Below are 72,089 nucleotides of genomic sequence, written 5' to 3' on the forward strand. Positions count from 1 at the left end.
ATTTTTAGCCTCTAGCACTCTCTCGGTGTCTTCGTTGATTGTCATGCACGCCGCCGATGGCACTCACTGGGCAAGGTTCATAATGAGTAAATATATGGGTCAGAGCGATATCAAAGATAGAGTAAAACATTAATCTTTGTTAGGGCACGTCGATGCGCGTGAGGCATTGTAGTTTTGAACGAAGTATTCAGTACCGTATCATTACGACGATAACCTTTAAAAGCGAAAGTAAGTTGAAGAGAAAATGAGGCAAATAAAAAATCACAGGTGTTTAAAGTGATCAACGCAGCTGGTCTGCGAAATGGTTTCTGAAATGAGACTGCATGAAGGGCGTTTCGCACAAGACTTTACACAATTTTTGAAAATTGCCTTTTTTAGTTAGAAAAGCGCATTTTTCCGCATAGTAGTGTCAGCGGTGAAGTATTTCACAACACAGCTAAGACTTGCTAATTAGCAGGCAGGTTAACTAATAATGAATAGCTAACTTTGTAACTATTAATCTTAGGTTCCTTAATTGGTGACAGGCGTGTAGTGCTTTCGAGGAGCATGCAGGCAAAGCAAGCTGGCGGATGTCCCATTGCTGTGCTCTACCGCCTCTCTCAGTAGCATTCTGATTGCAATCGCTACTGTATAGATTTGTGTAAACCTCTTCGGCTACTTTAACTATCTTATCTATATTGCTAATGACATTGCCCTCTTTGTCACTTATCGCATACATCTGGTTTTTACCTATGCCTAGTTTTCTTTTCACTGCTTTTAGGCTACCTCCGCTCTTTCGAACCTGCTCGATTTTCTCCATGTTAAGCTTGCTCATTTCGGCTACTTTGCGCTTATTTATGAACTTCGACAGCTCTGCGAGTTCCATTCATTATATAGAGTTAGACGTCCTCATGCTTTGCCGTTTCTTAAGCAGTTCTCTATTCTCTTGAGATAGCTTCCCGGTATCCTGTCGAACCATCCTACCGCCTACTTCTACGGCGCATGCACTCCGTAACGAACTGTGAGAGGATCGTTCATTGTTTCCACATTACGGTCGTCATCTTCAGTTAAAGCCGCAAATCGGTTCTGCAACAAAAACCTGAATTCCTCCACTCTCCCCCTTCATGCTAACTCGTTAATAGACTTCCGCTTCACTAAATTCCCCCGTTCCCTTTTCAAATCTGAGCTAATACCGGACCTTACCATTCTGTGGTCGCTACAACGGGCCTTTCCGAGGACCTCAACATCCTCTACGATGCCAGGGTGAGCGCACAGTATGAAGTCTATTTCATTTTTAGTCTCACCATTGGGGCTCTTCCACGTCCCCTTCGTGTTGGCTCGTTTGCGGAAGAAGGTATACTCATGATCCGTAAATTATTTCTATCTGCGAACTCTACTAATAACTCTCCCCTGCTATTCCTAGAATCTATGCCATAGTCACCTACCACGTGGTCTCCAGCTTGCTTCTTGCCTACCGTCGCATTGATAACGCCCATCAGTACAGTGTACTGTGATTTTACTTTAGTCATTGCCTATTCCACGTCTTCATAGAAGTTTTCAATGATCTGGTCATCATGGCTTGGTGTAGGCGCGTATGCCTGCACCACCTACAGCTTATACCTCTTATTAAGCCTAATTACGACAGCTCGTTAATACTATAAAACTCCTCTATGTTGCCAGCTATATCCTTATTGATGAGGAATCCCACGCCTAGTTCTCGTCTGACTGCTAATCCACGATAGCACAGTACGTGCCCCCCCTTTATTACTGTATACGCCTCATCTGTCCTCCTAACCTCACTAAGGCGTATGACATCCCATTTGATACCCGCTAGTTCCTCCAACAGCACTGCTAAACTAGCTTCACTGGATAAGGTTCTTGCGTTAAACGTTGCTAGGTTCAGTTTCCAATGGCGGCCTGCCCGGAGCCAGTGATTCTTAGCCCCCTCCACTACCCTCACAGGTCTGACCGCAGCCCCGGTCAGCTGCTCCGCAGCCACTGGATACTCAGGGCCGAGGGTTAATTGAGTTGTTCATAGAAGGTTGCGGCGAAGTATTGCACCAGGGTGGCTAAATCCTGCTCTGGTGAAGAAGTGCGTTGTCGGTTCTATTCACCGAGATCAGGCCGCACCCCAGGCCTGTTCGTACAGTTCCATCGACACATGGAGTCCTCTCTCTAAAAAAACCCGGTGGAAAATTTTATTCCGTGTTTTCTTTTTTCGCATGATGCCCTAGACATTAGAATACCTGGATCTCCGCGTGGTATTTGCCTACTGACGCAGAATAATTTAGAAAAGAATTTATTCTGCCATGCTCTTTCGGCTTCATTAACCGAACGATGGCTGTGACGTGTAGTTGAACGTTAGGTCACGTGAGGAGCGGAAAAGCTAATATAAACGCTGATACGTTCTTTTGACTCACTACTGTTCATAAACCAGCCTGCTTCAAAAGCTAGAATTACAACAAACGACGTATTTGCAGCTATATTACAGTTTTTTTCGTGTCTTAAATAACCTAAATTCAACTACACGTCACAGCCATCGTTATTTTGATGAAACCGGAACAGCGTCAAGAAGAAATTCAAATATAAATTATTAATTGGTCGCAGACGAATACAATGGGGTGCTTCATGCATACGAAGAAAACACGCAAACAAAAATTTGATGTCTATATTCCTTTATTGAGTTAGTTCATTGCTAACAATTTGATGAAAACCATACCAAACATGTAAAAAGAGGGTGGAGTAATAACTCAAGATTTCACATAAATCTGACCTACAATGCTTTATAATTGGCGCTAATACATCATAGAAGCGTCAATTTGGTTTCTTCCCAGACAACAGACTTAATTCAATTTTGTCGACGCATATACTGGGTGCCATATTCCCACTTCCCAGCTCAGACAGCTTGGGATGTGTAAGCCTACGCGCTCTACCATCTCATTTTATCTGAAAAAAATTAAAGTATGCCGAGTTGCAAAAAAATTTGGGACTGAACCGAGTTCCGATCCGGTTCGAAACGGTTCCTTTGAGTCGTTCCGGTTCGGGTTCAGTTCAAGATGGCGAAAAAATATGGGTTCTGTTCGGTTCAGGTTACAGGTGAAAATTCGGGCAGGGTTCCGGTCTGGGGTTCGGATTCTGTTCCTGTTCAAAGCTCTGGTTTATGGAGGTTTAACGTCCCAAAACGACTCAGGCTATGAGGGACACCGTAGTGAAGGGGTTCGCAAATTTCGATCACCTGGGGTTCTTTAACGTGCTGCACTGACATTGCAGAGTCCACTGGCCTCTAGAACTTGTAGTATTGTATGTCATAAATGTTCCGCATACGAGGTTCGTAAAAGCATATTTTCCTTGTACGCAATTTCGCCACTTTCACGCGTTTCGCCTGTTCGCTAGGTTTTTGTGTAAGGTTTATAAGAATTACACCTGCTCGTAAATGACATTCCTGAGCTGACGGTGCTCGGTGGTAGCGACAACCACTGCTGTGACCCGTGTTGGAGAAGGCATGGATGCTCAAAAAGCGCGGAACGAGTATAGTGGTGTGCAATGCTGACGGCTACTGTATGGGGTTTTCGTTTATATGTAGCAAAATAAATGTTTACTTCACAAAGCACCTGCTGTCTTTTATGAATCTTCACTGTTTGACGAAGACCGCGGCGTAACGCTGTTCATGGCCGGTCAAGAGCGCCCCGAGTTTAATTTTTCATCTCTTCGGGCCGAAAGTAAATAGATAACAATAGGAGACCATAACTGAACAGAAATAATGCACCATGAGGGCGCGGCAGGCCGCAGCGCATGCCAGCATTGAAACTGCACTCGCCTGAAATCGAAACCGAAAGTGCCTCACCCAGCCGCTTGGTGCGCTACAGTCAGTTGCGCCGCTGGGCCCCAGGGAGTGTCCGCTGCTTATGAATCCCTTTCTCTATGGCTTTGCCATGGATCCGAGCGAAGCTGGGCCATCTCGGAACGTTACGCAGAGGACTTTGCACCGTCGTCAGTGTATCAGTCATGGTGACTGACCGAGTGATGTACGCCAGTACGTGTCGAGGGAACGAATCTCAGAAGTCGTTTATTGCACCGAATATAAAGCCACGTTGGGCGAGGAGGTAGTGTGAGGGTAGAGGCTAGGAAGAGTTGTCATGAAAGGAAGCGTCGGCACGTGTGTGCTCGGAAGCAAAGATCAATGCGCGCACAAGCAGGTATGATACAGTCAGCAAGCGGCATCTGACCACCCCGCGGATATCACCCGCTTTCGCAGATAACTTCAACTGCAACCTACTCACGGACCCAGCAACCCCAACCAGGGTTGGAAATAGCGTCAGCATCGACACCTGCCCCGACTTGACATTCGTACGAGGAATCGGACAAACACAATGGGAGAACCTATTGGAAAATTTAGGCAGCGACCACTACATACTCAAGACGCAAGTAACCTCAGACAGGCTGAGACGCCAGTTGGGCGCGGCAAAAATAACGGACTGGAATGCGTTCTGCGAAGCATGCGACAGCAACCTTACCGAGAATGGCATACAGTCGTTAGAGGAATGGGGAAGCATGCTAAGGGATACGCAAGACAAGTACACCAAAACCATAAACCGAACAGCGGAAACACCCGAGGTGGACGGTCGGCTGCTCAAGCTCTGGGATGCTAGGCGCAGTCTCACCAGGAGATGGCAAAAAACAAAAACATAACAGGAAACTCAAGCTTAAAATCGCCGAAATTACAGCGAAAGCAGAGGAATACGCCACACAGCTGGCAAAACAAAATTGGCAACAATTCAGCGATTCTCTTAGGGGGACGCTAAACACGACACGGACATGGCGTATCCTTAGAGCGCTCTTCGATCCAACTAAGACAAAAGCTGAAAATAATAAATCCATATACCGGTTCATTCACCAGTTCGAGGGCACTGACTCAGAACTCCTCGACAGATTGCGCGCCAAATGTTTTGGTAGCACGAACCCGCCGACCTATACAGGGGAGTACCGAGGAGACGACAACGCTAATCTGTACAGACCCATCACACGAGAAGAGGTCTACGCGGCCATGCGAAACACCACCAGAAATACGGCCGAGGGAGCGGATAAAATAAACAACGCACTCATCCGCAACCTCAGCGATGCGCTGGTCGCTGAACTGACAGACTTCCTCAACAAACATTGGGAAGCTGAAACTGTCCCCGAGGAGTGGAAACATGCCGAAGTGGTGATGATACCCAAGCCAGGCAAGAAACTGCAGATAGAAAATCTCAGGCCGATCTCGCTTACGTCATGCCTGGGAAAACTATACGAGCGAGTGGTAACACAGAGACTTCAAAACTACATGGAAGACAACGAACTGATCCCTCACAGCATGTTCGGCTTTAAAGCAAAATTATCAGCTCAAGACGTACTCCTCCAATTATATGAAGGTGTACTTCGGAACGTTCCTAGGGACGGAGAAAACGTTATAATGACCCTAGACATCAAAGGGGCTTTTGACAATGTGAACCACGAAGCAATCCTTACGGACCTGGACAACCTGAACTACGGGCGCAGCATTCACAGCTTCGTCAAAGCATTTTTATCAAACAGAACTGCAACCATCGGTATAGGAGAACTTCGGTCCGAGAAGTTTAGAACGCCTAATAAGAGAACACCTCAAGGGTCGGTCATTTCACCCACGCTATTCAACGTGGCCATGATCGGACTGGCGAAGCAACTAAAAGAAATCGACGACATCCACCATGCCATTTATGCCGACGACATCACAATATGGACTAACACTGGCTCACTCGACGAGAAAGAGGATCGGCTACAAGAAGCGGCCACCTGCGTTGAAAACTACGTGAAAGCAACAGGGCTAGCATGCTCGACCGAAAAATCTGAGCTCTTACGGGTTTGGAGAGGAAAACAGAGCCGAACAGTCCCTACCAGTAAAGAACTTCGACTACAAGTTTACCTCGAAGGAGAACCAATACCAGATAAGACACTCATACGAGTACTAGGGATGTGGATACAGTCAAATCAACGCTGTACTCATACCCTTGCGCTATTAAAGACATCTACACTCCAAGTGGCCCGCATGATTACGCGCATCTCACATAGACGTCATGGCATGCGAGAAGACACACTCAAGCTGGTCAGGAGCTTAGTGGTCAGCCGGGCGGCATACAGTCTCCGGTACTACAATCACATCAAAAGTGAAATACAACAGGCGGACACGATTTTACGCAAAGCGTATAAAACCGCGCTTCGACTACCCCATAACACCTCAACTGAAAAGCTCTTAGCCTTGGGACTGCACAACACGTTCGAGGAATTACGGGAAGCGCAGCATGTTGCCCAACTGCGCAGACTAGAGCAGACCCCCACAGGCAGAGTTCTTTTAAAGAAACTGGGCTACACCGAACAAATTCGAGAAATATTGAGAACTGAAACGATCCCCGATGAGTACCGCAGCACGCTCAGGGTGTCACCAATACCAAGAAACATGGACCCTAACCTCCACAAAGACCGAAGAGAGGTCAGGGCCGACCGCTTACAGAAAACACACGCATCCCAGGATACAACAGTGTATGTGGACGCTGCCACATATGCCGTGACAAGGGGACAAGGCACCAACAACGCAGTGGCAACTGTAGTCAACTCGGAATTACACGAGATTACCAGCGCCTCACTGCAAGACTGCTCGATAGCTGAGGCTGAAGAAGCGGCCGTCGCTCTAGCGGCAGCGGAGGGCTATCGGACTGGGCGGTCACTTACAATTCTTACTGATTCACAAGCAGCCTGCCGCAACTATCTTTGCGGCAGAGTCGGTCACAGAGCGTTCCGCATACTCCGCTCTGTAGACTGCAAGACGCAAACAACACATGCAAAACCACACAAGCCGATCAAACATAAGATCATCTTGGTACCAGGGCACACGGGGGTGGCAGGAAACCAAGAGGCGGACAGGATAGCTCGAGGATATACTAACTACCGAGCATCCAACGTCAACGACCTTGAGGAATCCCTGCCAGTACCTCAGAAATACTCGGTCATACTCAACAACTACAAAGGCAGCAAGATGCGGTTCCCACCACCGCACAAATCTTTAAACAAAGAAGAGGCTGTCACATGGAGACAACTTCAAACGGGGTCATATCCAAATCTAAACACACTAAGTAAAATTCACCCCACACTTTACGCACACAATTGTCCGTGGTGCCTTGAAAAACCTACACTGTATCACATAACATGGGCATCTCAAAAAGTCGACATCGTCCCAGTTATACAAAACCCAAGTGTGGAGCAATGGGAGGGTCTGCTCTCCAGCGACTGCCGCGATGACCAGATCGGTTTGATACGGCGAGCTCAGCTGACGGCAGCATCCAGCGGAGCCCTGGAATAGGGGCAACCGACCGTTGCGGATGGACTCATCTGACCACATAAAAAAACACTTGTGATAGAGCCAAATAAAGTTATCCTATCCTATCCTATCCTATCGCTTTTTGTAACGAGGTTTACAAGAGTGAAACCTTGAGAAATTTTTTGTACGACATATCAGCAGGCGTAGAATGTCAAGAACGGGGCGGACAACGCGTTTATACTTTTATAAGGCGCACAATCACAGCCATCGGAGCACGAAACTTTCAATTCAATTCTTTATTTTCTTTTTGTGTAAAGGGGGAGCTGCGGCAAAAGGCTGGCTTGTCTGACGAAGTCCCCCGCACCCACCTAAAGTACGCAAGACAGTGGCCAAAAAAAATTAAAAGGAAATATTTAAAAGGAAAAATTCTGTCCATACATTCAATTAAATAAAAATACAAGTTAGGGAATAAGAGGATGTTTATGCAGTTTATAACGCAATGATGAAAGAAAACAATTAGCAATACTCGCTTTTCTATATAGAGTTCACAGAACATTCAAAACAGTAAGGTAAAGTTGCAATACATAATTATCAACAATGCAGCAAGATTCGTAGAACACACACAGGAATTGTAAGGAAATCTCAAGTGAAATGTTATGGAAACTGAGTGTGACTACTTTTCAAGTATTGTTTATGATGTCATTGGACCAGTCAATGGAAGAATTGAAGTGAAGATGTGGCGGTCAATCATTTATGGCGGCAGTAACTTGCTTGGGTAGTGTTTATTTACCTTAAAGGGAAGCTGAAGAGTTTTTCGAATTCGTTAAAATGTTCACGTGTGGATGTGGGAACTTTATAAATCATGCGGGTGAAATTTTTTTACAGATTCATAACATAGGAGCGATGTAATCGCCGTTTAAAATTACGCGGTAGCTCCGCCCCCCGCGGTCCGCCGAGCGCTGCTGATGACCCTGACGATGCGAGCCACAACCGGAAACCGCGGAGTGGTGACGTAAACACCGGTGATCCGTCACTGCACAGCCTCCGCGGCCGTGCTTGTTTCTGCGTGCGTGCCATCATAAGCTGCTTCGAGCTGCCGTGTGTTTCTTTATTTGTGCGTTTTTATGTTTTTGGTGAGGTACAGAAAGGTGTGCAGCATCGAATGAAGCGGTGGACCCATCATGCCGGCGTTCTGCGCAGCCCTCGGCTGCACGAACATCCGCGGCCGCGACGATGTGGTCTTTCATTATTTCCCTCAAAAAAAGAAGCTCCCCGCGAAGTGAGTCGCTGCTGTGAAGCGAAGCCGTCAAAGGCAACAGTGCTATGCTCTGGCCATTTTCATGATTAGAACTATCACCAGAGCCTGTCGACAATGCATTCACTGGGCCTGTCAACAGTCAGCTCGACTGAAACCCGGTGCAATATCGTCTGTTTTATGATAATTTCTTTAATTTATTGGTAGCACCAGCAGTCTTCTTCATTCTACACTGGAATGCAGCGGACGGAGGAACACCTGTTTTGGAAGTATAGTGTTTACAATGACATCACCCAACTGCCAGGAATACATTTCTAATAACGCATGTAGTCGTAAAGAATTGCCGACTGCCGCATGGCTTAATACATTAATAATAATATTATGTAATTGTGCGCCAAGTGTGCTACAGTCAGCCTTGCGATTCGTCCTGCTCGGTTGCAGCACGAGTCCATCTAGTTAGTGAAAAAATCCCTTGCCGCTAGATCTGAGAACAAGCACGATAAAGGCGGCGCAAACGGATGAAAGTATTCTTACAAGGACTTGTAGCATGAACCAACTCGCCTAAACAAGGATTTTAATTTACTGCTAGCTCCCATCTTGGCACGCAAAACGGAAGGCGCACGTTTGTCACCTAGACGAGTTTTGCCGCAAAGCGCTGCGAACTTGTATGTTATGAATCGAGCCGGCATGTAGCTACTATGAAGTGGTGCAAGCCTAAAAGTTGCGTGCAAAAAGAGCCTGATAACTTCTTGTGCATGCCAATGATCTTTGTGGATTACAAGCAGATTTGCGGCAGCATTTACAAGCGGCAAGACAAAAATGCCGACGATCGCATCCCGCTTACATTGTATTAGGAAAATTACGTCGGGCAGTGCTATACTGCATTTGCTCGCCTCAAAATTCATCCATTGTATCTCTGAATGTAGTTTGGCAAGAAAAGTATACTTACCAAAGTCATTTCCAACACGTGGAGATGCTGACACTTCGCTTTCGTTCGAGTCAAAATCACAGCTTGCGCCAGCATCGTGTCTTTCTTGGAGAAGTTTGCTCTTTGCAATCGGTTCTAACATGTAGGGGATGACGCGAAGATACTCCGGGTAATCTTCGATGTGTTCCATCGTCAAATAAGCAAAATAACAGCCTCGAACCGCCAAGCGCCGCGGTTCATGTGCAGCGGCGGCGGCCGAGCTGACCGAGCCAGCGCCACTGTTGACGTCAGGAGGCGCCCAACCAATCACAGGCGGCAACGAGGCGCGCAGCACGCCCGAGGCTGCTGCTGCACTTCTAGCCAAAATAAAATAGGTTTGCGCTGTCCTTTGCCTAATTTCGACGAGAAATTCGAATTCCGAGGGTGGAAAACTGTGAAGTGCATCTTTCCACTCAATTTTTCTGGCAAACCTTTCAGCATCCCTTTAATTAGATCGGATTTTAGGAACCAGTTTTCTTTGCGTTTTCAAGCGGTACGTTGTGGAAGAAATGTCAGGAATGAAGGCTTGTAGTCGATGTTCCTTAATATGTTGAAATAATCGAAACAAATATATTTGACCAGCCTTCAGGATACTCTGTGTTGGCCTGTAATGCGCACTCCATCATCTGGTAGCCTCCTCACATCCATTTGTAACCTAACAGAGGAAGTAGTGGAGATTTACTTTTAGCTCACCTCACCTGCATGAGTGGCGGTACTGGAGTATAGGCGCGTGATGTCCTATAGTCTACATAATGAAGTGGCATTCCAAATAAACGCCGCTCCATACTGTAGTTGCGGAGATATTCTACTTTCATATCAAAAACAATGACCCTGGAGATTAGGTATGCTACTAAGGCAATGAGAAGGAACTCGCCAATTTTCTTGTCCTATTTTGTACAGCATATTGTTTTATCTTATGTTTCCTGAGTCTTCTGTGCATACACTGATACACCGGTAAAGGCAATGAAAATTGTTTCTGTCCTGCGACTCTCACCGCCTGGTTCAGCCCCGCATTACACAAATATTTCCCACTCGTCTGTACTAGTAACAGCGATTCAAAAATAGAACTTTATGGATTTAGTTTTCGTCGGGAACGATTTTAATAAAACATGTGGTTCTTATAGGCACGCTGTACTTGGCATGTTCGCCGACATCTGGTGGCTCTAGTTTCCCCGCACCAGCACGGCGTATCCGGGTAGGAAAAACAGGGCTGTGAAATATTTTGGCTGCCATTCCATCTAAGCTGCAAGCTGGAAGACTTTCGTCAAGTGCTAAAATTTCTGCACTTTCCCATGACAGCTACGGGTCTGGAAATAGCAGCTAACTATGCGACGAAGGTGAAATCCTTTTGCTATAATTACAGAATTTCTTTTGTGAGCTCTGATGTTACACGCTTCGTTAAATTCGCGCATGTATTAAACTTATCGGAACCAGGATTGATCGGCCTATGGTGCCTGTATAGAATAAAATTAAAAGAAAGTAACGAGTAAACTAGACTGTGTAGCGCCCCGAGGTGCCAAATATATTTATTTTTTCGAGTACTAATCTTTGCTAATTGAGAAATAGCATAAAGGTGAAATAGACATAGCGATCCCCATTGCTGTTGCCACTAACTGCACTTTTCCTTCCCATGTTGTTAGGTCGTATGTGTGTAAATGCCGCCACAAAAAACTGCAAAGCACGCGGTGAGAGTTAGTTAAAATGCGGAGACTCGCCTCGTGTTTTTACCACTCAGAGAGCGCGGTTATGGTCAGAATGAAGTCGTTGCACTCATCTAATTCAAAACTGCAAGCTCTCAGGAACATTGCCTCCATGGTGGGCTTCTTTGGCCGGCTGATAAAGTGGTGCAGGTCTTGCTCCAGCTCTCAGATCTCTTCCTTTGCCGAAGCAGTCGGTAGGGTATGTAAAATTAAAGAATTTCAGCGTTTTTTTTTACGGAAAAAATATGCGCTTTATTTCACTGTAGGCTATGCGCAAAAATCTGGAGTGATACGTAGGACAACTACAGCAGATGTGTGTACTCCCTTTCGCAGTTCATTCGAGGACAACATTCAGGAAAAAACTTCGTTGCGTCCCCCTCCGTCCAGGTGCAGTGCTTCGGAAGGGTTGCGTTGGAGCACCTAAAATAAAAAATAAAAAAAAACGGCAAAATCACAACCTAGGAAACCCGCGTTTTGCGCTGCTCAGTTTGTGCAACTATTGACATCGTGAAGCCTTGACCACAAAGAAAATAATTTTATTTGTCGATGATATATTTCATTTAAAATGTGTGACCTTGTATTCTTTTAGGGAAAGAACAAATTAAATGGGAACTGAAGAATACTCTTTTCGGAATGAAATATTTTCAATTTATATTATGCGCGGGTGCCAACTGAGTTAATTTATTTTTTCGGAGTAGTTTAGAAAAGGTCGGTACCAGCGATCTTTAGCATTGTATCCACACTGTCTTAAACTTCAAAGAGTCTGGGAGATATTATCACAAATTCGTAGTGAGAAATATTTGTATTGTATCTTCGCAGTAAAAACAATTTGGAAATTACTACCGTAGAGTTCATGTTTAGTAGGTAAAAAATGATCCTGGTGTGCCCGGATGATAATACACCAACCTAAAATTTTTTCCAAACCTGCCTTATATATATAAATCAGAAATAAATGTAACTTCCGTGTCCGCTTAGCTGGGGGGCGCCATCGCGTATGAAGGGTAATGTAAGCATAAACGAATTAATGCAGCATCCGGTGAAGGTCTAGAGATTGATAACTTGAAGGGTAGGACAAACACGATAGTCAGCGGGCGAGTTGGTGATACATTTTCAAATATAACTGCGCGAAAAACGGGGACGAAGGGCAGAAAAACACAGCACAAGCGCTTACGCAAGACAAAACCTAGCATAGCAGAACACGGCTAGCCGTCATGACGTAGAAATTTCTCTCTTCCTCAGTATTTCTGTACGTACGGGCCATAATAAATAGACCTTTAGCTCCCCTTGTGTGGACATGAAAGACTCCACACGCTTTGCAAGTTTGCTGAACACAAATGGAACTAAAATTATGTGTACACTCTTCCCAGAGGGCAAAAATTAAATACTAAAAGACCGCAGTGAGCATGCTATGCTCCTGTAAAGGCAATGTATCATGTTTGCCTGAGTGCGTCCAGTCGAATGCAGAGAAAGCAGATTTGTGTGCTACATTCGATACGTCGTAGAATAAGACCAGGGCGGTGTATTTTTACACCAGCGACCTTAAACATACATGTGAGTGCACATGAAGTGAGGTAAGCTTCAGAGTCACAGTCATACTTGGGGTAGCGCATAAAATCCGCACAATTGTTTAACCGCATGAATACCTACGTGATTGCTGACACCATACACATAAAAACTAAAAGAGTATGCGCACCAGTGCATCATGACTTGTAGAAGCAATGTTGTGTTTCACACATTCTTTGCAGTGTTTGGTGATGCTTAATGCGACGCGCGAAAATTCTGTGTGATTTTCTCAGTGTGGTTGGAACGTTAACTGATCTCTTTCAACACCCAGGCTAAGGAGCAGTTACGGCTGAGGACAAAGTCTTGTGAAATGTTTCAGCAAAGGAACCGAAATTTGTCAGGTTTCATAGCTGTGGTTGCTTCATTACGATGGAGAGAAGATATCGTGTTCATAAACTGCTTCCAGAAGGAACTAAGAAACAGAGGAACGTTTATGCGTGTCCGAGAGAACAACAAAAAGCACTGACGCACAATGTAATGAAATTTCATTGAAAGTGCGTGCCTGCCATACACCCACCTTTGAACTCTAACATAGTATGAACCATGAATTCACTAGGTTTACTTCTCCCTCAGATTCTTTTTTTTTACTTTTGACATGTCGTTAATCTCTACTGTTCACAAGCTGGATTTATTAGGATTCACATATATACCTCAGGGGATGTTCCGAGTTTGGATTTTTATCAAACCTATATATGCGCTTCCCAAAACAAAATGACCGCAATAGCAAAATAAAGGTGTAATGTAGAGCCCCCTCCAGGAATCGCGAAATCTTAAATATTTATTTTCTTCGTGGTACCCTTAAGCTACACTGGCCGATTAGAGAGGGCGGGTAAAAACAGGTAAATAGCTAGTCCGAAAAAGGTTAGTTTGTGTGGAGCTCAGCAGTGGTGGAACTAGTGGTGACTAATTTGCAAATATTTCGCCCAATTATTTTGTTTTTCCGTACTTATTTAAAATCTAGAGGAATCTATTGTTTATTTATTGACAGCTCGTGATTTTAATTATTCACAGTTACAAAAGTGGCCTGCATAAGCTTGTTCTGGAAAAGCTAAGCACAGTTTCTAGCTTTAGTAATAGTTCCTGCCGTCATATTTCTGTTCTGTCACGTGTAAGTCTGCAGAAGATTTCTCACTAGCTTGATGAGACCTCTTTAAAGAAATAAAATATGGCGCAAAATATATCAGGTCGGGTTATCTAGTATAAATCACACTTTTTTGTTTCACAGCAGTGCAGTTCAAGGTGGAAATGAAAGTATCATGAGTGAGAAAACTTTCTGGTTATATACCATTTATCTCGTCACCAACATCAGTTATCAAAGCGAAAATACACTTACGTTGTGATCACAACTCTTTCATTATCAAAATCGCACTTCCATATTTCGCAAGGATTGGTTCCGTTAACTGTACCCATGAATGTTGTTTCATTATAGCGGCAAGATGCAGTGCCACGCCCAGTATCTGCGAACAGATCAGCATACACTTGTTTTACGTTATGCAGCCAGAGCGGAAACGACAATGTCAACAACAGCAATTTCAGTTCTGTGCGCTTTGTACTACACCTAAGCTCTCCAATACGCGCACAGTATACATTCTGCCTGTAGCATTTCTATATATCTACATCTAAATTACCATGTTTGCTTAGCCTTAACTGGCATGCTCGCTTGAATGCTTCCACGTCTTGTGCCAGTGGCCACATAGAAGGATACATTAGAAAGAGGTGTAACAGGCTTACGTTGCGGTAACTTCTGAATGTGAAATCATAGCAAAAGTTGAAAAACAATGACATCAGCCAAGGATGTAGCTTGAACCCTACGTTTCGAGGCCAACATGGCCTCTTGTTTAGGGGTGACAGAAATGCGACCCAGGAGCAACGGGGACCGGCCTTCGCTTTCACTTCGTTAACACGTTGAGGGGAGTTTTGGCGGAGTCCGTTTCTGTGTCGCGTTTGTGAGCTGGATGTGCAATGATTCAGGGTGACGTCTCTGACATTGCCGATATATACTTTCTCTTGGATGTTTATTTGTGTGGTCGCCAACAAACACAGCTTCACTGCCTTTGAACTCACAATACTTGCCGTTAACAAATCGCAGTGTGAAAAAAGCAAGTCAGCGGGGACGCCAGCCCACGGTGTTGCGAAGCCAAATTTGCAAAAAAAAACCACGAACTTGGCCAAAAAAGGCAACCCAGTAAAATACAAAAGTTTCAAAGATCTCCCAATGGTGTTCCCTGTGGGGGGAGACTACATCAGAAACTATTTTGTTCCGCTCGGCAAGAAAGAATTCCTGCTTGTATCTTAGGATAATGAGTGATGTATGTAAATTTCGAAGGCCCATAGAAACGCATGTGAACTAGTCATAAGAGAGCAATTACTGACTTCCATCGAAGCGCAGGCATACGGCTACAAAACAAAGCTATACAGCGTTCACAGCAACTTATTATGAATGGCTCTTATGCGATTCCCTTAAACAATGGAACAGCACCATTACCGCTTCGTAGTGTTGGTCGATTCACTCTCACCTTACCATTGGCTAGCATTTTCTGGTAAGCTCCATTGGTAGAGCGACTGCTTCGGTGAGGCGGTGGTCGCGGTAAGAAGCCGAAACAAGGACGAATTTTTCTTCAACTACGAAGTTACTGTGGGAGCTGTATATCGTTTCCTTGCAGCCATATGTCTGCGCTTACATAGATGTCAATGGGTAATTACTATTTCATCACAAATCCCAAACGTGCTTGTGGAATCCCCTACACACTGTTTCCGGTTCGAGTTGTTGATCATTTCTCTCTGCCCTACCATTTGTTATCCGCCTTGGTTAGCTTAGTTGGTAGAGTGACGGCTCCGGCAAGGGGGTTATAATAACGGGGTCGAACCCCGGATAAGAACCAATTTTTCATCAACCTCGAAATTTCTGTGCAAGCAGTAGAGGTTTCCTTAGTAACACCATTGCTGCGATTGGGTAGATGTGAAAGAGTAATTACTTCCTTATTTCAAATCTACTCCACCTTGTGCTATTCCCTTTAAGATTGGACAGACTCCTTCCCCAGTTCTAGTTGTTAATTAATTCGCTCTTTTCCTAACATGTGCTAAATTTACTGGTTTGCTTAGTTGGTCGAGCGACGGCTCCAGTGAGGCGGTGGTCCCGAGTTTGAAGCCCGGACCAGGAAGAATTCTTCAACTTCCATGTGTTTGTGGAATATGTATAGCTTTTCATTGTAGCCGCATGGCTGCGGTCTGGTAGATGTCAATGGGTAATTCCTCCCTCATTGCAAATCTGTTCACCTTGGGGTATGCACCTAAAGACTATACCAACAAGTGTGGCATCAGGGATGGACGTGCCAACAAAACAAAAACTTAACTATATAAAAGTGTTCTATATATGGCTGCCGGTTTCAGCATTGACACAGGGCGCATTATTAGCCACATGTAACCTTCTATTCAGTCATCATTTTGTGGTCAATGGGCTTTTACTATACATATTATCGTTGTTGCCTGTTTGTAAATTCTTTTTTCTTCAAGTGACAAAAATATTAGGTTTAAAGTTCTTTATTTTAATTTTAAGGTTTAAATTTTAAGCGCGTTGGTCGTCATTTTTGTTTTTCAGCAACGTGTGTCCGGTCGTTACCCCACTGGACCTTTAAATTCTTTCATCGGCCAACTCACCTGCCCACACGTGAGCCACACTAACGTTCACACATGTACACAGCCACGAAACTCTGAATCGTGCAGAAAGAACTACTCGGATGACATGCGAGCATCAGTGGAAGCAATTGGAAAAAGGAAAAATATGTGTTAGAACTTGCCTTTATATTGAGCGCCTACGAATTCCCGAGTGGTATAATTTGTAACCACTTCCTCTGCAAGGAAAATTGAGCACAGTTTGTTACCAATCTTTTCAGTTTCATTCTTTGGCTGGTGTCAGCCATTGCTGCACCGCAAGCTTTATTAAAGCGAAAACTTTACTAGCGTAGCGGCGCTGATTTCGCCGTGTCCGCACGAACGACCTTGAACAAGAGGAGCGGAGCCGCGTAAGTAACCACGTGCCGTACCACGTGTCTCGCAGCAGCTGCAGCCGCGCTATCCGTCGTCGCCGCGGCCACTGCGCGCTGCTATGCACAAAGCAAGTCACCCGAGCCCGACGTCCTCGAGAATGGGTACTCGCGAACATCGGACCGATTCTGATTATCCCGTTGACATTGCTAACTGTGTGAGGGATTTAGCAATCGACAGCGAGCGTAAAAGCGCTAAACGGGCAGCCGAAACCGATGTAGAGCTGGACCTTCTAAAGCAAAGGAAAGGTGCATAAGTGGCCCCCTCTGACAGTAGTCGCGCTTTAAGCTTCGAAGCGGTAGTGACAGATGTGCGCTGCATGCGTTGGCATTGACAACGTTGGGGCAGAAACGCGGCTCTGAAGCTCTAGGCCGTCGGTTTTCATTGTGTTCGCGTTGTCGCTTTAACGTTGACTCTAGACTCCGATCATTTTGAGGAAAGGAAGGGCGCATAACTGGCTCCTTGGGTGAGTGGACGCCTCAGTCACGCACTGACATCGCGCAACACACGGGCGCCTTTTGCGTTTCGATGAAGGCGGAACGCAAAAGGGGTCCGTGTGCTGTGCGATGTGAGTGCACGTCATGGTGCACGTTAAAGAACCCCAGGTGGTCGAAATCATTTCGCAGCCCTCCACTACGGCACGTCTTCCTTTCTTTCAGTCTCTCCGTTATCCCCTCCTTTACGGCGCGGTTCCGTTGTCCACAGAGATATGCGATACAGATACTCGCCATTTCCTTTCCTTAAATCCAATTTTCCAATTTTCAAGCCATAGGCCGTCTGCGTTCATTCTGTTCGTTGGCGTTGGCATTATCGTTCTAGACTCTGATGATTTTGAGGAAAGGAAGTGCGCATGGCTGTCTCCCTGGGCCTGTGGACGCCTGAATCGCGCTTTGAGGTACGTGACGGCGGTGAGGGAGAGAGAGATGTGGGCTGCAGGCGTTAGCGCTGACAACGTTGCGGCAGACAGGGGGCACTGCACAAATAGGCCGCAGCGTGTCTTCACGTGAGTTATGCAAGCGTGAAATTCGCTTGCATAACCACGGTTAGCAGAGCTAAGGCGCAGCCATTTATTTTCTGCCGTTCCTTATGATTTATCCTAAAGGTGTAAATTTAAAAGTGCACGACTTTTGCTCTCGTACACTTCAGTAAAGCCAAACCTGCAAGCGTATTACGCAAGCCTTCTGCCTTGCCGAGAACACCCATTCCAAAAAGACATGTGCAGGGCACAGTTTTGTCTTCTGACTAGACAAGGACATTATCCAAAGTCCACAATAACATGTCCTCATATGAAACACTTATTAAGGGAGTTCTCTATGCCCTTGATTAAAGCGCAAGAATTTTTTTGCCGAACTCTGACAAATCACGTTAGCCTCATAGGCCGTACAATGCTTATTATACCAAGTCTCGGCATTTTTCTGCAGTGAAACTTGCAAAGCTGGACCATTGCTACGGTCGATCAACGGTAAACAGGTTATGAAGGGGGCGCTGTAAGGAATGAACAGCATTTTCATTAGTATTGGACACATTATATAGGAAGCATATTTTGCCCGCTTTAAAATCACACAAATGCCATTCTGCTTTGAAGTACTTTCCGTGAAACACGTGAAAAAGGGCTGTAAACTAAATGTAATTCACGTTTTGCGTCTCACGATACGCGCCGTAATCTTTCTTGAATTTCTAGCAAGTCCCTGTGACGAATCCACAAAGATCAAGACAGATGCCACGGAGAAAGTGCGCGCTTACGAAGTGCCTCTGCGTGTTCCTTTCTTACTTCGGAACAATAGCTATAAAGACACTCAGCATTTCCACAGTGTGGCTCTTTCTTTACCCTATCTTGTTTCCACATGTAGGAAACAGCTCGTGGGAAGTAAGTATATGCTGTGTTCGGAAATATACCCCCCAAAGAGGCTTGGGCCTAAGCCATATGGTTGGACTTAACAAAATTCGTCCAATTCCCACAAACTGCCGCAAGAAGGACGAGGCTTTTTCTCACGCACGCGACTGAAAGCAAGCCGCACTGCAACCACGCCCAACAATACTGCGCAACCCTTGCGTTTTATATTTTGACACCTGCATGTCCAGTTAGTCCCTGTCATAGTGTTGCTTGCAGAAGTTTCTTTAAGCCGACGTGGTGGCTCAGTGGTTATAGTGCTCGGGTGCAGACGCGAAAGACGCGGATCCAATTTCGGCCGTAGTGTGCTGCGCGATACGAATGCACGCTGAACAACTCCAGGAGGTTGAAATTAATTGAAGCCCTGCACTATGGCGTCCCTCACTGCCTGAGTCGCTTTGGGATGTTAAACCCCCCAAAGCCAAACCTATTATTTTAGCATATTTGACCATTTCTACATCTGCATATTTCAGCTCGTGAATTGTAGAGCAGTATGAGTGGGCCGATGCCGTATGTACATATAATAGGCCAAGAAATCACCGCCATTCGAACGAGGCCAGAATGTGAATAGCGAAGCTTTTGGGAAGATTGCGCAGCTCCTAGAAATAGTAATGCATTTTCACACAGCCTTCCTTATTCTGCACGTCAACTAGCCTGTGCGGAATAAATAACCTCTGGCTCAGCCGACAGGCACGACATAGCAAGGAGGACACAGCACACGGCCTAGTTGTGTCCTCTTGTTACGCCGCATCTGTTGTGTTGTAGCCTCGAAATACTCGAACAAACTTGCCTAGGAAGAGTAGTCATAAGAAACAAATACATAAAGCATGGTGCTATTTGGCCAACCACATTTTACGCGACTAAAAAAATGTTATCATCCCCAAAACTAGCCATGGGCCTAAATTACCTGTAATAGTAGGACACACCATTCTATGGCAGTTAATGTTTGCAGAAGGTGAACTTTGGAAGTTTTTCTGGTGTTTAACATGGCATGGCTCGATCTTTACCCTGCAGCCTTTCTTTTCCATCTCGGTCCTCGGAATGCACCTGCATCAAGGAAGAGAGCGAGGCGCTTAAGCATTGCGATGGTGAGTGCACAGCCGTATGCCTCACAAGATCTTTTAGGTGGCAGTGCGGGGATAAGTGATATCGCTGCGTTGAAAGAGCACACACGCAGCATACACGACGTTTTTAACGGCGTTGGCAACGTATATTCAGTGCTTTCCACCCTTGAGCGCCGTTAGCACCTTCGTCATCCGCCAGCAAAAAACAGTGCATCCAAAAATCATTTCAGTTCCTTCAAATGTAGGCACGACTATCTGCACATTCTGACCTCTTGCTTAAGAGCGCTCCGTGCCAAAGCCAAGTGACTAGGTAACCAAATAATGTGCTTGACGCGGCCGTACGCCTTACAGCATAAGCATGAGACAACACTGGATTGTCCAGCTAAAAAAAAATAACGAAAAACTTACGGTTCGATTATAAACAGCGTTATCATGAGTGCAATTCCTCCGCCACCCTCACTCACCTCCTCAGTGTGGTTGTGCACGTCAAGGCCTCAAGTGTATCTAAATGTTTGGACAGTAACATCGCGGGACTACATTCACAATGCGACCTGCATCATACGCTACGCTGTGAAGGTTACGAAAAGAAGGCTCGATACAGACCGCCTCGCTTTCTATGCTGAAGGTACGATCACAAGATTCAACGAGCTGATTTGTGACATTAAAGCTGCAGCACTAGCCGCACATTGCTTATTACGCGAGAAAGAAGAGTGCTCGATCAGTAATTTGCCTTGTATTGGGAGTGGCACAAATGTCGCAGCTGCATGATGAAAATAAGCGCTGTAAGAAGATGCATTGGTGTCCCAATGCTTTATTATTTCTCTAGAAATTTAGATGACAGGGCATGATCGAGTCGTTGAGATCGGTGTGAAGAGAACAAAAACTTCGTATTGTTATCAGAAATTTTTAATTAAATGCCGTCTTACACTTCGTCGTGTGAGCCATTGCACCTCTTGTAGGAGCAGCCACTTCTGTCTCCTTTTACTTTGCTTGCCGAGTCGCTGCATGGGCAGTACACTGTTTTAAAGAGAAATGAGTCTTTCAGTGTAAATGCCTATAGGACGTCTATCGTGCCTTTCGCTCAAGTTTAATTTGATAAAAAAAGCGTTTGAAAAAGCCAGAAGCTAAAACACATTGGTGGGTTCTGCGTGCATTCGCGACTTATGAAATGAATAAAAGAATTGAAGGGACGGGCGTCTGTGAAAAATCACCAACCACGAAAGCAAGACTAGCAACTAAAACATTTTGTTTCGACAAATAAATGTCATAAAAAATAGTGTAAAGGGGGAGAGAGAAAAGAAGCGAAGGTGCCATAAGAAAAAATAAAAAGCGTTGAATTTACTTCTGCTTGTGAAATAAATTGAGTTTGTCACTGATAAAAAAATATTAAGTGCTAATAGCAATGATCAAAATGAAAATGTTATTCCCACTTTTCCGTACATTGAATTTTTTTCTTCAAATGCATAGTCGAAGCTGTACTCACAAGCCTCACGTTAGTTTAAAACAAACAAAGGCACATAAAATTTAAGAGATAAATTAGCAACGTACGCTTTGTGAATGAATGGTTTGTCAGAATCAACCGTAAAAATCAACCACAAAGGCCAGAAAAGTTCCCATGAAGATAGTGAGTTGAATGCAGTCTAGCGAAATACACACACATTACGGGTGCGTTTTCAGTGCAAACTCTTAGGGCCAAAGCTTACATCCTGGTTTCTTTTTAGAGGTGTTGGCTTACACGCCTTCCTCTCCGTAATATAATCCTTCGGTCCGATACGAAGAACATCCACACTGCTATCTGGCTTCAGGTGCCCGTGTACTATCGCACTAGAATTTCAGTAAAAGGAAAGAACAGTAGACGCTAGGAAGGGTATATCTCCCCAGCCCAAATTCCTAATATAAAGCTTTCGTTAGGACAGGAATGGACATGAGGTCCGCAAAATTATCTAACGGCCAGATGTTTTTCCATGGACGATATGCAACTTCGTGTGGTATCATATGACATAAAAATAAGCCATGCGCCGCTGTCGAATCGGTAAAAGCTGTCCGAATGTGCACTGAAGAATCCTTCTTCAAGACCTTTGGATAACATAAGTGCATCGCTGAGCAATTCCAATTTAAGCTTACTTCTGTTGATAACATCATGTTACACGAATAAATAACCTTGCTTGGTTTCACCTTTGAACATTGGTAACATGATGATATTATAAACAGACTCACAGAGCTTGTGGCTGTCGGCATTTGCTACTCTCTTTATTTTAATGCATCTAAGGACGTACAAAAAAACTATTTTTTGTTATACGGCTTTCGAAAATGGTACTGTAAAGGCCGGGGCCACCTTTGAGTGGAGCTGAAATCTGGGCTAGTTCGCACGTTTTCATGGTGCATCAGGAAAAGATGCTGTTTTAAATGCCCTTTTCACCCACACCTTACTCAGCAGTTAAACATAACTATAAACTGGTGGGCCAACATGTGCGCGAACAGTGCGTCAAAAACTGGAATTATAATAATAAACAATTATTAATATGCTGTCCGTCAATAAACCACTCCATCTTGCATCAACGATCAACGAAGCGCGAGACTTTCCCTCCAGCGGATGTCATTTGATTTGCGTCGCAGGAAATTTATAATAACGGATGTTTGTCCTTACAATAGTGTATCTGTTCTGTGCTATTGACAATATTTCTGCCATTTTTTACGTATTCGTTATGTCCATGTGCGATGCCAAACACAGTACTAATAAGAGGTGAAGTTCGCGCACATTCCCTTTCTTGTCGGTGCTTCCTCTCCCTTTAATCTTTAGTCCCTAAATAGAGCATGCCTGAAAAATCTAAGTTATGAAACAAAATAGACAGTTTTTTCGGCTTTGCTGACGTGGTATTGCAGGTCGTTTCCTATGGTAACAACAAAGAGGGGGGTATTCGCGTTACTCGAGGTGATGTAATGAATGTCTGGCAAGAGCCAACTTTAGGTCCGCGCTCTATTACAAATCTATCACTCGATCTGGTTCTTCGACTAGTATCGGCCTTCAGATGATAGGCCATCTTTTTACGCAGATGGCTTAGCGCAATACAGGACTTACAGAGGGCATTTTTTTTTTTTTGAAGAAACTTCAGGACCTTAGTAATATACGTGTCGGGGCTAGTTGGTGATGCATTTTCTTTTCTTCAAATTTAAACAGCGCTAACTTTTCAGACGAATACACAGATAGACATGACAGGACGGGCGCTGAAAAGTTAGCGCTGTTTAAATTTCAAGTAAAGAAAAAACTTCGCGACCCTTTAGTTTTGTTCTCTTTAAAGTAGTCAGCGTTTTCCGCACTGTTAATTCAAGCTATTTTGCCCACTCTCGATATGTTTTCAGAATGCACACAGCATTATAATGACAGTGGCATTGCCATCGGCGGCACCTGAAAATTTTTTTTGGCAGCAGCGACGACTTGGCAGCAGCGACGACCGACTGAGTGCAGCAACTTATCGTGTCTCTGCGTCTTTGCTGCAGGTTAGTGCCAAAGCTGTTTGAAATCTGTTGGTCTTTTCCATATCGTCGCTGCTGCCAAATTGTGAGCTTCTTGGCGTTTTTTGTGCAATAGGCCTTGAACGTGACATGGCGAAAGAAGTTGCTAAGCTTAAAGAGGAGCTGAAGGCTGAGTTAGTGAAAATTAAAGAAGACTTCAAACAGGAAATAAAAACTTCGCGAGAGTGCATTGAAAGGGATCTTCGAAACGAAATTAGAGAACTAAAGGCTGAACAACGTAACATGACAACGAGCCTTGAGTTTGCTCATGACTCTATGGAAGAGCTGAAACAAAAACTTGAGGCTGAAATCTCAAGGAACGCTAAACTCGAAAAAGAGAATGAAGCACTTAAGGTGAAGTGCATATCATTAGAAAAAAAACATGATGAAGCTATAAGACGCATTGTTCACATGGAGCAGTATTCTCGAAACATGAATATTGAAATCCAAGGTGTAGTAAAACAGGATGATGAGAATGTCCTGCAGATTGTTCAAGGGGTTGGAGAAGCAATCAAAGAGCCAATCAGTGAGGATGACATTGAATCCTGCCATCGAGTTCCAACAAGAGATGCTGACAAATCAAACATCATTGTCCAATTCAAATCTCGTTCAAAACGCGACAGCATACTTAGGAAAGGAAAAAAGGCCCGACTGACCAATGAGGATATTGGGATCAGTAATGCCGCCCCAGTATATATAAATGAGCACCTCTGCCCAGCCCTAAAGAGACTCCTGGGTATGACTGTAAAGCGGAAGTATGAGCACAAATGGAAGTCGGTGTGGACTCTGAATGGAAAAATTTTTGCTAAGCAAACAGAATCTTCTGATGTTGTTCAGATCACTTGTGAGGCTGACCTTGTGAAAATCGAGTGAGTCCTAGACAGCTTTAGCGCTTTAGTGCGTTATTGTTGCTTGTTAAATCGGTCAAGATGGATTGTCACAGCTTCGTCCTACCTGGGTGCATACGTCCTCAACCACCCTCTCTTCAAACAGTCTTGCACATTAATGCTCGTTCTGTACATGGTAAACAAGATGACATCACACATTTGTTAAGTCAATTTCCTTTTAAATATACCACCATAATGATCTCTGAGACCTGGTACTATGATGGCTGTGACATGCTCCATCTTGATGGATATGACAGATTCTTTAACAATCGCAAAGATAGACGAGGTGGTGGTGTAGCGCTCCATGTCCAAAGATGTAAAGATTGTGAATTACTGCCTGAATTTTGTGAAATTACCAATGATTATGAATGTTTGACTGTGAAGGCTGGGCTAGAGGTTATCACGGTCATGTATCGTCCACCGAAGGGAAACATGAAATCTTTTATGAAATATTTTGACCTCCTCCTAGAATATGTTCGAAGCAATAATTTTCAGCTAACATGCGGAGGTGACTTCAATATAAATACCCTCGATAATACTTCAACTGTCATTGATTTCACTATTCAACTTCAGTCGTTGGGATTCATAAGTGTTATCAATACACCGACTCGTGTTACTGTGTCTACTTCATCTGCTTTAGATTTGTTTATAACAAACTCAGAAACTTCTGTTTTTAGTGCTGGTACTATAGCATCGGATGTTAGTGATCATTGTCCCATCTTTATGTTCTATGACTCATTACCAAAACCTAAAAAACGTTCTGAACAAATAACCGTACAATATATGCCTCAGTGTGCTTTAGAGGCTTTCGAAATAGACATTAGTTTCCAAGACTGGTCTTCTGTGTATGACAAGTTAAATGTAAACGATGCATATGTACAATTTCTCGAGATATTTTCCACAATCTATTCCAAACACTTTCCTATCAAAACCTTTACTCCATCAAAGAAGATAAGAAAGCCGTGGGTAACAACCGACCACTTAAAGACTATAAAGAGAAAAAATACACTTTTTCACACTTTTCTAACAACGCGAAATCCTGATGCTTTGAAAAATTTCAAAGTGGTCAGAAACAAGCTGAATTCCGAGCTTCGGCGGGCAAAAGTTGTTTACTTTGAAAATCTCTTTGCAAGTATTGGTAAACAACAGCCGGCCGCCGCCTGGAAAGTAATCAATAATGTTCTGGGTAGAGACAGGAAGGATTTATTACCTGATAAAATAACTCACGAAGACCAGATAATTACCGGTCGAGGTCTTGCAGACTTTTTCAATAAGCACTTCATTGGAACTGCACTACAACACAAAAATTCCCAAATAAACGAAGATTTAAGTTGTTCATGCGCCGAAAGTATATTTCTTACACCAACAGATGAAGCAGAAGTTTATAGAACATTTATGTCACTAAAAAACAGCAAAGCCCTTGATATTGATAACCTCCAAATTAAGCCTATCAAGTATGTTATAGAATACCTAACACCAGTACTAACGTATATATTCAATCTTTCTCTTGAATCCGGGGAATTTCCAAATGCGATGAAAAAGTCCCGGGTGTCTGTTGTATACAAAGGAGGGGATAAAAACGTGCCAAAAAATTACCGCCCAATATCTATAATACCTACATTTGGAAAAGGATTCGAAAAGATATTATATGACCGCTTTAACAAATTCTTTGAAAAGTTCCACCTAATTTCTAATGCACAGTTTGGCTTCAGAAAAGGACGCTCTACTGAATTAGCATTATTAGAACTTAAGGAATACATAGTGAAAAATTTTGAAAAGAAACTAATAACTGTCAGCCTTTTCATCGACTTCAGTAAAGCTTTTGATTCTCTGGACCATGATATTCTAAGTCATAAGCTTTCAGCTTATGGTATCAGGGGTAAGCCTCTATCCTTATTACAGTCCTACTTAGCAAACAGGCAGCAATGCGTATATCTTGCCAACCATCAATCGTCATTTTTACCAATCATCAGAGGTGTACCGCAGGGTAGCGTGCTGGGCCCTTTATTATTCAATGTGTATATCAACAGTATTGTAAACATTGATAAGACCTTAAAATTCATTATATATGCTGATGATTGCACAGTACTATTCTCTGGTGTAGATGTAACGAAACTAATGATCAAATGTAACCAATTGCTTGATAGTCTTCAGAAGTGGTGTGGTGCTAATATACTCAAAATCAATCCTACAAAATCAAAAGTGATGGTATTTCGACCAAAAAACAAGGCTATCAGGTTTGAAGGTGTTATTACCTGTGCTGGTGAGAAAATTGAAATCGTTCATGAACACACCATACTTGGGGTAACATTTTCTTCTAACCTTACTTGGGATTCACACGTTCAAAAGTTAACTAATAGTCTCTCGTCAGTGACAGGCGCAATCTGCCGCTGCCGCACTTTTCTTCCTTGTAAAATAAAACTTCAGGTATATAATGCGCTATTTGCCTCACGCATCAATTACTGTTCTTTAGTTTGGCTCACAACTACTAAAACAAACATAGAGAAAATTTCACTGCTCCAAAAGAAAACCATTCGTCATATTGCGAATCTTGATTACTTAGGTCATACTCGACAAGCTCTCCAGGCGCATAATGTTGTAAGGATTCAAAATATGTACGAATTGCGAATTATGTTGTCATACTATTTCCCTTCCAGCTTCAGATCAATGGTAGAAGGTACCACACTGCTAAAAGAAAATAGCCATCCAGTAAACACACGCAACACAGACAAATGGCTAGTACCGTTTTTTCGAACAGACTACAGGCTACAGGCACTAGAATACAATCTTCCCACAATTCTCAACAAATACAAAGACACGAATAAATCTACCAAAGCTACACTACGTCATTATTTTGTAATGATGTAACATGATGTTCTTTCTCTTAGTTGAAAATTTCTCTCCAATTTTCCTCAGTTTGTTTAACAAATTTCTCGTTTAAAGCGTTAATAAAGTGTGTAAGATTTGCTGTCATTTATTGAGTTGATTGTATGTATATTTCCTTGCAGTTAGTGTTATTTGCCGAATTGATATTTTTGGTGTCCTCTTAATATAACTATATGTTCACTGCCTTTACTTGAATCCATGATACTCTTTTGTTTCCTTGTTGTATCAACTATTTGCTTCTCTATGTATATGAATATTCTTTTAATGTGTGCTGTTATGCCTTGTAACGGCTGGCTGGGGCCTCGTCAAGCTGTTTACGCACAGCTTTTAGCCCAGTCAGCCGACCAGAACCTTCTGGGAAATAAATTGAAATTGAAATTGAAATTGAAAGTGCTGATAAAATACAGTCGCTACGTTTTTATGCTTAATGTGTCCATTCATATGGTATCACTTTATGTTTAAGTCCTTTCGCGCTTTAAAACTATAGCTTGAAGCGGCCTGTCTAAGATAATTTCACTTTCATGGCTGTCAAGGCGGGGCAGATTTTACCGCCATGCCAGTAGTGGTGGCAGGGATTGCGGACGTCAACGTACACATTAAACCAAAGTTAAATGAAGGAAAGAGCGCAAAATACCGGGACGCGACACCAGTACACAGGACTGTGTAGTATGCTGCTTCCCTTTCTTTTGCGCTTTTTCCTTCACTTAACTTCAAGCGCCAACTAGCCAGCAAAAACAACACTGCAAGAAGCCAACTTCCCTGTAAACAAAAATTTGTTTGAATTTCTTCTCTCCTGTTTCTCAGCCGCAGCAGGGTATATGTTCATTTTACAAAGACATCGCAATTACTTCAATAAAAAATCAAGTCGATAAATGTCAAGAGACTTTACCTGTAGAGAACGGCAGTTCTGACGAATCGACGTACTTTTCACATCTGTTGTGATGATAAAGAAAAGGAGCAGCAGATCCGCAGAAAGGCCTTTATGATGGCTTTCGTGTCAATATTCGTTGCGTCATCTTCACCGCTACTAGTAACAAAACTTACGCAAGCGTGCTTTTAATCGCGCGTTTCCGGGGTAAGGATTTGCATAGCATCGACATTTTACAGTGGTATTGAAGAGGCCACATACACTGTGCTGCTCCCGTAAAAGCCGATTTGTGAATTCCTCCTCAGCTCCTCTTGTTGCCGCCCAGCAAGCAATGCGCATTGCAAGAAAGAAAGATCGTTGATTTAAAAAGCTTACATTCTGCTGGCTCGTGGAGATATTCCGGGCAACAGCTGGGGTACTCGGCACCAGACTTTGCAGTGCTTACTAAGGCACCAGCGGGGCTAGTCAAATCATTCGGGAAAGGACACCTGCCGAGTAAAGAAGAGGGTATTTTAGCTTTTTCTAAAGGCGCGCAATGGCATACAGTCTATAGCCAGAGCGGCCAGGGTCGTAGGTATTACCATAGGTTTCTTTTTTGGCGATACTTTTGCTTTAAAAATTTGATGCGTCTAAGCAGAAAGCCCTAAACTACGCAGTAAATGAAGCTAAGCACTCCAAACTACCGAGACAAGAGCCTCACTAGCTCCATATTTCAACTGATGTTTTCCTCCAGCACCACGTATTTAGTAGTTATCAGAAGAAGTACCATCTGGTGATTTTCAGAATCAAATGCCGCCAATGATTTTAGATAATAACTTACATGGTGTATTGTATTCTATTTCGGTGTTGGGAAAGTTAACGGATGCAACAATTTAAGACCTTAGAAGCTCACATAAAATATTGGTACTCTGTAAAAGTTGCAGTTTATTCACGGCGAGAAGTAGCGATTATAGTTTCACTATGCAGCTTGCCTCTCTTCGAACGTAACTTGGGCTCGTGTTCTACTCGCCCCTTAGTTACCCCCTTATTAGCTGTCCTCCAATGAGGATACAACTAAGGTGAAGACTTTCAAAAACAGTTCTTGTGTACTAAGAGATATGCACATCTTGAACTAGGCTGTAGTAGAGAACATTTCATTTTCTTGTGGTGTAATCGTCTTTCTGTTAAAGTCTGCTGGCACTGAATTTCGCGTGTAAGCCCAAACTCCCAATCAGGGCCACAGAACTGCATCTAGTCGGTCGTTACAAAGCTTTGTAAATGGCTTGGACATTCAGTGTCATACATTGATCAATTATGATTGTCCAGTTAATAAATTTCGTCACCAAATTGGCGAAGCCTTTACTGTAGATGCGTTTGATTTCAGTGAAACCAGATTTTAAGGCACAAAAGAGTGGTGTTATTTTCTAATCCCTTTCGTGCTGCTTAATTAGTCTGCCTGCTTTTATTCCCACATCTTCCCGCATTTCAGTACCCCAGGCATCTATAGTAGGCTGCTGGCGATGTCTTGTTGCGAAGAGCTGTGCAACACTGACACCATATTTCTTTCGCAAAGTTATACCATTGTACTTCGGTTGTGTTGCTCTCCTCGCTGTGTGTAACACCACAGCAGGATGACGCCGCCTGTTCATCCGGGCAAAAGTTCCAGAGTGAGTTCGTGCAGACGTCGATTCCTAGAAAAGAAAAGATTTCCATAAACGCACACCCCTTAAAAACTCAATGCCACCGGAGTGACTTCCTATTTGGCACTTGGAGAAAACTAAAACCGAGTTTATATAAGTAGATTGTTGTCACTAAGCCGCATATGCCAAAGTGAGATTGTTGGAAAGGCAAGATAACAGAAGATGTGGTTTCTTGTGTGCTCCAAGTAAGAGGACTGAAGTAATACTTTCTCTTTCATAAATTTGTCGTGGTAACTAATTTTATGCTCATCACCTGCCCGAACAGGTGGTAAGAATTTCTTGAGCGTCCCGTGAGCAGAGCCATTTTTTAAGAATCACTATATACTCCTGGCTGGGATGAATACCTTAAAAAATATGCGTCAAAAGGATCTCGGGAAGGAAGATTCTGAAACAATTATTAAAACCAAGCGTATTTCATCCTTATGTGGTGAAAATATGTAAAACAATTTGAAGGACTGAACTTACTAACATATGTTCAGGTGTATGGTAAGCAGTTTTTCGCAAGCGAAAGCAATGAGCTGTCATAATAACCAAGATTATTCGGACACTTGGTTCATTCTCAATAAAGTGGTCGCTGGAGCCTCCGTCTTCCTCGCTAAAGGAACTGCTGTCTCGGCGTGTTTGATTAGTGAAGGGTATAAGCGCCCGTGCATGCAAATCTCAGTAATGTGCTACATTTCGCCAAATACTCAACATGGCACTGGAAATAGGTAAAGCATTGAGGAAGAAGTTCAGTAGTAGTTGGCTCAGCACCTAAATCTAGATTCAGATGGGACTCTGATCAGCTAGGTATCATTGAGGGTGCGAGAAGTGGTAGAAATAATGGATAAGAAGGAAAATAATGAAAGAACAGGCCAAAAAAACAAACCCTGCGGCAGCGTTGGAGCAATACAATATAAAAATACATATTTCTAAGAGGCAATGGCACACAGGCATTTTTACTGCTTTATTACCTAACCTTGACAACTAAGTATTTTGCTTGAAAAAAAAAACATTTTGACCGGTCTCCAGTTCTTTTTTTTCTAGTGTTTTAAGTGTTATGTATAATGCAGTTATAATACACTTGAACAGGAACATTTGTAGACCCATGTAAAAGATAACACCCATTTGGTGGCGCACTTCTGTTAAGATCATTCAGTCGAGTGCATGCTTTCTGACCGGGAGGACTGCTCGTAGTATTCCATTTTATGTCGAAACGTTTCCTTCCTACCTCAGCGTTACCACTATTGAGCTGCACAGGTACCTTCTCGTTACTGGGACTTCAGTCAGCTTCTAAATTTTGGAGACGCATTACGCCGAACGCCTCTGTTATAACATTGACGCTGTCTTACGAATGTAGACGCCGACAAATACTGACTAGTTCTTAAAAAATGAGCAGACGGTAAAGCAGGCTACGCACTCATTATCTTGCAGTAGCACTGGCTACAGTGGGCACCTAAGTATTTTACGTGTTAAAGGCATTTTACCTGAAGGCTCCTACCACAAAAAAACCTCGGCCTAAATGTTTTCTACCTAAAGGCCTTTACCACGAAGACATTGACCATGAATGCATTCATTCTAAAGGCCTTTACCCTAAACACCTTTGACCTAAAGACTTTTGACCTGAAGGCTTTTGACCCAAGCGCCTTTATCCCTAACGCATTTACCCCGAAGACCTTTACCAGGTGTACCCTTCACCAAGGCCTTCATCAGCGTGAAGGTCGGCTAGGTGTACAAACCTGGCTGGCTGCCCATAACCCATTGCGCAAGTGGGGTGCCTGCCACAAAGCAGTCTTGAGGAATATGCATTGTAGGTACTAAGAGCTCCTGAAATCGAAAAATGCGCCTAGTAGTGCTAAAGTGCTAAAATTAATTCACTTGCAAGCATTTCATTTTCCGATGGACCGATGTGCTGTGAACATTGTTAGGTTCATCTTATGCAGCCACATTCTCGCTTGGAATGTTTTTCCGGAAAAAACTTAATGCCTTTGTGTACTCAGCTATAACTAATTTTCCGGTTCTTTAAATGAAATGACGTTAAGGCATTTAATATCCAGAAACAGCGCCGCGGTCAAGCGCTCCAGATGTTTCTGATGTTGAACTGATGACACCAGGTCAATCACGCTATCACTTGACGAACGTCCTCGTCTAAACCCGCAAATTACATCTGGGTATGTTTGGTAGCGCTCCAGATACCACTCAATTCGTGTAAGCACCATCCTTTCCATGAGTTTGCCCACGCAACTAGCCAACACGATTGGACGGTACGATGCAAGGTCAAGCGGTGATTTTCCAGGTTTAAGGACTCGAAGCCGACGACTTCATTTCCACGCATTCATAACTGTATCCGCGCTACATGATGAGTTGAAATGGTCCAAAAAAAAAACATGTCGAGCCTCCTGACCAAGGTTTGCAAGTGCAGAGTGCGTTACTCCATCGGTCTCCGGCGACGGTGACCGTCTGCAACCAGCCACGGCGGCGTCTAGCTCTTCCATGGAAAAAAGAAGGTCCATTCGCGAGTCCCTAGACCTGAGCACTTCGTAGCAATTCAGAGTTATGGATGGGATCGTGGGGCCTGCTATTCTTGCGCACACATTTTCACCAATCTCCGCTTCGCTACGTCCTTGGTGAAGTGCCTGAGACTTCAATGGGTGGAGCTGCTGAGGAGATGTTCGTAGACTACGCTCCAAATGCGCGAGAGAGGCTTTCGTGGATCCAGAGATTCTCAGAATGTCTTCCAACGGTCAGCCTGCAAGATATGAATTCTGTGCCGGATTTTCTTCTGCCTGCGCCTTGCATCCCTGAGGTCGAGCAGCGACTTTCTACGCCTGTATCTTCGTTCTGCCCTTCTTTGAAGTGATCACAGGCGCTGCAGCTCCATATCGAAGTCAGTGGACTTTGCCAATCTATTGAAGAAACATCTCGTGTTTTCCATAGCCAACTTGATGCACTCTGCGATACCAGTTGTAGTGTCTTCTCTGTTTGTAGTGGCAGGCATTTTCCATAAAGGTTTTTACCATATACCAGTCTATACCTTTCAAACGTTTGGCAGATGTGCATCCAGCGAGACCAGGAACAACAATATATGTGAGGATTTGGTCACTTCCATGCGTTTCTCCATCAGCAAACCACCGGACACGCCTAATAAGGCAGCGAGACAAAAACGCCAAGTCCAGCCAGCTGCTGTAAGACAGTCCTCGAATGTACGTTGGAGAACCGTCGCTAAGGCATTGTAGATCGTGGTAAGATGCGAAACGGACAAGACTTCTTCCCTTCAAATTCATTTGGATGCCTCCCCACATAGCGTGATGCTTTAAGTCTCCAGAGACGATCCAAAGGACAGGTGTTACAGCCAGCAAGTCCGTCACTCTGTTGGCGTCAAACCATGTTGTAGGAAACAAGTGCGCGCCCACAAGCGTAAACGCAAGGGTGCGTCTTTTCACCGTTAGACAGACGTACTGGTTATCGTTGTAAGGGGGAACCATATGGTGCACATACGAAGGTAGACGATGACTTTGCTGTTCCCCCTGTGCGTGGAGGACTCACACGCTTCATTCGGGTGGGCTTTTGTAGATTGGGCTCAAGAATCACAAGGATTAGAAATGTGTATTTGTAGACGTATTCTCGAATGTCTGAAATGCGGGAATGAAGCCCATGGGGTTTCACTGGAAAATGAATGCTTCTCTGTCTTAGCTTTGAAATAGTAACACTAGAAGAGCCATTTTGCCTGCCACTGTAAAGCAGCAATGGACTGGGTGAAGCGCGTCAGTGAGTGCAAGGCATTCCGCGTTGCTGAAGAGTGAAGGCTAGACAGCATCACACGCTTGGCATTCATAAGGGACCTCAAGATGGCGATCACCTGAACCTCCTCAGCTAGAGCTGGATCTCGGGCTTGGGCTCGCTCAGCTGTAGGCGTAGGACAGTGGGAACGTGCCGCCTACTCAGACACCGAGGCCGAGTGTGGCTTTGGAAGTGGTGGCCATGTCACCTCTGAAGCTCTAGTTCCGGCTTCGCCCGTCACCGGGCTTACATCACTCGGTGGAGGGGAAGCGCAAGTAGCACGAGTGATGGGGGCTTCCCTGCCACTGTCAGACGGTTATTTTGCAGATCTTCGGCGACGAAAGCGACGCCGACACGCCGTGGCTGCGGCCTCTCTGCGCGTTGAATGGTCTCGAACCATTTGCTTTAACACCGCCCGTTCTTTCTTCAGGCGGGGACAGACTTTTGAAGAAGCGTCATGAGGGCCACGGCAGTTGGCGCACTTCAAGGCAGAAGCACGGCAAATGTCACCGCTGTCTGACTCAGAGCAACACGGGCACGCTATGGTGTTATTGCATACACCACTTGCATGACCAATGTTCATGCACTTTCGGCACTGAAGCGGTTTCGGGACGAATGAGGGAACTGCATGTCGAAAGTGCCCATCCTTCACATGCGATGGAATGCAGGTGCCCTTAAAGGTGAGCTTGACATATCTCGACTTGCCAAGGCGCTGAACTTTGGTTATTTCGACGCTGTTCGCCGCTGGTTTTACGAGTATCGGCAGGTCGGAGTCAGAGATGGTCGCATCGACGTCGTAAATGACTCCAGCGGTTGTGCCATTCTTTTCAAGAACAAGAGAGCGGACGGGGATGTCTCCGATCTTCTTAACGGTGGCTAGAGTCTTCAAGGCGCTCCACTCCGTCACATCGATGGCAAGGAGGTTCTTTCAGCTGTTGGTGCTGACGTCTTTGTTCACTCCAGGGATGCGAGCCTCGAAGAATACCGACGTAGCTTGCCTGTTCAGCAGGTTGAGGTTGTCGGTGGACGTTTCAGGCGCAAACAGGACCTTATGTGCCGATCCACCACGCGTCGTGATGACGGTAGATGAGGTGAGTCCCCATTCTTACACAGTCTCCTCTAGGCTTTCTTGGTCATCACCACGACGAAACCGTCGTTCGACCAGTAGTCTTCGCTTAGAGCTGACTACAGCACGTTGGCCTGGTTGCTTGCTTCACTCGATTCGTAGAAGCGCTTCCTCTGGACGGCTGCCGGTGAGCCACCAGGTTCTAGAGGAAGCCTGACGTCCTCCACTTCCACCGTCGTCACGAAGAGGGAGTGGCGCCCCCCTGATTGTACAAAAAACGAATAAACTTCAGAGGCAGAGAGATAGCGTTGTTGTTGTTGTTCGCCTCGTAGAATGGCGCATACCCACACAGGGGGATCGGCCAAGATGATGATGATGATGTCCTCGGGCTGAATGATCGGCCAAGAAGAGGCGTTCTGGTCTCGAACGACTTCGTCTTCCTCCTCCCTCAACCCCAAATTTGTACAGATTCCTATATAATAAAACCTTCATTAGAAAGATTTTTGCAGCACAATGCGGTGTGTGTCGGTACATTACTGCATACAAAACACCGTTTAGAAGTTTGGTTCGTATTAAGGCATTTGTTTACCACTTTAGTCGATCTGTTAGCTAGATCAGCCTGGTGATCCTTCATCAACCACAAGGTGGTTCCAGCTTGGGCAGCGCTACGATGGGCAATCGAACTTCGCGTAATTATTTCCAGAAACATTCCCTCCGCTACTGAAGAATTATGTTTGGTTAGACAGAAAAGAAAGAACAGAGAACAAGTGGACGTCAGAAGGCGGTTTGCTAGTAGCGGTAGCACAATCCATCACATTTAACTGACCCAAATCCAGATCCTCTTAAGACCTGCCTCGTGTATTTTTTCGTCACTAAAGTTTTTCGTTATCTCGCTCTCACCGATGTTTCTGAGCCCTATTAGACACCACATTGTTGCTAAAACTCGTGTTTAGATGAGAGCTGCGTATTCCATGTATTCCAAAAATTACCTACATGTCTAAGTTCAGACAATGTGTTTCCCAGATTCGTATACAGCGCAGTTCGCAAAGGCTCTGCCATTCAGTTTTGAAAATATTCTCACCTACCTTTAGCAACGCTGGTGTACAACCTTTTCCAAGTTTCCACTGTCCCTGAAAAAGGCAAGGCATGAAATGTTCCTGAATGCGTATACGCGTTTCTGTTCATCGGGTAACATACTACTAACAAATATTCTAGCCGAAATACTGCCACATGAGCAAACCGAAAGTGTGCCTTTTCTTGTCTGCAGCTTTAATTGCTAGCGGGATGTTCAGTCGTTTCACGTCTTCTTGTAGCTGCGTAAATTTATCGCTTCAGCAATATCGCGTGGCTCGCGGCTCGTATTGGGTGTGACGTGTCCGAGTTGTCAGTCAGGGGAGATTCGTCATCAGTCAGAGAGGTGATTCGTCGCCATAAGAACTCGAATAAGAATTTAAGATGACGTGCAGGTCTGGAGCTTCAGGTGTGTGCAGCCTTGGAAGAGCTTCAAACTACGAGCTCGCGATGCTGGGAAAATTAAATAGTACTGCAAGTATGCGGTGGAAGACGAAAACTCTTTCATTAGCAGCCTTAGTTCCGACGGCCAGGCAATCGATGCCAAGCCGGAGCACGGCTCGCTGTGGAAGGCAGTCTGACTGGCCTGTCTCCTGCGTCCGGCACCTTTGGCTTAGCTGGCGCACTCTTCCTAATCTTTTATGCAGGTACTCGTTGGTTTACGGACCGCAGAGAGGACCAAAAGCAAAGATGAGAAAGGGCATGTAGGCTAAAGCCAAATGTGCCGGACAGAGGCGAGACTAGCTACGCTGATGCCACTTGACCGTCCGAGTATCAGTTCAAGGCCAACCTGTTTGATATTGCTGCTCCTGTTCGGCAGAATCTATGAAAGGTGCTCATAATTTCAGTTCAAGCGTTATGGTTACCACTCTCATTCATCGCTAATATATAGAAATGGGTTTGAGGAAATACCTATTCCTAAATTTACCAGGATAATCTTTTTCTTCTGATCACATTTTAGAGTGTACAAAAGATTATCAACTTTAGTAGGAAAGATAGAAGTTGGCCTCGCAGCCGGAACAATCCTGATTTGTCTCTATTTTAGGCTTTCGGTTGCGGCGTGTTTTTTTATTTTGGTTAGTCTTTGTGAAGATTTACTTCGTTGTGCGATATTTAGGAGTTCTCATAAGCAGCATTGATATGTGCCGTATGTTGGGATACTGTATTATTGTAAGAAGCGGGCTCATGATAGGCAGTTTTTTTTCTTTCTAATACATCTGGAATCCTGAATATTCTGACGATACCGATGTAAACGCTGATAGTATCCAAGCTCGGAGAAGTTGTGACCACCTTTATTACGTTTTATAAAGAAACTGCACTAGCGGATGTGGCTACGGGCTCTCTGGACCCTATGAATAAAAGGAAAACATAAATTACGATTCACCACCGAGAATCCTCAGAAACTCGTAGTCACGTGACCAAGGTGTCAAAACGCAATGTAGATTTTCCTATATGTGTTGTAGCGAGAAAAGATCCGTATTTTATGGTTACAGTTGTTTCTGCTAGAAAAAAAACTAATTACGGATGGATGCCTGGCTATTTAGTGTAGAACTAGCAATCATGCCGGCTGCAGTGAGAAAAGGAAAGCGCGCAATGGAGTCAAAGCTTCCGGAAGCCTAATATTTTCGTCTGAAATAGCCATCAATACGCTCAGAGACCGAATGGGAAAATTTACTGAATTCAACATTTCTTTTAGTACTAATGCGCTGGGGTGACTTAGTGGTTATGGCTCTTGACTGCCGACCCAAAAGACGCGGGTTCGATCCCGGAAGCAGCTGTCGAATTTCGATGCAGGCGAAACTCTAGAGGCTCGTGTACTGTCCGATGTCAGTGCGCGTTAAATACCCAGGTGATCTAATTTCCGGAGGCCTTCACTACGGCGTATCTCATAGCCCGAGTCGCTGTGGCACGTCAAATCCCCATAAACAATAAACCTAAACTGAACGAGCGGTGAACGGTTATTATGCTCGGAAACCTGTGGCCACGAACAAAACAGTTTCGATTACTGCAAAATATACTGAGAACGTAATAATAAATATAATAGATTCATACGTCCTAATCTTTAAATATAATTTCCTCGGTTATTTTAACGCCTTATTCTTAGTACTGCATGGAAAAATTACTTGCTATTTTCTAATGAAGTTTCTATTTACCTTAAGCACTTGCTGATTCACAAGATTTCATAAAATATTTGATCCGTAAAATTCCTGAAACTCGTTCGCTCACAGAAATATTTTTTGAAAGTTATGAGTGTAAAATCTCGTTCAGAATGACTTCCCCACAGCGGAACAATTCTTGGATTCCGGGCAGCACTTGCAAAAAAGGCTTGGCACATCGCCAGTTTTCTAGTGCCGCCTGCAATCCAGTACGTATGTAAATGATATTGTATACGAAGAATGAGTTTGATTCGAAATCTGTGGATGCTGCAGAGTTGATATCTGATAGTTTACTCCCTGAAAAAGAGAATGCAGCCACTTCTAGTCCGATGAGGAGCAGGATGCTTACCTGTGAATTTACCAGCGTGGTGAGTCTTTGAAGTGTAATCGTAATCTATAGAAAAAAAAGAATTTTAGACCATGTATTATTATTTGGACAGCTCATACGTTGCTTTAGTCCAGGTAATCATGACAAAATTTGTTTTACAACCAATAAGATTCTACAGAAATGGCGCCGAAAGCAGGAGTGGCCATGGAGCTTAATTTGTGCAGGCATAAATCACTAAAGGCCTTGCTGGGTAGTGATTCAATGAGAAATGCGCAACGATCTGTAACAGGTATATAAAAACTAATGTGAAGCCATTATATTTAATCGCACAATAGCCCCCTCCCCCACCCCAGCGTTCATACCTTGACGTGGCAAAACTACTTGGTCATCCCTTCGAAGAAATCAGCAATTTTTCACCGCGAGAAAATCCCTTTCTAAAAGGTACGCTATGGATTAGAAATTGAGAAAGCAAGATGAAGGCGGAATATACTCTTAAAATACAGGAACGGAAAGTTTCGAAAAACAGCGACAACGTTGCACGCCCCTAGGCGAGCAGCAATACCTTCCGAGCATTGTTTGTAATTCAGAGAGCCACTTGCTATAATTCCGAATTTGTAACGTCTATAAGTGGTGGCGCGTAAAGTTTTCTAGCTTAAAAATGGATGGCTTCCAAGAATATTTAGCATCTTTTATGGGTGGCAGAAATCTATTCATGAATACAGACCGACTATGCCAGAGCGTAACAGATCTGAATTTGGAGTACTGCAGCGAAGGAAGCATAATTTGTAAGCGTCGGTCTCACATTCTTTTTCTTTTCTTTCTCTGCCATTCTTGCCGTTCGCAACAGCGTATACCACCAAAAATGAGCTAGCAAGTGCCAGGGAGCATAAGGCGGAAAAAATCAGAACAATACAAGAAACGGGCCCACTCTCTTGATATTCCCAGTCTAAGGGCAGGCTATTCAGACTTCATTCAGACTTAGCATGGAACCACCATATTAACCTTATGCTTGCATCTGCTAATCGGTCATTAGGTCTCTTAAAACATAACCTAAAGCATCCTCCTCCTCACCTCCGTGCTCATGCCTATACCACTCTAATTCGACCTAAAATTGAATATGCCTCGGCTATTTGGGACCCTTACCAATCTTACCTAATAAATAACATTGAATCATTGCAGAACCGCGCCGTTCGTTTTATTTACTCCGATTATTCACGTAACACCAGCGTCACAGCCTTAAAGAAACGCGCAGGTCTCCAGGATTTATGTCTCCGCCGTAAAATTGCACGACTGTCACTTTTTCATAAACTTTATCATCATCCATCACTTCATAACGACTTTTTTTCTTTGCCTACTTCGATTTTTGACCGCCGCGATCATCCCTTTAAAGTTAGACGTTTCACGTGCAGAACATTTATCTATGCGCATTCATTCTTACCACGCACAATATCTGACTGGAACACTCTGCCTTCACACATCGCAACCACCACTGATCCTGATAAATATTTTAAACTTATATCTTCAATAACTACTGCTTAACTCTTCGCACACATTGTTATTTTATTTGTTCATGGCTTCCTTTTTTGCAGGGTTTGTTACTAAAAAGATTCATTGTATTAGTGTTCTGTTTGTATAATTTTATTAATGCAGTAATCTTCGTTCTTTGCCGCGCTGCCATTCTTTTGATTCTTTTGCTTACTTATATGTCATGCAAAGTGTCTTATTTGTGCTTTCGATTGATTCTTTTGCTTATTTATTTCATCCAGTGTGTCTTATTTGTGCTTTTGTTGTTTGTTTTATATTTGTGGTTTTTCTTTTGTTCTGTTCAATTGCCTGTGCCCCCCCCCCCCCTATGTAATACCCTCTCGAGGGCCTTTAGGGGTATTCTGTATAAATACAAAATAAATAAGGACTTAATATTTTTGAGTGTCGCCTAAAACGAAATTTGGTAAAAAAAAGTTTACAGCATATCGACCAACACCGATCTGTGAAGAAAAAATGCGGTGGTGGTGCTGTAGCCCTTTGCTTTAACAGTTAAGTAATGGCTCGTAAGACTGTATCTAAACAAAAGTTTTGAAAGTAATTTTCTGATTACGCAGTGCAGCTTTGAGGTCGCCCCTTTCATTAAAAAAGACGAGTGCGTTGTAGAGCACAGCGTGAAAGTATGGGACGTTATTTCAACGTAGATTTTTTTTAAAACGGCCATAATAAGTGGCTCCCGGAGCAACACCTGTTGGAGGTACAGATACGGAGCACGGAACACGAACACGTTTGCAAACAAAACATTCAAGCATTTTTTCCGTATATCCCTTCCGTCTCTGGAGGTGGCTGATCATTAGCAACTGGAGATTTAGAGGGTGCTTTTACGATAAGCATGAAAAAGTTTGCAGTGCCCTTTAGAAGTTGACATCTTTTTAACACATCATGATTAATGTGTCTTGCGAACAGCCACTCTATAAATTGGGTGCTTCTATGCGTTGCCCAACTTTTTTCTGGAACCCGACGTGCTTGATCGTGTACTGCAATTCTTTATCAATACAGTCGTTGTGCGCACAGACACCCTACAGAGCTTTAATTTAGATTCTGTTCTAAAAACCGTACGACAACTGAACGAAGGCTAAGCGTGATGCAGGTGACCACGGTGTAGGTGATACCTCCACATGCATCCGAATCCCGCCAGCACCCCGCATATTTGTAAATTTAATGGTGGTGTATTCTCAAAACAATGTAATAACGGTTTTCTATCCCAAGATAAATTTTGCAGCCTTATATACAGGCACCGAGCTAAAATTACCAAAAAGCACCCACGCTTTACTAGTTTATATTATTGAATGCTGAAGAAATGAAAGTAAGTAAAACTACATACTGAATGAAAGGCGAAAAAAATTACTTCGCTCACTGCGAAATGCATTCTCTTCTACTTAGCTGCAACGCAGAGATGTTTTTGAGAACCGCAGTATTGCCTTTTCACACAAGCCTGATTTGAATATCTTTTTTCCAGTACACCTTGAGGCTTTTAACGTTTGTTTCAGGAAATACAAAATGTGACAAAGACTCTCAGTTCATGATTAAATTACACTGACTTTTGGTGAGCTCAGCCTTGTAGTGGGTCGGTATTCCCTATGTGATGAAAATGTAAATAATACTTCTTGCTTCAAAATCGCGGTCATCTATTTTTGCGAAGTATGTTATTCACCATATTATAGTAATGAATGCTATAGTGGAAGGATATCAAGCAGAGAGGTATGTCTTGTATCTCCGAATTCATGTGCTTCACCTTCGTTTTGGCCTGTAGAAGTCAGTTTGCTGAACATGCGCTGAAAAATGCTCGAGTGCATTTGGAATGGCATGCAGAGGTCTATAGGATATGCGGAACATAAATACTTTATTACGAGTTGTGCTTTATAAAGTATACTCATGACAGTTGCATGCAGAATACTCACACGTGCTACCATCTTTGTTTCTGGGCCAACAGCAGAGTGGAAACTCAAGGTTACGTCCAGAAGAGGGGCCAACGCATCTAAGGAAAATAAAGTTCATATCTAAAGCAACATTTTGCGGCAATATTCCTACATAATAAGTTATATAGTTGTCATTTACACCCCCGCCCCCCAAGTGGGCATACAATAATATTAAACCCTTTTATTTCAATGAAATGGCTCACCAAAAGCACATTAGAAATTATGCGAAAGCATGTAACACCATCCATGACTCTATGCTCCCAGTATGTAAGCTCGTCTATGTCGCTAGGCAGGCGGCATGTGCGTCTTCACTTTAAAACTTTTACCTTCCCCAGGAAGGCAATGGGAAGTCTCCTATAGACTTTGAATAGGCAGCCCGGAATCAAGAAAGAGGGTCATGCATGCCTCTCTAAACAGTTCACCTCTCGGGCGAATGCAAGGAGGCGTTAACGTTTCTCCAGAGTACTTCCTAACGGCGGGTTTGTGCGCGTAAATTATCCGCTTGAGTTGGAGTATGACCAAAGGTCAGGTAAATCGATTGTGATGGATGGTCCAAAATAAACAGTTCTTTCATTTCTGGTAAGGTTCTATCTAGCAGCTATTTTATTACCGGTGGGATTGGTAGTTCCTTAAAACTACTGCCTTCATATTTATCATTTTGATGACGTCGGTTTCAGAAGAGATCTGTGTATTCTTAGCTACTTTGACAATGTTACCCATTATCGTTACGACATATCTCTGCTTTTCTTTTAGCAGGTACTGTACATCTAATTCCTGCCAATGCTCAGTTTCCACTTTCAGGCTACCTCCGTCTTTTGGAGGATGTCCGCAGGCTTGTAACTTATGTTTTGTAATTTGTAAAGTGGCAGACATAATTAATTTATCATTTCGTTGTCACTAGTTGTATACACACCTGTAAGAACAGCATCATCATCATCATCAGCCTGACTACACCCACTGCAGGGCAAAGGTCTCTCCCATGTTTCTTCAATTAACCCTGTCCTTTGCCAGTTGCGGCCACTGTTTCCCCGCAATCTTCTTAACCTCATCCGCCCACCTAACTTTCTGCCGTCCCCTGCTACGTTTGCCTTCTCTTGGAATCCACTCCGTCACCCTTGTGGACCAGCGGTTATCTTGCCTTCGCATTACATGCCCTGCCCAAGCCCATTTGTTCCTCTTGATTTCGACTAGGATGTCATTAAACCGCGTTTGTTCCCTTCACCCACTCCGCCCTCTTCTGGATGGATGGATAGGAGCGTCCCCTTTGAAACGTGGGGGTGGCAATTCCCACCATGATCAGCTTTTCTTTCTTTACTATTTTTTTGTTTACTGTGTTCGCAATTCTCATTAAGATTCTCCATCATCTTTACCTACGGTTTCCTACAATTGTAACCTTATGCTACATCTCTGCTTTTCAGCCTCCAATCCTCCAATCGCTTTTTGCTAACTTCCACTGCAGATTTATTTACATGACCATTGTTATATTCAAACCCTAGGGCCTCAGGAAGAGTGACTGTGCCTGCATCGACATCCGGATGGATACCATCACATTTGATTATGAGGTTTACAATTGTTTCCACAGATCTACCACACACTGCACATGTGTCATCTTCTTCGTTAAATTTCTTTTTGTAGCTGCGCGTTCTAAGACACCCTGATCTAGCTTCAAAAAGTAGGGCACTGCCTCTTGAGTTATCATAGAAAAATTCTTTCCTGATCTGCCTTTTCCAGTATCGATATAGTTCTACACTATGTTTCTTTTCCATTGAATTCATCCAATTTTTAACTTCCGCGTTTTTAACCTGTCGTTTAATGCTCTTTCTTTCTCCGTCCTCATGACCGGCACACTTACTGGTTAGTTTTCTAGTTCTTTTCCGCCACTGTGAGTCAACGCTCTTTCTGTATAAATATTTAAATACCTTAGCTGCCCACCTGTTATCGTCCAATTTCCTCAGGCGTTCTTCATATATTATTTTATTCTTAGCTTCCCATGCTTCGAACGATGCCCAGCCCATATTCCCTTGTACTGCCTCGTTTGCGGTTTTGCCGTGGGCACCTAGTGCTAATCTTCCAACAGCTCTCTGATTTACGTCTAATCTCGACTGAACTTCTGCCCTTAAGCACAGAACCGCATTGCCGAAAGTAAGTCCCGGCACCATTATTCCTTTCCAAATACCTCTTAGTACTTCATATTTGTTGTACCCCCATAATGCCCTATGTTTCATTATCCCGGCGTCTCTTCGTCCTTTTGCCCTGAGAGCCTGTTCATGCTTTTTCACTTCACTTCACTTCACTTTATTACCTTAAAGACCCCACTTTGGGGGTATTACATAAGGGGTGGGAGTACAAATATAGGTTGAATATGATTGCTTACATGATATTTATGAAATGCATATTTAAATTGTTCACAAATCTTGATTGGCAGGTGATGGCATCAACGTCGTGGGGAAGGCCATTCCAGTCTTTAGCAGTGCGAAGAAAAAAGGATGCGGAAAAAGTGACGGTGCGGGCGCGTTGGCATGACACTTGCAGTGGATGGCCGGTGCGATGAGATATGCGAGCGGGCGGTGTGATGTAGGGTGGTTGTCCGAGGGAACTGTAAAAAAACTTATGAAACAGACTAAGAGAAGCAATGCAACGACGATGGGCAAGAGTTGATAAACCTGATTGTCGTTTAAGTGACGATACACTGATGTCGTATGAATAGGCAGAATGAATGAACCTCGTGGAGCGATTTTGGACAGATTCTAGTGAACTGATGAGATATGCTTGTTGCGGGCTCCAGATAGCAGATGCGTATTCTAGTTTTGGTCGAATGAGTGATTGGTAGGCGAGAAGTTTAATACTTTGAGGGGCGTGCCGTAGATGACGTTTCAAAAAACCCAATGACCGGTTAGCTGATGCGACGATGTTCGTTACATGAGAGCGCCAGGAGAGATCCTGGCACAAGGTGACACCTAGGTACTTGTATGAGTATACAGATTCTAGTGGAACGTTAGCAACGGAGTAAGGGAAAATATGGGGGTTACGCCGGTGGTGAAAAGATACAAGTTTACATTTATTAGGATTAAGCGACATTAGCCAGTCATCGCACCAGGCATGCACTGTGTCAATGTCGTTTTGGAGCTGTGATTGGTCAAAGGTGTTAGAAATCGTGTGGTAAATAACGCAGTCGTCTGCAAACAGACGAACATTGCAAACCAGGTTTGAGGGTAAGTCGTTTATATAGATTAAGAATAGGAGGGGAGCAAGTACAGAACCTTGGGGTACGCCTGATGTTACTGGAAGAAGGTTGGAACTCTGGCTGTTAACGAGAACAAACTGGGAGCGGTTAGAAAGGAATTCTTCGATCCACAATAAGACGTTAGGATGCAGATTTAGCATGCATAGTTTTAGCAGTAAACGCCTGTGGGGAACTTTATCAAATGCTTTAGCAAAGTCTAGAAAAATCGCGTCAGTTTGTAAATTTATGTCGAGGTTAGAGTGAACGTCATGAAGAAAGACGGCCAGTTGAGTTTCACATGACAAACCCTTGCGAAACCCGTGTTGTGAGGGATGAAAGAAGTTGTTAGCGTCAAGAAAGTCCATGATTTGAGAATAGATGACGTGTTCCATGATTTTGCAAGGTATGCTGGTTAATGATATCGGACGGTAATTTAAAGGAGAATCTTTGTTACCGGACTTAAAGACGGGAATGACCTTTCCCACTTTCCAGTCATCCGGAATGGAACCTGTAGAAAGCGACTGTGAAAACAATAACAATAAGTACATTGCAGAAATATTCTTAGTGTTGCGCAGTATTTTGGAGTTAATTTCGTCGACGCCGGCCGATGATGAAGTTTTAAGGTGTTCAATGAGCGAGGAAATGCCGGCTTCAGAAAACGCGATAGCAGGCATGCTGGACTCTATATTGACGGCGAAAGTTGCAGTTGGTGGGTGAATTTCATTAGTGAACACTGATGAAAAGGCGTTATTAAAAATGTCAGCGCACTCAATCTCATCAGCTTCTTCTCCAGACTCTTTAGTTAGAGTGATGGTATGTGGCGGGTGTTCACTTATGACCTGCCAAAACTTTCTGGGATTGGAAGTCAACAATTTGGGGAGGTCGTTGTGAAGGAAAGAGTATTTTGCGTTGCGAATTGCTGATAGGTAGGTGCGTTCGGCTGTATAGCATTTTTCCCACGCGCACTCGTCGTATTGCTTTAATTTTGCCGCACGGAAAAGGCGCTTCTTTTTATTGTCGAGTCTTTTTATCGTTTTGGTATACCATGGCTTCTGGCGGTCCGAGTGGAAGCTTATTTTGGGGATGTATCTATCGGTTAGTTCGCTCACCTTTTTCTTAAAACGGGACCAATTATCATTTACTGAATGATCGTGAAAAGATGCTTGAAATGTTGTGAGATATTGGTTTAATTCAAGACTAAAGGCTTCATAGTTTCCTTTGTCGTAGAGGCGAATAGTTTTGTTTTGATTCTGGCGTCGTGATGGGTGGAACTCAAATGTGGCGTGGATTACTTTATGGTCGCTGATTTCGCGTAGATAAGTGATCGATGAGAGGGCTTCCGGGTGGGTAGTCAGGATTAGATCTAGGATGTTTGCAACGCGGGTCGGTTCAGATACCACTTGAGTTAAGTTGAAGTTTAGGCAGACCTCGATAAAATCATTCGCTTCCCTGTTGCCGACTGCTGTCTGTGTCTGCCAGTTGATTTCTGGAAAATTGAAGTCTCCAAAAAGAATGATATGCGCTTTTGGGTATTTCCTCGTTAATTGGCTGATCACGTCGTTAAGAATTCGAGAGAAATCGGAGTTGGTATTTGGCGCTCTATAACAAACGCCCAGCAGTATGGTTTGGGGCGCAGCGCGACAAAGTAGCCATACTATCTCAAGGTCTGATGGAATATTAATAACTGTACACGAGAACTGATTGTTAACTGCGATGAAAACGCCTCCACCTCGAGCGGATGTGCGATCTTTGCGAAAAAGGTTAAAATTCGGTAAGTCAGCAAGAACTTCAGTATCGGTGATGCCATTAGTGATCCATGTTTCGGTTAGTATCAGCAAGTTACTAGCAGATGAACACACAAGATTGGAGATGATTTCGCGTTTCGGAAGAAAACTACGTATGTTTGTGAAAATCGCCGAAAAGGAAAGATTAGGCTGGGGGGTGGCAGGTACATGAGCGGCTGGGGGCTGGCGGCGCAGCAACCGCTATGGTATCTCTTTTACAGATTGCGATGGTTCGTCGAAGATATATCGTCGGGAACCGATTAACAGGGTTTTGTATCGCAAAGAAAAACGGTTAGTCTTGCTTTTGGCAAATGTAACTAGGTGTTTGCGCACATTGCGAACGCGGCGTGAAAAATCTTCACCGACGGAGTAGTCAGTGTCCTTGAATTTGCGGCCATTAGCTAGAATTTCGTCCTTCGTTTTGAAAAGTGCGAATTTGGCAATTAACGGACGGCAGCGATCAGGTTCGTGGCGCCCAAAACGGTGAGTGCGGTCTATTGTTTTGGGGTCGAGGGTGATGTCCAAAAATTCGGAGCAATGGCGAATTAGTAGCTTTTCAGAGTCGGCCCACGTTTCAGATGGGTCAGGGTCCGGAATGTTGTAGAATATGAGGTTGTTTCTTCGTGATTGGTTTTCTGCTTCGTCTATGCGATCCTCGAGATCACAGAGCTGGCGAGTTGCCTGGGTGGTGTGAGTGCTTAGGCCTTCTATCTCTGTGCGTAGTGACTGTATGGTTTGATAATGACCTTCAAGAGCGCTGATGCGCGTGCTTAGATCAGAAATAAGGTTGTCTGTTGTTAGTAATTGGGTTTTGAGGTCTGTAACTTCCGCAATTAATGTCGACTGACCGGCGGACAATTTTTTAAGTTCCGTAAGTACAGTTTCGAGTGAGGCAGGGCCGGGGTTAGTCTCTATGTCGCCGGACAACAAAAGCAAGGAAATAATGACATCAGAACACTCAGTGACAATGGCAAGGCAGCACTGCGGGCTCGGCAGCTGTATCAAAAAGTAATCACTAGATTTCTTAGCGTAAAGACAACACGGCTCGTGTATATCTGCCCTTCGTTTAGCCATATCCCGAGGCATTTGTATTCGGCCACTTTGGGTATTTCATGGCCTTGTATTGTAAGCACCTGATCAGGTGTATCGTTAAAAATCATCACACCTGATTTAGTTGCGCTAAAACTGAATCCTAGAGCGTCTCCTTCGTCTCCACAGCGATTAACCAAAAGTTTGTAAATCTTCCTGGCTATCTGCTAACAGTACAATATCGTCCGCATACATTAAACCCGGGAGTCGTTGCTCAACTAGATTTCCGCCTAATCTGTACGACAGATTATAACCTAGATTACTTTCTTCTAGCCTTCTTTCCATATCTATATTTATCTTCTGACCTATTAACGTTGCGCCTATCATTTTCCTTTCCATAGCTCACTGCGTTGTCCTTAACTTAAGTTCAACCCTCTTTTTTAGCTTCCACATTTCTGCCTCATAGGTGAGTACCAGTAAGATACAGCTGTTGTATCCTTTTCTCTTGAGGGATATTGCTAAACTGTCATTCATGATCTGAGAGAACCTGCCATACGTGCTCCACCCCATTCTTATTCTTCTAGTTATTTTGCTCTCATGATCCGGATCTACGGTCACTACCTGCCCTTAGTAGACATAGTCTCTTACTACTTGCAGCACCTCGCTACCAGTTGCGAGCTGCTGTTCCCTTGCTAGGCTGTTTAACATTACTTTGGTTTTCTGCATGTTAATTTTTAGCCCCACCGTTCTGCTCTGTCTGTCTAACTCATTGATCATGCTTTGCGGTTCTTGTCTTGAGTGGCTTAGCAAGGCAATGTCATCAGCGAATCGCAAATTACTCAGGTATTCTCCATTAACTCTTATCCCTAACTATTCCCACTTCAGGCCCCGGAATACCTCCTGTAAGCAGGCGGTGAAGAGCATCGGCGAGATCGTGTCTCCCTGCCTGACACCTTTCCGTATTGAAATTTTATTGCTGACTTTATGGAGAGCTATAGTAGCTGTGCAATCGTTATAAATATCTTGCAACATTTTCACATAACACTCTTCCGCACCCTGATTCCACAATGCCTGCATGCAAGTTGAGGTTTCCACTGAGTCAAATGCTTTCTCGTAAGTTTCTCGTAAGAACAGCACTCATTCGCCACTCATTCTTTGTTTTAAAAAGGAGGAAGCCTTTCTCGAACACTTTTTATAATTTTTCAGTATTCGTGCAAACTGTAGATATGCGATTAAATAGTTAATATCTCTGCCATAAATGTGTTTGTGTAGGTAACAAATTTTCTCGTGGGCTGTTTAATTTGCAGATTATTATTACACATCGGCAATTCCACCGCGGACATGCGGCGTACAAGAACGATGCGGTCCTCGTTAGCACTTAAAATATTTCCTTACAATCAGCCTTCCGTCTGCAACAAAGAATTTAACGTAATCAATCGATTTCTGAAGAAATGCCACACCGTACTGCTCTAGAGTGAAGCCTTATGCAACGCCTTCCCAAACTTTTTAATTGCTGTGCATAGGCAGACTAAGATCAGAAGTACGGCAGGTGCGACTTAAAGTGGTAAACCTAGGTTTAATGGTCCAGCGCCAGTCAAGAATCCTAGTGGCAGTTTCAACTAATTTATTAAAACGGACAGCGCCCAAAGCAAGGCTTCATCGTTTTGATTGCAGCCCAGAGGTGAGCTAGCAGCCGAGGGCCGAGCTTGTTTATTGCCATGGATGAGACATTTACGAGGCCGAGTAAATGACGTTGAGCGAACGCCTTTCAGATAATACAATAATAGACATAAAAAATCTATGCTCACAAACAGCTGCACCTGTATTTTTGAAAACTCATTAGGATACCAGGCACTTCTACACAATTTCACATCCACAGCGCATCACATTACGACAGGCATTTCAATGGCGAAAACTGCGTCATGCTTAATTCATAACCTTAGGAAGGTATACAGCGATTATATTATTCCAAAAGAAGAATCTCTTCTCTCTAGATTTAAGTCGCAAGAAGCAATTTTGAGGAACTGCGTCAAGCGGAAACAATAGAGATGTTTTGTCTTGGGAGGGTTAAACAGCAACTCTTAGGACTTGATAATTCAATATTGCTCTGTATCATTTCTGGATTTCTCCAGCTGATACAAGTATCCTATGTAGTGTGCATTATTTTAATTTGTTTTGAGTGTTATTTATTTCAGTCGATCCTACTACAGCCACTTACTCTTCAACAGTCACTCTTCGATTGGCAGCATCACACAGTAGCCTTGAACACGAACCGTGAGGCGTATACTTGTTGTTAAAAGCATAGTTTCTGTAACGACATGTCTTGCCTGAAAAATTGTAAACATTTGTTGGTATAACAAAACATGCATTGACATTTCCCCTATACAAAATAGTAATCGGTTTTTCTGCAGACAAAACATCTAAGGTCCACGACTCAGGAAAAGATTGCTTGGAACAAAAAAATACTTGTGGAAATTTATAACTTATGAAATTCTTAGTTTCAATATTTTAACCAGTTTAGGCGATGTGGCATATGAAGGGATGCATACTTGTATAACCATGTGAGTTGCTAAGTTTATTAAAAGAAACGTTTCATGAGAAGCATTATACATTACACCCGCCGAAGGGGTAAGTGTTTAGCGAACAGCTGTTCATCGCAACTTTGGTGTGCGTATTTCGATGGAGGCGAAATACCAAATTAGCCATGTGCTGCGCGGCATCAGTGCGCGTTAAAGAACACCATTAGTTTTAGTTCATCTACCACTCTCCTCTGCGGCGATCGACATGTCCCATGTGTCGCTGCGGGACGTCACTATCTACAATTTAAAAACTGCATAATACAGTCGCTACCCTCTGCTGAAGCATAGCTGCACAAAGACCTTGTAACCTATTTCGAATGATAGGTGTAGCCTCTAGAGGAGAGCTGGACACTCATGCTCGAGTACTGAGTGGCGTTACCTGCGGGAAATAATCAGTAGCGGTGGTGCAAAAAATACTGAAAGCTTGAAAACAATAAAACAAAAACTTTCCCGATCAGTTACTGGTTATAACCAGCCTCTTGTAGCCAAGGAACAAGCTTTCTTACATTCCAGCATAGAATTTCTTGCATGGATAGTGGGCTTTGCGCAAGTGCTCTTCAGAAACCAACGAGAAAATGAACGTTAAGTCCTGTCTTAAAATACAGAACATTGGCACAACTCTACACTGCGAGTAGAAAGAACTTTCGCCGATGAGAAGATGTTGTGTTGTGTTGGGTTTAATGGCGCATAAGCTCCTAAGGCTATCATGCGCCAAGCTAAAGTTATAAGATATTTCTTTTGTGCCGATTTATGCTAATATGGGAAAAAACAGTGGTCTAGGGGGTCTAAAAAGTTTGTTTAGCTAGTAATAAGAGAGGGAAGAAATTTTAGAACTATCTACAAGTAAAAGCTTTTAAGGAGGCCGGATAACCTCATCAGCGTTCCTTAGCTGGGCATGGAAATTGAGGTTCCAAACCAATCAAATAAACACTTCTGATTTCTTCTCAAGGATGAGAACAAGGCCGAAGTGTATCATATATAAAGCGAAGCAGTGGATCAAAATTTACAATTTCTCAAGAACACCTACTTCTTTTAAAAAGCTTGAAACACAAGACGAGTTAACGGCATTTGCACCTAAGAGCAACGCAGAGTGTAAAGGAATGCATTCATTATAAAACTCATTAAAGTGTTCCTTTCTTAGTTTTTCGAATTCTGGACGCGAGAGTAAAATATGGTTTATTGGGAGCTCGCCTCCACATCTTTCACAAACAGGTTTGTCTTGTTTCGTTAGTAGGAATTTATGTGTACTGTGTATGTTTCCATGGCGGAGACGACGTAAAATTACTGCTATAAATCGTTCCTGGTGCATGCAGGTCTTCCATTCTCTCAGCACGGGCTTTACAAAGTGCAGCTTGTTGTTAACTTCCTTGTCCCATGAAGCCTGCCAGTTTGCTTTCAGTTTATTTTAAACAAACCTCATGCAGTCTCTGTGCGGTGTGTTTACTCGCTTTACCACATGATCGCGGGCAAGTGCGTCACATGCATCAGCGCCCTCGTTCACGCTGATTCCCATGTGACTAGGAACCCAACAGAACTTTATTGTTCGTCCTCGTGTCTCAGCTTTTACCACATTATTTTGCTTCCTATTATGGGTTCGACTGCATTCTTGGGATTAATTGCTCTAATTGCGCTCAGGGAGTCAGTGTAGATAACACTGCTCTTTATGTTTTTTTTTCATTATTTGATCTAGAGCTACAACAATGTCGAAGCATTCTGGTGTGAAAACAGAAGCGCACTGGGGCAGCCTGACTACTTTCATCCATTTACCTTGTATTATAGAACTCTCTACATATAGTGCTGTTTTAGAACAGTCCATGTAGAAATTGGCATAGTTCTTGTATTTTTCTCTTACTGCAAGAAACTCTTGCTGTATGTATCCCTGTGAGGTTTGCCTTTTGTGAATATGTGTCAGTGCAAAATCACATACATCAGGAAACGTGTACCAAGGTGGCAACGGATCGGGTCTCCGTGCAACATCGGGAAGTGCGTCTAGTATGTTTATTTCTTGGCATTTTTCTTCGAAGCGGAGGAGCAGTGGTCTGACAGCTTGAGGTTTGTTGGTAAAGAGTATTCTGGATGGGCATTTAGTAACTATGGGGTAACACAGATGCTTTGGCAACGACCTTATTTTCAATACAGATGCTATCGGAACCCCAGCGTTTTTGTGACAGCAAGTATATTCAAGGATTGGGTTGCTTTCTTTTTTAAGGTATTTATGTTCGGTAGGAACGTGAGCTTTTTCTTTAAAGTTAGGCCTAAAAATTTCTGTTCTTTTTTTACTGGAAGTACGGCTTCATTTAAGTGGGGGTTGAGATCAATCTGTAATCCTCTTTGGAGCGAGAAAAGAACAGCAACTGTTTTTTGCGGGGAAAACTTAAAACCATTTGGGTCAGCCCAGGTTGCTAATTTGTTTAAGATGAGCTGTATTTGTCTCTCACAAGTTAGTAAGCTAGGATATGTGCATAAAATCTGAAGGTCATCGACGTAGACTGAGTACATAATGGACTGCGGAATTATTTTGGCTACGGAATTCATCTTTACTATGAATAATGTACTACTTAAAATGCATCCCTGAGGCACACCATTCTCCTGGATGAAATTCTTCGAGAGGGTAGCACCGAGACGAACTTGGAATGAACAGTTCGGCACAAAGTCGCTCAAATATTTTAGCATCCTCCCGCGGATACCAAGCTCTGCCAAGTTACCAAGAATCACGAAACTCCATATTGTGTCATATGCCTTTTCCATATCGAAGAAGACAGCAAGGCAGTGTTGTCTGTGTATAAACGCCTCTCAGACCGTGTTTTCAAGGCGGACGTCATGGTCAACTGTGGACCATGCTTTTTTAAAACCACACTGATGGACATCAAGACGCTCACAGGGTTCTAAAATAAACATTAACCTAATATTGAGAACACTTTCAAAAGATTTGGCCAGACAGGTTGTAAGCGTTATAGGCCTGTAGCTACCAGTGGAGGTTGGCGGCTTTTCTGATTTCAGGAATAGAACAATAACGGCATTTTTCCAATCCGCTGGTATTTTTCCTACCACCCATATTTTGTTTAAAAAATTTACCAGAACTTCTACAGAGGGTCCAGACAGATGGGATAGCATTTCATATTGAATTTCATCGGGGCCTGGTGCAGTTTTTTTACCTAGCAACAGTACTCTCTGAATTTCTCGAAGTGTAATGAAACTATTGCAGGACTCCTTTGTGCTGCCTGCCGTAGGGACCCTTTCTTTCTCGATTTTGTTTTATGCGAAGCATAATACTTTAGCAACCACTTCAGCCCTTCACCGTGGTTATGCGCCTCCAAATCACATGATACATGACGTCACACCACGTGACACGATGACGTCATGACAGTGGAGAAACGGGGGCCCACCTCGCGCCGTCGCTGTGGTTGTGCGCCTCCAAATCACGTGATACATGACGTCACACCATGTGACTTGATGACGTCACAACAGTGGAGAAACGGGGGCCCACCTCGCGCCGTCGCTGTGGTTGTGCGCCTCCAAATTACGCGACACGATGATGCTTCGCATTCTCCAGGCTTAACCAAGTTAAGCCTCAGCCATTTTTTGTTATTTAAGAATAACTGTGTGTAGTGTGATGAACTAGAAGACATGCTCACTCATGGGAATTTTGGCAAGTCCTCTGATGCTTATTCCTCCCTTGTTCACTTTGTGTTTGTTTAAGGGAGGCGTAGCGCGAAAAAAGACAGGGACGAGAGAGAGACATGACACAGGACCAGCGCTGGACCAGCGCTGGTCCTGTGTCATGTCTCTCTCTCGTCCCTCTCGTCCCTGTCTTTTTTCGCGCTACGCCTCCCTTAAACATGCTTTACCAACTGGCTCAGACCAACTCTGCTCATTTTGTGTTGTCAAGGAACCCATCTGTTCGCCCACACTCTAACACGGAATGCTACTGACAAAGCGCTTTCGCACCTTTTGACGGACAGCTTTTGCTTCGCAGGTCGGAAATTAACGCCCTTGTCCTCTTCTTGTTTTAGTTAATACTTGGTAGTACGTAGACTTCCTAAATATCGACTGCTGTCAAAGTCAGGTGTCAGCTGTCCTAAGATTATAATTTTCCGAGGGAAGATTTGGAGCTGTCCGAGACAGTACAGATTCATTCAGCGAGAAATCAGCCCAATAATTACAAGGTAATCCGGCTATTTTTGTTTGTTTCCTAGGTTTCAATGACACTCATCGAAGCCCATTGTTGCTGTCGTAGCACATCAGTGTTGTGTTAATCATTTAGGAGACCAGCTAACGCTCCCTGAGGGATTATATTGCCACGTATCATTGTAGTGTCCGTTCGTTCGCACTAAAGGCCGCAGGAAAGGGGTTGTTATCACTTTTGTTCGTGACGCGAGAAGCGTCTGGACAAATCTCGATTGATCGCAGCCATGAAGAGCTGCATCTAAGTTTTTCCAGATTACTGTAGAGTATCTTGCCGCCTTTAAACTGAGCGATGTCGCCAGCGGCGGGCATTCGTAGTTCGACGACTGACGAGCACGTTTGTTGCTTACGCCGCCGCCGAGTGATTCAGTTGTTTTGCGGGCGCAAGTCAGCCCAAATAAAGAGCTTCGTTCGCAAGCCTTGTTGCTGCCTTCCTGACCACTGGACTGCCGTCGCTACAACGTGACAATATATCTAAATATTTTTCAATCTCGGTATAAACGGTAAAGATTTGTTCTAACACTTACCTAGGAAGGAGACCAAGGTTGAGCCTGTAGTTGCGCGGGAGAATTCCAAAACGAAGAAGAATATGGTTGCTTGGAGGATGCCAGCCATCTCTCTTAGATGGTATACAGGTTTTCGAGATACCTGCCGAACAGCACAAGAAACAGGCCAGCAGTTAGTGGGCCAAAAACTAGGCGCTAGCAGCAGCATAAGAGACGACAATCGCGCCAAACACACATACCACTCTACAGGGTACACGCACCTGCCCATTGTATCCCACTGATTTTAAAGCAAATCGCAAAAAAGCGACACTAGCCGGTTCTTGAGCACCTTCGCGATGAACGAAATCAACGGCTGAGGAGCAGGCGTACGCTATTTCGTCCTTGGCAGCGAGCTACCGACGGGCACGTATATCCTCGTCCTTTAAACACAATTTTTTTCAGGATTTATTCATTTATTTATTATACCCTCAGGGTACGAACGTACATTATAGAGGGGAGGGGCGGATGCAGAGGCATACGCATTGTACACAAAAAAGTTATTAGTAAAAAATATACACAATCTCTCTAAAACCAGTAAAAAACAAAAGTAAGCATACAAAAAGAACGAAAAAGAACAAAGGCACAAACGGTAAATTTCGAACAGGGAACGGTGTTAATACAGAAAAATATTGTACAAAAATACAGAAAGAAAACAAATATAAAACAAGGAATACAGTTCCTAATAAACAAACAGACATAATGGAAATATGAACGCCATCTATGAAAGCCATGATGACAATATAAGCACCAGCTTTGAAAAGAAACTTTGTAATGCGGATTTAAAGTTCTCAATTTCAGATATGCTTGTTAGTGATGCTGACAGGTTATTCCAGTCACTGCTTGTCCGAGGAATAAATGAGTACGAATATACAAGCGTATTTGATTGTGGAATATGTACCTTTTCGCTGTGGTCACGGTGAGTTGAAATGTATGACGGTGGTTGAACCAAAAGTTAGCGCAAAGATAGCGCAAGGTAGCTGTGTCGTTTTCGAATCTTGGCGACTGCTACTTGTCCATGGTTTACGAGACGCATGAATATCCCCTCGAAATGAAGTATCACATCTTACTCCAGCTAACAGATTTATACCCACTCACGGCGAAAGAGCAGTTGGCCATTGCAGGCGGGCGTGTCATACGCCCGCAGTTCAGGGCGCAAACATTTGAGCTAGTTGATCAAGAGCTCTGCACTAGTTGTAGCTGAAGGAAAAATTATTTCCGCCCGCCAACATTGCAGTTTCCATCGCATCGCGTCGGCGCTTGCAGCCAGCGGAGAATATCGGGCGACATCTCGCCCCTAAAGGTAAGGAGCAAACCGCCCAATCGCTAAAGGGTTGCACCGTAGGAAAGCCACCGGGCAAACATCGCAGATTACTCGCCTGGTTTTCGCACCTTGGAGGTTGTGCTTATGGTCTGTTACTGTTCGTTGCCTATTATTTTGTACATTTGCCTGACCGAAATGCACGTTGTGGTGGAATTGTTCACCTGGAGCCGATAGGATTACAAATTGATTGCTCGTAAAATTTTCTTCAGCAAACACAGCCGCACTGTTAGAAGCCAAAGAACACTGACTCCGAACCGTAGATGGGTCGGACACTGACGTTGAGTTCGATGAAGTCGAGAGTGTGACGGAATCCCATCTGCCGGGGGGATACATTTCGAAAAACAGAGACGCCGACCAGTAAAATGAAAATTGTAATTTACGTTTCGGAGCCCAGAAAGGGGGCCTTGTTTACAATGGAATCGAACCAACAGGGTTCGTCTTTAAAAGCTGCAGTGATCGCCGTAAGGATCGCGCGTAAATCGGGTTAAGATTTCCCTCGTTCCGATAAGCGTGTGAGCCGTCATCTGTATCATCAGGGGCTCGAGATGAAGCCGTGATGCTGTCAGTTTTTCTTTCTCGATGATTCATGCCTTTTTCCAATCGATTTAAGGATTTTGCGTCACCGCATGGTCTGCCAAGGCGTTAGTGCGGGTATTTTCATTCTGCACATCACGAGCATGTTGTTGTAAGCGCTTCTTATAACTTCTAGTTTCGCCGATGTAGATACCGTTGCAATCTGCGCAAGCGATGGCGTAGACAGCTCCTGGGAATTTCTCTTTCGGTAACTGGTCTTTGAAGTTCATCAGTTTATCAAGAAGATGCGACAACAACTGATGAACGTCAAAGACCAGTTACCGAAAGAGAAATTCCCAGGAGTTGTCTACGCCATCCCTGCGCATATTGCAACGGTATCTATATCGGTGAAACTGGAAGTTATAAGAAGCGCTTACAACAGCATGCTCGTGATGTGCAGAATGAAAATACTCGCAATGCCGCCTTGGCAGAGCACGCGGTGACGCTAAATCACAAAATCGATTGGGAAAAGGCAGGAATCATCGAGAAAGAAAAACTGACAGCATCATGGCTTCATCTCGAGCACCTGGTGATACAGACGACGGCTCACACGCTTAATCGTAACGAGGACAATCTTAGCCCGATTTACGCGCGATCCTTACGGCGATTACTGTACCTTTTAAAGACGAACCCTCTTGGTGTGATTCCATTTTGAACAAGGCCCCCGTTCTAGGCGCCGAAACGTAAATTACAATTTTCATTTTACTGGTCGGCGTCTCTCTTTTTTGAAATGACGTTGAGTTCATATATATTAGACGAAAATGACAACCACCACCCTGAACTACTAGCTTTAACTGCCGCAGCTGTGTGAAGCTGAACAGTTTGTTTGATCTTGGAGGATATAAACAAAAGGCCTTAGTATAAGTTGCACAAAGCATCATTCTTGACTATATGCACACTAGGATCACACTTCGAAAATGACTGCAAATTGTCTAGCGCCGTAAAACAACACGTACAGATTGGCAAGAACAGTGATATGAGTTGAGGTCCAGCTTTTCAGGGCGTACACGCCCCAAAACTAACAATCGGTTGAAGAGCGGAGGCATTCCGAATAAAATGCGAAGGCCATAACGCACCAGATACGCTCCGTGCGTAGACAGGTGCGGTCTACACTATGATTACGCACGCGCACCAGGAGACGCGACGTGTAGTGAGCGCTCTGTTGCTTTTCTTCACCTGAAGACGATTATGACCACACACCATGCTCTCAAATCGGTTTTTTTAATTGTTAAATGTATGCAGAAAATACTGGAAGAGCTCGGAAAGGTGTTGAGTAGGTAGCCCTATTTAATAGCCCTGGTAGATAGGGGCAGCATTCGAAAGCTAGCGTTTAACAACACACTTTTCAATATAGACGATTTTTAATGCGAAAATAGGAAAGAAAACTTTCGATGCTTTTTTTGCCGAAAGAGCAGCTTACCTGCGAGCTGAGCAGAGATGCCAACGTGATCCTTCAGAGGCCTTCGATTGGCGGAAAGACCTGTGGTTCACTTATGTGCAACGAACAATTTTATACGTGAGTTTTCCTCCGAAGTTCCTAGAAATGAGAAACATTACCGCAGTACTTTTTCACCATGACCTTAAAATGTCAGCATCATCCTAACCTTCAACATTTCCAAAGTAGTTTGCGCTGAAGAAGAAAATTGGGCGTATGCATAAAATGAAAAAATACAAAATGAGCGATCTGTATTCTCCAGAAGGTGCTTGAAAATTTTGCGACTGTCATGCTCAACTCGCAGAACCAAAATTAACATTAGGAAGAACATTTCACTTTTTATGACACACACAGTGCGTTTCCTTCCTAGAAATGACTGCGCGTTTCCTGCTCTGCGTGCCAGATGCTTGTACAGTGGAACCGTCCTCAACTCCTGATGGGGCAGTTTAAAGTAAAACACACAGTTCAATTTCCATGTGCCTATAATTTATTGTCCTTATCACAGATTTTTAGAGAGCCTGACCTTCGGGAATGGCTGCCTAGCAACTTCTGCATTACGCTTCATCTGGTGACCTCTACAAAGCGATTTGCGCTGCCTTCCAATGTCAACAATTATTAAATAAACTCACGGTTCATTAAGAGTCGGTCATTGAACGATATTGATGAAACGACCTGGGCTTCCTTGCAGGGCTTTGGGCACATCTTCAACAGCCACTGGCGCAAACGACGCAAAGCTAATGCTGGGACCGGAAAGTTGCAGAAAATGCCTATTTTCAAAATAAGCTCACACGCGCGGCGCAACGATATTAAAAACACAGCTTCCAAGATATGAGCTTTCAGCTGGTTTACCTTTAAACACAACTATAAGGTTCGTTTTTGATTCACGAAAGAACTCGGACAAGCGCTAAACGACCAGCGAGTCCACTTGCTTTTTACTAAATCGAAGGCATACTCTCGCAACACGAGGCTTATTGGAAAATATTTCATCTGTTGTTGTTCTCGCTTCCGCGCTCATGGAAAAGTAACCATGGATGCAAGATGAGCGCCCTCCATCTCAATGGGTCACAGTGGATCGCTTTCCTAATGTTGGAAAAGTAGCGATGATACACTTCAGTACTTCTTCGTTCCGTTGCGCATGGTGCGGCTGCTTTTGCATCGAGCAACAAAGGCGCGAGGCCACTGCCGGAGCACTTGCATCCAGCAATCGACTTCCCGTGGTCCTCACGGATAGCAGTACTGAAAACTCTCAGAAATTGAAAAATTTCTGACAGGTCTTCAAGAATGGACGCGCGTTTGATTCCTAAGGAGTCAGCCAGTAGTTGTCAGTTACACGAGTGGTCATACTAGGCGTCCTGATGTTATTAGAGAAATCAAAACGTACGTCCGCTTCAAAGCCAAAGATCCAACCTGACAGCTCAGCTCGCGACTAGAGCGACATGTTCAATATGGTCCCCACGCTTCGTGTTTGGTCCTTTCGTCGACTGTGCCAAACAATGCGTGGCTTTAAATCGGTATCATATTCGCTTAGTTTTTTTTTGCACTCTCTTTTTTATCTACAGCTGCATTTTTGTCTTTTTTTTCTACATTCGAAGCGATAATGCGATATTGTAGGATTTTTACTTTCCGGTTGTTGAACCCGTACCCGATGAGTTGTTATACATATATGCGCTATTAAATAAATACAGAAAACAGTAAGCTAACAATCTTGGTATTTTGTGCGGAGTACTAAACAATTTATTTATCGAAAGAAAACTAGTGATTGTTGCAAATGCGCCTAGTCGAAAATCAGGTGGCAATTTTTTCCAAGCTGCACAGCAAGGCTTAGACGGAAACGTTTTGCTAAGCTTTCAGCAGAGCCAGAATTTTAAGCACTACATGTCAGAGGTTTTCAGTCATGTAAGTTAGAATTCTTTTATCCGTATATTTTAATTCTGTCTCCGATAAAAAACCACACTAACCACACTATTCTCATTCCATGAAAGTATAAAATGAAAGGAAGCATTGTCGCACGTCAATGTTTACCAATCAAACTAAAGACCTTGTTCTCTAAGCATCCAATGTCCATTTTCCATTTCATATGATGGGACTCTAGCGTGACGGCATCACCAGACGAAAGCTGCTAACGGTCAATCACAAATATCCCAAGGGTTAGAGGCGGACGACATCGACTGAAAAGGCTCCTGGGGATAGAACCAAGACGTCTCTGAAGATGCCCCCAAACCACAGGAAAAATCATTAGTGAAAATAAAGTTTTCCCTTCCTACCAAGGCATCGGTTCCCCGTGCAGACGATAACCTTCAGTCGTCGCAAGCACCTATTCGCACTGTAGCCATTAGTGAAGTCCGGTTAAGAATGAGCCAGTGATTCAGTCGCTTCTAGCGGGTGTTTTAGCACCGCTGCACCGCCAGCGCAGAACTGTGTCTGATGCCAGAGGACCTAATGAATCTGATATAAAAGATAGACAGTCGATAGGTATTGAATACGGCCCCAGCATTTACTTGAGAATGAATACTGTTACGCAGGTTTATTGACCTTCATTATCTACAGGAGCAGCGTGGTAATGTCAACTGAACAACAAATGGCTTCTAATATTTCTCTGAGTATTGGCTGTGTTGCGCAAGACGCCGTGCTAAATATTCCACCCAATTTCATGGCCTTTTAATGCTGCAGGTGGCTTATTGCTATTGAGTTACTCATACATGAGTACGGGAAGAAGTCCTCACGCGGCAATGAATCTACCATGGGAACGCTGCGAAAACATGGTTTATTTCAGATTGCTAGTTTTTGGCCGAAAGCAAGGATTCAGTTGACTCCGGAGACTATTTTTTGAGGCAAAGCTATGCGAAATGCTTTGATAAGTTCCCTACCACCATTAAACCATGCCATTGGTTTTAAATTTGATAGCTAAGTGGAAATGCTCGAACGAATAACTTTGTCCCGCACACAATGGTGAACACTGCAGCTACGGAAGCTAGATCTACAAAAAGTGTCACGTCGTAGCTATGAGAATCCAAGTTTTGGCCTAGCAGTAGGCAATCCGAATGCGAATCCAATTCTTCCGCCCCACACCTCCGCGGTGTGCCAAGCGCTCTTCCAGAAACTCGAGAAATTGGGAGCACCACAGTTGTCAATAAATAATTGGCAGGAATTCTACTTCATTCGGCTGATTAATATTTAATCCTATGGAATGTATTCGGCGTTTATTACGTTAGTTTGTTCTGCAGTGCGCGTCTATCCATCGAATACGTTGAACAGGGCAAAACTCTCTAAGGGGCGCGGATAGCATGGCCGTCAATTTGTAATTTCGCTGGTGGAGTGTAGTTTCAGACGCTTAGGGAGACTTCACTGACAGAAAATCGAAAAAAGAAATATTAGCACACAGTGGATAATATTTTTGACATATAACTTTTTATTTCTACGAGAAACGGCTCTAAGCTAGGCTTTTTAGTCGCAAGCATGATCATTCATTAAATAGCCAGTACTTAAGCAGACAAATCAGCCGCAGGAAAAATGTCGTAGATATAGGACCATTCTAATGCATTATTTCATTTTCCAAACAGCAAAATAATAACAAAGCTCAGAAGGTCAGTTATTATCGAATTCAGGCAAGAGAAATGTCCGCCAAAACGGGTCAGCTTTATTGTAAGAGCGCTACTACCGCCGTTCTTAAGCATATCTGGAGCGTGAAGCTTTCGCAGCAACACTGCAAAATGAAGGCATTATTTTTGCCACTTCGGCCATCTGGAAATGCCTAAAGGGCGCATCTCGAGGAAACTTTCAATTTGTCAGTTAAATAGAATTCAGCGCAAAAAACGGACAAGGGACGAAGTAAGGGACACAGAGACGTTCGCGAGCGCTATTTGTCTTTAAAAGGAAGCAAAGCGATGGAAACTGGCTTTGTTCGATGGCAGCTAACATGCCAAATTCGTTGCTCCACCAATACGCGCAACTAAAATGATTACAATTCGGTTGCAGTGCGCTTCAGATGGGAAGCAATAATTTCTCTGAAGAAACTGCGTAGCTAGCAGTATTCGCTTTGAATTCCTAAAAAACCTTTTTCTAAACTATAAAGAATGGTTTAAGAAGGTTACCTAAAGCTATCTTTTTTAATATTATTCGAAGACTTGCCATGTGGCATAAGAAGATGCCGATAAGCTACAGTAAGTCGTGTAGCCTTCTCTTCAAGAAACCTTAGCAGGCTTCAGCTCTCACCGTTTTCGTTATCCAGAAGGAAAGGTGTGCCCCCCACGCAGCCGTATAAGTCAAACTTCGAGTAATCGTCTTTTTCTTGAGCCCTGAGTTCTGGGCGAGTCCATAGAATCGATGAAAAGTGTATAAAACATCCACCGCAGTGTCTGGAACGGAACACTTCGAACATGTACTGACTACTGCATCTTCTTGAGAGCCCCATCGGCACGTGACCGAGGAAGTAAGCGCCGCCCCAGATCTTGTCCTTCTAAGGGATACCGCCTCCAATCACGTCAAGTTATGAAGGAGAGGGTAAGTGCTCAGTGGAATAAAAAAAACGCGTACTTTCTTTAAAGAGAGCGACAAGATGGGAAGGCGGGGAGGAGATCCAAAGTTAGGCTAGTGGGCGATGCATTCGCATTGGGGTTTGGTGTTTCAGCACGTCTGCGTTATTCAAGTGAAAATTCTTAATATCTTTTTGTGTCCAGCGTATCTGGATGCGCTTTTTTTATCTTCATTCTGAGAGCATGCATCTCCCGAGCGATGCTTAGTGTTTTGTACTATTTTGAGTTGTTCAATACCTCGTAGGAAGTGCGGGTAGGTATGGGCTTCTGTTATCAGCAACATATACTTTACAAACCCCATTGCAAATTTGATAGCGTATAGCTCCATCGCAAGGGAGTCTGGGTGGTCGGAGACTTGTCCCGGATGTGTGTTTAACTAAGAATGTGTAGTGATTGTTGTAGCTTGTCTTTCGCCCTTTTCTATGACCGATGAGTTCAAGTAAGCTATACTCGCTCCTGAACTTATATCAGACAGGTGGAGGATAACAAAGAGGGTTCAGCTTAAATTAAGTACAACGCAGCGAGCTATGGAAAGGAAAGTAATAGGTGTAACGCTAAGAGTTCGAAAGAAGGCAGAGTGGCTGAGCGAACAAGCGCGGATTAATGAAATCCTTGTTGAAATCAAGAGGAAGAAGTGGGCTTGGGCAGGGCATGTAATGCGAAGGCAAGATAACCGCTGGTCCTAAAGTGTAACGGAGTGGATTCCAAGAGAAGGCAAGTGTCGCAGGGAGCGCCAAAAAATTACGTGGGCGAATGAAATTAAGAAGTTTTCGGGGATATGGTGGCTGCAGCTGGCGAAGGAAATGGTTAATTGCAGAGACAAAGGAGAGGCCTTTGCCTTGCAGTGGGCGTACTGAAGTTGATGATGATGATGATTATGATGGACTTATGTCAGCCGCCGTTTGATTCCTAGGCTTTGATTTGCGATGGAGTCGAGTCGTCTTGTGTGTGGTTATTACTGGGGTCCCAGTTTCGGGGACTGTGCTCTCACCTCAGCTAAAACGAGTGTAAGATGCTTTCCCTTGAGATCTCCTCTTGCCTCTTGCTGTTCAACGAATTCAGCTAGTGTGTTCAACTGTGCATGTTCCTAGATAATTGGCTGGGGTGTACGTTTTGGCATGGTCATGAAGTTGCTCTTTGCGTTCCTATTTGTTGTTTCTAACTTCACCCGCTGTCTTCTCGTCAGTGGATGGAACTGAGACTTTTTTATCTTTATTTGTTCCTCAGACAGTGTCTAAGAGGAGGCCAAGGCTAAGAGCCTGACGAGGCCTTGGCCCCTTGTACAAATTTTTGCATCAACGAACAGAACTCAGGCATAATACTTCGGCCAGTAGCAGGGAAAAAATGTAAACAATTCTTTAAAAGGCAATATTTTACCGTCCTGTACATCAGTCTCAAACGATCCAAAGTTGTAAGAAAACGCGGATTCTGTAAACATATCCAGGTTTGCATACAAAGGGCACAGGCAATAGGAAACATCCAGTGCAAAACCGGCACTACAAACATCAAAACCAATAGACAAGAAAAGCAAAGCCGAAAGTTGGGTGAGTTAGATAACGTACATGATGAAAAGATAGCGCAGAAAGAACACGTGCCGTTCCCTCTGCGTTCCTCGTGCTCCCCACCGCGTCATCTCCCCATCATGAACAAAAGAAAAGAAAAATAGAACACCAAAACAATTTTGTATCCAATGGTACGCGTTAAGTACCATATTCCAAGTGCAAACTGCGGAACACGTATTGACGATTAAATCGATTTGGTGAGGCTCTAGTGGAAACATATCATTACGTAGTGTATGAAATTGCTGAATTAACCAAGAAGTGTCTGCATACACTTTAAAAACAGTAAAAACAGTGTATATTTTCCGTGGTTAAAGTAATCATACTACAACGCGTCTGCCATTTCGGCACATGGCAGAAGGCACTCTAGCGGGAATGACACCCCAGACATCTCACTTTGTTCACTACGTCGCATTGTCTGTCGCACAGCTAGATAGATAGATAGATAGATAGATAGATAGATAGATAGATAGATAGATAGATAGATAGATAGATAGATAGATAGATAGATAGATAGATAGATAGATAGATAGATAGATACTTGAGGCCGTACCCTTTGTAACGGGCGGGCACCACTAAAGTGAGCACCCAGACCAAAAAACAAAAAAAAAAACGAGATATGAAAGCGCACAAGAAAGGAGAAGAAAAAAAAACAAAAAAAAACGCAAAGTTCAAAGCAAGGAGTTCGCTCATCGACCGCGTTCACATCCGACTCTGCGGTTTCGCGCGGTTAGACACAGTGCGCCACCAAAGAGTCAGTCGACGCTTGGTTCGCAGCACACCCTCGCTCTTGTGCTTAGAGTTGTCTCCCTCGTCGTCCACCGCAGGATCGTGAAAGCCGAGCGCCTGAGGGAATGTGGTGCTCTCTGTCGGCATCGGATGGAGTCTCTGGCACAACATCACCAGGTGTTCGATGGTCTCCTCCGCATCGCCACACGCTCGGCATAGTGCTGCCTGTGCTTCTGATGTTGCATCGAAGCGACGGCGGTACACCAGTGTCCGCAGCGCTCCGGCCCGGGCCTCAAACAGCAGTGTGCTACCCAGGCCGTTGTCAAAGATCTTTTCGGGTCCGATGCTGTTCTTGCACTCGCGGTACACAGCCAGTGTCGGTTTTTCCGCGAGCGCCTGCAGCCACTGCTTATTCTCCAGTTCTTGGACCCGTCTCCTTGCCTCCTGTTTCCACGCCGTTGCTGACTCGGCATTTATGGGTGTCTGGAAAAGGCCATACTTGCCTTCTATCCAGTGGAGGCGCTTCACCCATGTAGTGCGTAGGCATGTCGCAGCGAGGTATTCAAAGACCCGCCTAGCCCATCGGTCGCGGCTCATGAACTGGAGTCGACCGCGGTACTCTAGCTTGCTGTATGCCTCCCTTGCCTCAAAACTAGACCATCCAAGGTCGCCTTGGATGGCTGCATTGGCCACCCGTCCATGACAACCGACTGCAGTGCGGCCGACCTCTGTCTGTCTGCGCTCTAGCCAATTCCTGGTGGCTGATGGGAGGCAGACCACCGCGTTGGCGAACGTGAGTCCTGGTACGTGCGCGAGCTTCCAGAGGTCGCGGACCATAGTGTACTGATGGCACCCCCACAGGCACCGACGTCTGAGGATGCATTGCGCTCGGAGTGCAGACTGACGGACCTTGGCCTCGTGCAGCCTGAACATGTCAGTCTCAGCGCACAAATTTATGCCCAGGTATTTGTACGATGTGTCGACTGTCAAGGGCTCTTCGTTCAACGTCAGCAACAGCCGATCAGTCGCCTCGCCCGCCAGCTGAACAACCATGCATTTTCGTTGGTTCCACTTGAGTCCAAGGCTTCGCAGCTCCACGGCACAAACGTCTAGCATTTTCTGCACATCCTGTGGTGTTTCTCCCATAATTACTATGTCATCAGCAAAGGCAAGACCCGGAAGTCGGCTGGAGTTGTCAATTCCTCTGGTGCTGTACTTAAGGCCGAATCCCAGGTTTGTCTGCAGAAGTGCCTTTTCTAGTCCGCACACATACAGCAGGTAGAGGAGGGGAGACAATGGGCATCCCTGCCGAAGCCCTTTGCGCACGCAGACCCGCTCGGATTGCACATCGCCAAATAAGGCAGTGACTGCATTTTCCCGGTACAACCTCTTGATCGTATCGAGGAGTGGAGGTGCCACCCCCAGAGTACCAAGGCGGTGGAAGAGAGCTTCGTGTGGAACGTTGTCATATGCCTTTTCGACATCCAGAAAGCAGCAGATGAGACTCCTGCCCTCCTTCCTGGCGATGTCTATACAGCTGGTGAGTACGAAGAGGTTGTCTTCTAGCCTCCTGCCCGGACGAAACCCATTCTGCAGCTCCGTTAAGACGTGCACTGATTCAGCCCATCCGCTGATCCAGGCTTTCAACACTTGCATGTAAACTCGGTACACCACGCTGGTGACCGTGAGTGCCCGGTAGTCGCCGATATGGGCAGCATTGCCGCCGTGCTTCAGCAGGAGCACCACCCTGCCATTGTGCCAGTCCTCGGGTATGTCTCCGCCGTTGATAATGGTGGTAAACAAATCGGCAAGCTGTTCCCTCGAGTTTGGACCGAGTAGCTTTAGTAGGCGAGCTGGTATTCCATCGGGTCCCGTGGCTGTGCAAGCGCTGATGCGGCCCAGTGCCCGATTCATGCCTGGCAGTGCGACCTCCCATGTGATGTCCGGTTGGCCCTGGGGTGGAGCTGAGGACGATGTCTTCTCAAGCTTGTGCTCAGGCGTGTGGGCTGGTGGCCGATACAGGGCTGACAAGTAGTCAGTGACGTGCTGTTGCAGGTCGGTGATGGGCAGTCCTGTAGCACTATCCACCATTTCTATTGGCCCCTCCTTTTTCCTGTCCAGTGAGTTGACATACCGCCAGAATCTCTGAGCTGCCGACTTGCCCTCTGCCCGCAGTTCTTGCATTTGCTTGATATTTGCGGCCGCCAGCTTTGCCTGCACCAATGACTGCATTTCATGTTTGCGCTGCAGGTACCTGTCCCATGTCGCTGCTGCTGCCTCAGGGTCCTTATCTTTCACCGCCCTGCGGTGGGCGCGGTTCGCGTCCCTGCGCGCTTGCCATGCCTCTGCCACCTGCCTGTCCCACCATGGCTTCTTGTAGGCTTGCCCATGTCCCTTGTGGACCATGTGTGAGCGCATTATCGAAATCAGGGCTTCCATGTAGTCGTCGTATGTAGCGGCTCCGATCCGCCTCTGGCTCTCTTCAAATTCCTTGGCGACGACCTCCATCTGTCTTACCGGCAGGTAGAGAGCTTTCGACCGTCGCGGTCGAGTCTTCCGACGTTGTTTACGGCTGAAGTCCAGACGCAGGCGATTATGGTCGCTGCCCACGCTAACCAGGCCCTCTTCATCAATGTCGAGGTGCTGCAGAAGGCTCAGTAAACGAGGGGATAGCAGCGCATAGTCAATACATGTTGCACTGTTTCTGGCGCACCACGTATACTGGCCGTCGCATCTCGGGTCCAAATTGGCGATGTTGAGCTGGAGCTGTTCCGCCAGCCGGATGAGGAGGTCACCGTTAGCGTCAGTGTATCCGTCAAGCTCGGAGAGGTGGCCGTTGAAGTCCCCAAGGATGATCACCTCCCTGTCAATTGCAACCAGGCGGGCGTCTCTGCACACGCACTCCACTAAACCATGGTTATTGTCGGGACGACTGCTGCGGACGGAAAAATATACCACGCATAGCGCTGTGGGGACCCCGAGAAGATCACCTACCACCCATAAGTGGTCACTGCATCCATCGTCATGCCCCACACGATCACTGCACTCTTGCGCCTGCCACTCCAACTCACGGCGCCACATCACTCCCACACCTCCACCTTTCCGGCTTTTACCCAATCTGTTCTTGCCCGCCCAACACCAGCTCGGGTCGATGGGAGGCTCCTCGAGGTCGCGGAGGTGGGTTTCGGCCACCGCGTATACGGATATTTCCTCTGTGCGAAGAGCGCTGTACACTTCCGCCCACTTTTGTTCTCGTCGAGCGCCGTGAAGGTTCACACGCAAGCGAGGTGGCCAGACTCAGTGGAGCCCTGGACTAGGGGACCACCCAAGGCTAGGAGGCAACCTCAAGACTTGAAGAGAAGACTTGAAGAAGACCTCCACCGCAGGCTAAATCTTATAAATCAATAAAGTTTCTACTCACTCACTCAGAAAACCGACTCTGAAGCTTCTTTGCTTCTTGCACCGAGGTGCTGGGCGGCGACGCTGCTGCTCGCCCCTTACTGCGCCTGCCGCGGCAACTGTTGCAAGATGTGGTGTCGGACGAGGTCGCCAACCATCTGGCAAAGGTCTCCGGGCGCTCCCCCCGGTTGAGCCAATCGCGGGAAGTGCGGCGTCGCCTGGAGAGGAGCTGGGCCACCGTGTGGTGTCATCACGTTGCTCCGCATCGTGCCCAGGTGCCATGGGGCCGCCGCCGGCGGCAGCTGCGGCCCGGGGCGCAGCTGCTCCCAGTACATCGGTTGGGCCCATGGTGAAGGCGCCTGTGTGAGGCCTGTCCTTGTTCCGGAGCTCGCCCACGCTTCTGGCTCTGCTGGGGCTGGTTTCGCTGCCCCGACCGCGTCGGCTGCGTTCGGTTTCCTTCCGGCCAGTTCCGCATGTCCACGGGGGGTCTCTTTTCCTGGGGCCGGTGTTTTCGGATGCAGTCGGTTGGGTCGTCCGCTCCGAGGCTCCCGCCTCCACCCTAAAAAAGGTCGAGCCGCGAGTGCCACTTCTTTCGCCGCTTGGCGAGCTGTGGCAGCCAGGTAGTGTACGCCATCCTGCGCCATCTGTTCGTCGCCCTCCAAGAGCTTGGAGAAGTCGACGAACACTGCATTCCCCGAGGCGCACAGCTTCCTCAGCTGTGTGTTGAGGAGCATTGCCTTCGCCCGTGGCTCTTTTCCCCGTGTTCTCACTTCGGGGACGGAACATATTGCCATCTTCTGGGCATAGGGGGCGAAAAGCTGCCTCATTGATTTGACGACCGCTTCCGGCTGGGCACTTTGAATCACATCCGCCACACCTGCGTGCAAGATTAGCAGCTGCAGGTTGTGTCCGGGCTCACTGTGGAGTTGAGTGAGCCTCCGGTGCACATCGGCTACAGTCGCATGGCGGCCATAGACGCATTCCACCCTCATACCCTTTCCCAGTTGCCGTCGTAGTGCCCTGGCTATTCGTGGTGCATTTCCATCACCAACGACCCACACTTCTCGTGGGGAGTCGGGTAGAACATGCCTCTCGGGTTCCCGAACCGAGTCGGCGTCCTCTCTCCGGAGATGTCTCTCGCTGTCGCCCCGCTGGCCGGATTTCTGGGCTCTTTTATCCTTCTTCGCCGGTTTGCCGACTCTCTCTGGTTGATATGAGGTGCCCCCGCTGGGCGAGGCCTGGTCGTGCTCATTGCCCGCCACTATGCCATTCGTTTGGACGCTAGCATCCGCAACCCCAGGCCTTTCTGTGGTCGGTGTAAGTGTGTTGAGCTCGCCTTGCGGTTTCCTTCGCACCTCTGGCTCCTCTTTAACCTCACTATCTGTCGTGGGTGATTCTGAGGAGTTTTCGATGTGCAGTGAGCCGGAGGCATCGTCCCTGTGTGGAGGTTTGCCTGGAGGTACTAGGAGTTGGTCCTGCTGTTGGAGTTGCTCCCTCATCTGCAAGATGACACGCTTCAGCGCCTCCATCTCTGCGTTCGCATCCAGTACCTCTTTGTGCAACCCCTCCATCATGAAGCATTGTTTGCAAACGAAGGGGCTCGCCGTAGCCGTTTTCAGGTCTTGAAACCCAGTCTCCTCCAGGTAAGCCCACCTCCCACACTTGTCACACTGCACCTGGTCTTCGTCCGTTTGTTGTCGCCTCTTCACTCCCTTCGCCATGACGTTCCAGGAATTTCTGCAGGGGAGAACCGCGCGAGGGTGAGACTGGTCGGACGGGAGAGCCGCTCGGTGAGGGGGGGGGGGGGGAGAGGGTTACTTCCTTGCACGTTGCCTTCCCTCCGTGAAATGACGATGGAGGCGCTTAGGCCTACGTACACTTTGCGACGAAAATCCAGGCTTCGGGGTTGATCAGCAGATGATGGTGAGCTTGTCGCAGATGCCAGCACGGCGCCTGGACTTGACGACCTTCACACGTTGCTCGCGAGCTTCCCCCATTGCTTTCGAACTTCGCGCCGTATCCAAGGTATCCAAGGAGCAACAGTGTGCCATCTACACACATGCACGTGTACTAAATAATCCCTGCCCATAATCAGCTGCCCAGTCGACGCAGCGCCATCTGAGAGTGGAATAGGGTGCTTTGGAGTACAGTGACTGGTAGGGCTTGAGGCATGAGACTTAAAGATTGTCTTAATGAACGGTGACTGATAGTGTGTCACTAATGATCGATATTGTAGGAGCTATAATAATAATAGCTTTAAGCAGCCAAGCCTAAAAGCAAGTTGATTTTATGCAAAACGCGAAACTTCAGCGTCCCCAAAATGTCCAAAAAAATACGGAAACACGTGTAAGCCTTACTATGTCCGTACATCATTTATGAAATGATTAGATGGAGATGTAAGCCTCGATTCACTATGAAATGTTGAATGAATTCTAAAGAATATTTACTGCATAAATGTGTAAATATATTTACACCTCTTCATAAGCTGTAGATCCTATTCTGGTATGCTGTTAAATGGTACAAATTTCTTCGGTTTTCGTGGTGGTGGAATTTCCTCCGGTTTTTCTGGCGATTAGTGTAATGTGACACTGTTTTTTTCAGCTTACAGTGATCACACTATTCTGATGTGAATGTTTTAGTTAAACGAAATAAATCTTGGGAACGTGGGAATTTGGAGACTCCCAGTGCAACAAAGAACAAGTGTGCTTACGCGATGTAAAATGTCATTTATGACAATCATTGAAAAATAAATGTTATATATCGCTTGAAATGAACAACAGAATCAATAGAACAAAGAAACAGTAAAAGTACCGAAGCTTAAGATTTGTGTACAGATTCAAGACGAAAGGAGCATTCGGTAAAATTTGAAGATTCCACCAATTTCTGAAGCACGTTTACAAAGTATACTTGTAAAAATGCTATTATTATGGGATAGGTTCTATCATAACAAAACAATAAACAAACATCAAACTGCCTCTCATAGAGGTGCGCTAAGAGCAGACCACCATCAGAAGGCCTGAAAAGGTCTCCAGATGCATCGGCTCAAATACGGAGAACCATATAAACATCGCGAAAGTTCGCTGCAATCTTTGGATCCGATTTCTAACGTAGGGGAACAGCTTAGTATATCAACCATTTTCATTTCCTAGAAACATGTTACAGGCCTGGGCGCGACCAAAAAATGAAATGTGACGTGGAAAAAGAAAGTCAACCTTACCCTGAAGGACCAGGAGCCTCTCTCTGTAAAAATGTGCGCTTGAGTTACTACGGAAGGAGACACTCCACGATGCTTAGGGGGTGAAGACCATTTAATTCCAACGTAACGAGGTGGCATTGAGCCTCAAGAACCGACCTACGACCCAGACATATAGAGCAATTCATCTTGAACCTAGAGACGAAGCCAAACCATTGTATTGTGGACACATTTTTGTCTATGCTGCGCTAACTAGCGCAGAACCAAGAAAACTCATATGTATATGTCCGAGGCTCTCCTGACCTACATTCACAGCACACAGCTTGGTGTTCGTTTTCTAGGTAATTCTCAGTAAATGCTAGGAGGACGTTGTTTTTTTCTGTTTCTCGTCAGACGTCGGATAAGGACTTAACGAAGTTCAAGTTCATTTACTTCCACGCAAATTGTAAAAGGACTACCCCGCTTCAGTGTGTAGTGAGAAATATTCGAAGTGTTGTCTTGGTTTCTATGCTCAAAGAAATGTGACCATGGCGGCTAGG

General features: G+C 44.7%; 2 protein-coding genes across 2 annotated transcripts; one reads left to right on the forward strand and one right to left on the reverse strand.

The window, feature by feature from the left end:
- The first annotated feature begins 23,314 nt into the window (after positions 1–23,314).
- On the forward strand, positions 23,315–24,231 carry LOC149345879 (uncharacterized). Its single transcript, XM_089585307.1, has one exon. The coding sequence runs from the start codon at positions 23,394–23,396 to the stop codon at positions 24,174–24,176; it is 783 nt and encodes a 260-aa protein (XP_089441433.1). The 5' UTR covers positions 23,315–23,393; the 3' UTR covers positions 24,177–24,231.
- Positions 24,232–46,672: 22,441 nt separating this feature from the next.
- LOC149345880 (uncharacterized) lies at positions 46,673–47,545 on the reverse strand. Its single transcript, XM_089585992.1, has one exon. The coding sequence runs from the start codon at positions 47,543–47,545 to the stop codon at positions 46,673–46,675; it is 873 nt and encodes a 290-aa protein (XP_089442118.1).
- Positions 47,546–72,089: the final 24,544 nt, after the last annotated feature.

The sequence above is a fragment of the Amblyomma mixtum genome, chromosome 4, assembly GCF_055824585.1.
Source record: "Amblyomma mixtum isolate Tamu chromosome 4, ASM5582458v1, whole genome shotgun sequence".
Lineage (NCBI taxonomy): Eukaryota > Metazoa > Arthropoda > Arachnida > Ixodida > Ixodidae > Amblyomma > Amblyomma mixtum.

Coding starts and splice junctions, on each gene's coding strand:
- LOC149345879 (XM_089585307.1), top strand. CDS start 23,394: ATGGCGAAAGAAGTTGCTAAGCTTAAAGAGGAGCTGAAGGCTGAGTTA.
- LOC149345880 (XM_089585992.1), bottom strand. CDS start 47,545: ATGGCTAAACGAAGGGCAGATATACACGAGCCGTGTTGTCTTTACGCT.